This window comes from Ovis canadensis, chromosome 10 (assembly GCF_042477335.2).
Source record: "Ovis canadensis isolate MfBH-ARS-UI-01 breed Bighorn chromosome 10, ARS-UI_OviCan_v2, whole genome shotgun sequence".
Classification (NCBI taxonomy): Eukaryota; Metazoa; Chordata; class Mammalia; order Artiodactyla; family Bovidae; genus Ovis; species Ovis canadensis.
Window position 1 is genome coordinate 92,626,286 of NC_091254.1, and position 72,089 is coordinate 92,698,374.

General features: G+C 43.3%; 1 protein-coding gene across 6 annotated transcripts; it reads right to left on the reverse strand.

Annotated features, from left to right (window-relative positions):
* Window positions 1–4,737: 4,737 nt before the first annotated feature.
* SLC10A2 (solute carrier family 10 member 2) lies at window positions 4,738–55,801 on the reverse strand. Of its 6 annotated transcripts, none has more exons than XM_069602429.1 (7): window positions 55,140–55,694; window positions 48,468–48,586; window positions 43,671–43,759; window positions 41,797–41,972; window positions 39,286–39,443; window positions 7,193–7,239; window positions 4,738–5,236 (listed from the first exon to the last, which is right to left on the reverse strand). In XM_069602429.1, the coding sequence occupies exons 1-7, from the start codon at window positions 55,514–55,516 to the stop codon at window positions 5,141–5,143; spliced, it is 1,062 nt and encodes a 353-aa protein (XP_069458530.1). In that variant the 5' UTR covers window positions 55,517–55,694; the 3' UTR covers window positions 4,738–5,140. The 6 variants fall into 6 exon arrangements, with proteins under 6 accessions (XP_069458530.1, XP_069458532.1, XP_069458531.1 ...); XM_069602431.1 differs by having other exon boundaries at window positions 7,113–7,239; window positions 55,140–55,666; XM_069602430.1 differs by lacking the exons at window positions 4,738–5,236; window positions 7,193–7,239 and adding an exon at window positions 23,163–24,776 and having other exon boundaries at window positions 55,140–55,801.
* Window positions 55,802–72,089: the final 16,288 nt, after the last annotated feature.

A 72,089-nucleotide genomic window follows, 5' to 3' on the forward strand; every position in this document is an offset into this window, starting at 1 on the left:
GAGCCTCCTTTCCCTTACCTGTACGATGAAAGTGGTAACTAGAGGGCTGGAAAGACCACAGAAATGATTCCAGTTTGCAGATGCATACGGATGATGAATCAGATTGCTCTCACACTGGTTGATTTCCAGCAAAAGAGAAGAGCAAAGGATAGATGCTGATATTCAGAAGACGAATCAATGGGACTGTGTCTCCGATGTCGTGCCCTTGGTCCCCAGTTAAACTGAAAGTCATGTCTGACTCTTTGTGACCCCGTAGGCGGAACAGTCCATGGAATTCTCCAGGCCAGAATACTGGAGTGGGTAACCATTCCATTTTCCAGGGGGTCTTCCCAACCCAGGGATCAAACCCAGGTCTCCTGCATTGCGGGCGGATTCTTTACCAGCTGAGCCACAAGGGAAGCCCAAGAATACTGGAGTGGGTAGCCTGTCCTTTCTCCAGTGGATCTTCCCGATCCAGGAATTGAACCTGGGGCTCCTGCATTGCAGGTGGATTCTTTACCAACGGAGCTATCAGGAAAGCCCTGGGCCCCAGAGAAGCCTACGAGAATTAGAGGTCTTAGCTGCCTACACTGTGAGAGGAACTCCCCCGCTCACTCAGGCTAGCAGTGTGGGTGGACCATCCCCGGAACCTCATTGTCGCCCCGGGTCCCTAGCTCTCTCTGCACTTGTCCATCTTGTGTTATACTGCCTTTTTCCTTCCTGCCTCCTGGGTGTTAGCAGTGACTCGAGGTCCTTCTGCATCTTCCAGCTTCTCTCCTTCGTGATCTCCTTTGGATGCTCTGACACCATTTGAAAAACTGTTTCCACATGGGGTCCACTGCCGCCTACATCCAGAAAATATTCAGACTTACCTCTGGCCTTAATGTCCTACTAGACCCTTTGCTTGAATGCCCCTAGGAAACCTGAAACCATTCAGCCCAGATTCTATCACCAGACTCAATCCTCCACAGACATGTCCTCTTTAGTGAATGGAACCATCCTCATTCACAGATCACCATACTATATATAATAAAACTGGAAAGGTTTGGAATATCATGAGAATTAAAAGCATGTAACTTAGACATGAAAGGAGCAAATGCTATTGGAAAAAATGGTGAGAGTTGGACTATGAAGAAGGCTGAGTGCTGAAGAATTGATGCTTTTGAACTGTGGTATTGGAGAAGACTCTTGAGAGTCCCTGGGACTGCAAGGAGATCCAACCAATCCATTCTGAAGGAGATCAGCCCTGGGATTTCTTTGGACGGAATGATGCTAAAGCTGGAACTCCAGTACTTTGGCCACCTCATGAGAAGAGTTGATTCATTGGAAAAGATTCTGATGCTGGGAGGGATTGGGGGCAGGAGGAGAAGGGGATGACAGAGACGGCTGGATGGCATCACCAGCTCGATGGACGTGAGTCTGAGTGAACTCCGAGAGATGGTGATGGACAGGGAGGCCTGGCGTGCTGCAATTCATGGGGTTGCAAAGAGTCAGACACGACTGAGCGACTGAACTGAACTGAACTGAGACCCCTTTGCTTGAATGCCCCTAGGGAAACCTGAAATCACTCAGCCCAGATTCCATCACCAGACTCAGTCCTCCACAGACATATCCTCTTTAGTGAATGGAACCATCCTCATTCACAGATCACCATACTATATATAATAAAACTGGAAAGGTTTGGGATATCATGAGAATTAAAACCACGTGACTTAGACATGAAATAAGCAAATGCTATTGGAAAAAATGGTGCTCACAGACTTGCCACCAACTTTCAGCTTGTGGAAAACTCATTCTTCGAAGGTGGAAGTTTGGTGATCACCTTCCCTTCCTCCCCACTCTGTCCTAGTGGGAGCACGGACTCAGTTTGTTCCACACTAGCTCTTATTCCAATTCCACCTCCTCTGAGCTGGTGCTGTCATCTTCGTCATATTCAAATTACAGGCTACGACTTCTCTGAGAAGCTACTAGGGCTCTCTACTGCTCGAAGGTGAGTGTCCAGGTTTCCTGGTAGGATGCATCGGACGCCTCTGTGATGGGACCTCTGCCTCCTGTCTTGTCACTGCTCCCTGACACACCCATGTGCCACGCACGCTCGGTCCACGACCAGGAACCCAGTGCCCTGGGCTGAGGGGCTTGTCTCTCACGTCTGAGTTTTTCCCCACCCTGCTTTCTCTGCCTTAAATGCTTTTCTCTTTTATCCCCATGATAAACTTCTTGTCTTCAAAGCTCACCTCAGGGTTTCCTTCTTGTTTTCTTGACTCTCGTTGGCTGCACTTTCTGTTTTTCTGCAGCACTCTTGAAGAAATACTTCCTTCGAAGCATTTGTAGAAGGGCTACACTTTTGTGTAGGTGCTGGTTCATTTTTTTCTCCCTCTCCCTAGGCGGCAGTGAGCACTTTGAGAGTAGAAACATTTCCTTAATTCATCCCTATTGCTGTTTAGTTTATAACTCGTGTCCAACTCTTTGCAACCCCATGGACTGTAGCCTACCCAGCTCCTCTATCCATGGGATTCTTCAGGCAAGAATATTAGTTAAGTGAAAGTCACTCAGCCATGTCCACCTCTTTGTGACCCCATGGACCATACAGTCCATGGAATTTTCCAGGCCAGAATACTGGAGAGGGTAGCCTTACTCTTCTCCAGGGGATCTTCCCAATCCAGGAATCAAACCCAGGTTTCCTGCATTGCGGGTGTATTCTTTACCAGCTGAGCCACAAGGGAAGCCCAAGAACGCTGGAGTGGGTAGCCTATCCCTTCTTGAGCAGGTCTTCCCCACCCAGGAACCGAACTGGGGTCTCCTTCATTGCAGGTGGATTCTTTACCAGCTGAGCTATCAGGGAAGAATACTGGAGTGGGTTGCCATTTCCTCCTCCAGGGGATCTTCCCAACCCAGGGACTAAACTCGTATCTCCTTCACTGGCATGTGTATTCTTTACCCACTGAGTCACCAAGGAAGCCCTTGATTCATCCCTGGCCCCACACATATTGCCGGGCACAGAGTAGGAGCTAAATAATGCTTTTCTGGAAAAAAGTGAGTGCATCGAATAAAAGACCATCCTGAGACATTGCTCGCCTTATTGTTTGGCCACTGTATCCTAGTTAACATTTTGTTTGTGATAAGGCAGTATACCCAACTACACTGAAAGTCTGGTGAGAAATAACCCAGGGTGGTGATTCTTCACCTGCCTGGTCATAAGCAAAGCAGACCCCCTGTTTTTCTTTTTGATGAATGAATGAATGATGGTTAGGTGACGGAGAAGGCTGCAGATGGGCAGAATCCTGAGTGAGTCTGAAGCTTCAGCGAGTCACTGTCCGGCTCCTGTCCCACCGCTGCAGATGAGGCGTCTTGGAGGAGATTTTCTCTCCATTCTTGTGCTGCAGCTGCAGTCGAGCATGCAGTAGGAGAGGGAACAACAGGCGGGCCCAGCCCGTGGGCAATGAACGTAGGAGGAGACACGGAAGTATACGTTGCTGTGGGTTTGTTAATCCAGCACTGATTATACAGAAAATGTCTGAAGCAATATCATTTCCAGAGAGGTAGTGGTGGCACAGTGGTGAAGAATCTGCCTGCAATGCAGGAGATGTGAGTGAGATCCCTGGGTCAGGAAGATCCCCTGGAGAAGGAAATGGCTACCCACTCCAGTATTCTTGCCTTGGAAATTTCATCAACAGTGGAGCCTGGTGGGCAAGAGTCGATGGGGTGGCAAAGAGATATGACCGAGCACACAGGCATGAGCGCACGCATGTGCGCGCGCGCACACACACACACACACACACACACACACTGGAGCATCAGTGGAGGGAGATGGCTCTTCCTGATGTGTGTCAAGCAGGCTTTATTTGGTTCCCTTGGACCAAGTGGTTGAGGGGATGGGGTCCTTCAGGAAGCTGTGGGGGCCGTTACCCAGAACACAGACAACATAGGCAGTTCACACGGTGAGAACTGTTTTCCTAGATCTTCTCAAATACAATTACATGGATCTGAAATAGGATTTCAGATTGGAAGCTCTCACAACACCTTGACATCAACAAACCATGAATAAATAAAATTACAAAATCAAAATGCAATTCAAAAGGATTTCATGTAATGATGCCTTTTTCAATAAACGCCGTGGAGAGAAAACAGTGGGATAAACCATATCGTTTCAATTTTCTCCTTGGGGGTTTTTAGATCCATATGCTTTTATGGAGAAAAATGTTATTTAAAAAAATAGAATCTCTGCCACCACAACTGTTGAATCGGAGAGACTAGGTGAGGGGCTGTCGTTGGGGGTTGGGCTGGGCTGGTTGGGTTTCCTGCTGATATTTCCTGGGGCTGGAAAGAGTGTTACTTCTGCTTCCTCAGGGGACCGTCAGTTGTATAAGATTCTCCCTCCAGGAATTCCTTCCTTGGGTTAAGGTATATTTCTAGGAAGTTTAACTTAAATTGCAAATACATTAGCAGGGACAAGTCACATGTTCATCCAATTCCAGGCATAAAGACTTCAATGCAAGTTTTCCTAAAAACATATTTCAGAGAATATTATTTACAAGAAATCATATAAACCAAGAGGTCTACGGTCAGAGGAGCATCAGAAACACTGGGTTAAATAGAAAGAAATGCTTCTCCCCCATGTTCTTCCTCTTCCTCTTCCTACATCTCTTTCTCCTTCTTTCCTTTCTCCTATTTTTAGCTGTGGATTTTCCCTCAAAGCTTTAGCATGCCTAGAGTGAATTCCCAAGCAGGAAATACAGTCAACCAGGTTGGCAAAACATATTTGAACCTGAAAACTGGTTTATTTGGATGTTTAGAGAAACAGTTTGGAAAAGATTCTATTTTCATGACAGTCAGATGATGAAACATTGGGAAGCTGAGAGAGGAGGGTGGGAAGCAAGGTTCCCATCTCAAGTGAGGCCGGGGTTGCACATGTGGAGCCTTGGAGAGGGGGCCTGAGAGGTTTCAGAGCAGAAAGTTTACAGGAGGGCACTCGGGCAGAGCTCAGAGGTCAATAAGCGAGCCTCCACAGGGAAGCCAGAGGCAGGGGCAGGTCAGAGCAAATAGCGGTTTTGCATTTGTTTCCGACTTCAGTTCAGATCTGGTTCTGAGCTCAGCTCAGTAACTGGGTGAGAAATTAGACCGGTTAAGACCTCGTTAAGGAAGAGTCTGGATCTTCTCCAAATCAACTGACTCTCTCGGGTGTTTTTAGGCACAGGGTGACCTCCCCCAGATCTGTTAGGATGCTTCGGCTTCCAAATGTTTCCTCCTGGATTACCGGCTGTGGAGAAAACAACAGGCAGGCAGGATGACACGATGAAAAATCCTGAGTTTGGGCTTTAGAAAGACAGATTCTGACAGATTCAGGATGCTAAAGTGGGCATAGTTGTTCCCTTCTCCAGGGATCTTCCCAATCCAGGGATCGAGCCCAGGTCTCCTGCATTGCAGGAGGATTCTTCACCAGCTGAGCCACAAGGGAAGCCCTCTGAATCCCAGACCCATGTTTTAGTCTGAGAGCTGCCACTCTTGCAAGAGATTATCTTGCTCAATTATTTTAACTTTCTCCTCTCAGGGTCCATGGGGGTGTGGCTCCAGGACCCTCAGTGGATAACAAAATCTGAGGGTGTTCAAGGCCGTTACACAGAACGGTGTGTAACCCACGCAAACCTTCCAAGAACTTTAAATCACCCAAACCTTCCAAGAACTTTAAATTACCCCTTGCTGTTGTCGTTCAGTCACTAAGTTGTGTCTGACTCTTTCCGACCCCATGGATTGCAGCACGCCAGGCTTCCCTGTTCTCCACTATCTCCTGAAATTTGCTCAAGTCCATGTTCACTGAGTCAGTGATGACATCCTACCATCTCATCCTCTGTTGTTCCCGTCTCCTCCTGCCCTCAATCTTTCCCAGAATCATGGGTCTTTTCCAGTGAGTCAGCTCTTCGCATCAGGTGGTCAAAATATCGGAGGTGCTGCTTCAGCATCAGTCCTTCCTTCTAATGAATATTCATTGGAATATAAGTAATCACCCCTAGATTATTTATAATGGTGGCTCAGTGGTAAAGAATCCGCCTGCCAATGCAGGAAATGTAGGTTCGATCCCTGGGTCAGGAAGATCCCCTGGAGGAGGAAATGCAAGCCACTTCAGTATTCTTGGGGGCTTCCCTTGTGGCTCAGATGGTAAAGCATCTGCTTACAATATGGGAGACCCGGGTTCGATCCCTGGGTTGGGAAGTTCCCCTGGAGAAGGAAATGGCAGCCCACTCCGGTACTCTTGCCTGGAAAATCCCATGGACGGAGGAGCCTGGTGGGTGCACGTCAGTGCATGTCTGTGTGCTCTGTCACTTCGGTCATGTCTGACTGTGACCCCATGGACTGTAGCCCGCCAGGCTCTTCCCACGTCCATGGGATTCTCCAGGCAAGAATACTGCAGTGGGTTGCCAAGCCCTCTTCCCGGGAATTTTCCTGACCTGGAGGTCGAATTCACATCTGCCTGCATCTCCTGCATTGCAGCTGGATTCTCTACCTGCTGAGCCACCTGGGAAGCCCTGGGCTACAGTCCCTGGGGTTGCAAAGAGTCAGCGACTAAGCACAAGCGTGAGATTACATAGAATACCGAATATAATGTGAATGCTATGTAAACGGTTACCAGTGCAGGGAAAGCTCAAATTTTGCTCTTTGGAACTTTCTGGACTTTAAAAAAGTATATTTTTGATTTTTGGTTGATTGAGTCTGTGGATGTGAAAGCATACTATGGAGACATTGCGGGTTCGATTCCATATCACAACAATCAAGCTAAAATCACAATATTGCAATAAAGTGAGTCACACAAAATTTTTGATTTCCCAATGCAAATAAAAGTTATGTTTAGAAAAATTAAAAAAGTTATGTCTACACTATACTACAGTCTATTATGTTTTATGTCCCCCAAAGCATGTATCTCAATTAAAAATTACTTTATTGTTAAAATGCTAACCATCATTTGAACCTTCCGTGGACTGTAATCTTTTTGCGATTGTAACATCAAAATTCACTGACCACTGATCACCCTAGTATTAATAAATATGACAAAATGGAAAAATTGGAAATATTGTAAGAATTATCAAAGTGTGACACAGAGACGGGAAGCGAGCAGATGCCGTTAGAAAAATGATGCTCACAGACTTGCTCATGCGGGGCTGCCATGAAATTTCAATTTGTAGAAAGCACAGTGTCTATGGAGTACAACAGAGCAGAGTACCATAAAACGAGGTTGGGCTCTAGAAGTCTGGGTCTCAGTGGTTTGACCTGTTAAACAAGAGCAGTACATTAGATGACTTGTAAACTCACTGCTAGTTTTAATGCTCTGAATGCGATTTGACATATCTGTATCTATAATCTCTATCTATAAATGAATTATTCACATTTTTTAGTAATAAAGAAATGACTAAAATACTTTCTTTGGTCTGATAAATGTAATATTTTCTTCTGCTTACATCTCCAGAATATTTCGAGTGACTCTAACAAAAATACAGACTCTCGGAATGAAAAACGCAGCGTTATACATTTGAGATAATGTCTAGTAAGATAAATATATTAAACAGGAGACTTTCAGGATTTATATATCTAAATTTTAAGTTTCAGCTCAGTTCAGTCACTCAGTCGTGTCCGACTCTTTGCGACCCCATGAATCGAAGCACGCCAGGCCTCCCTGTCCAACACCAACTCCCAGAGTTCACTGAGACTCATGTCCATCGAGTCAGTGATGCCATCCAGCCATCTCATCCTCTGTCGTCCCCTTCTCCTCCTGCCCCCAATCCCTCCCAGCATCAGAGTCTTTTCCAATGAGTCAACTCTTCTCATGAGGTGGCCAAAGTACTGGACTTTCAGCTTTAGCATCCTTACTTCCAAAGAAATCCCAGGGCTGATCTCCTTCAAAATGGACAGGTTGGATCTCCTTGCCATCCAAGGGACTCTCAAGAGTCTTCTCCAACACCACAGTTCAAAAGCATCAATTCTTCAGGGCTCAGCCTTCTTCACAGTCCAACTCTCGCATCCATACATGACCACTGGAAAAACCAAAGCCTTGACCAGACGGACCTTAGTCGGCAAAGTAATATCTCTGATTTAGAATATGCTGTTTAGGTTGGTCATAACTTTTCTTCCAAGGAGTAAGCGTCTTTTAATTTCATGGCTGCAATCACCATCTGCAGTGATTTTGGAGCCCAGAAAAATAAAGTCTGACACTGTTTCCACTGTTTACCCATTTATTTCCCATGAAGTGATGGGACCGGATGCCATGATCTTCGTTTTCTGAATGTTGAACTTTAAGCCAACTTTTTCACTCTCCACTTTCACTTTCATCAAGAGGCTTTTGCGTTCCTCTTCACTTTCTGCCATAAGGGTGGTGTCATCTGCATATCTGAGGTTATTGATATTTCTCCCGGCAATCTTGATTCCAGCTTGTGCTTCTTCCAGTCCAGCGTTTCTCATGATGTACTCTGCATATAAGTTAAATAAGCAGAGTGACAATATACAGCCTTGACGTACTCCTTTTGCTATTTGAAACCAGTCTACTGTTCCATGTCCAGTTCTAACTGTTGCTTCCTGACCTGCATACAGATTTCTCAAGAGGCAGGTCAGGTGGTCTGGTATTCCCATATTTGAAGAATTTTCCACAGTTTATTGTGATCCACACAGTCAAAGCCTTTGGCATAGTCAATAAAGCAGAAATAGATGTTTTTTTCTGGAACTCTCTTGCTTTTTCTGTGATCCAGGGGATGTTGGCAATTTGATCTCTGGTTCCTCTGCCTTTCCTAAAACCAGCTTGAACATCAGGAAGTTCACGGTTCACATATTGCTGAAGCCTGGCTTGGAGAATTTTGATCATTACTTTACTAGCATGTGAGATGAGTGCAACTGTGCAGTAGTTTGAGCATCCCTTGGTATTGCCTTTCTTTGGGATTGGAATGAAAACTGACCTTTTCCAGTCCTGTGGCCACTGGTGAGTTCCAAATTTGCTGGCATAAAAATTAGTATGTGGAAACACACAGTCATTATAATAAATATTCATGGACAGTGGAACAACTAACCCTCAAAAATTCCACGTCTTCACTCAGGAACTTCCTGAATCATAATTTGGGATTTTATTATTGGGCTATCCTTTAATTATTAAATTTTAAGTTTAGTCTTTTAATAATTAAAGGATAGCCCAATAATAAAATTCCAAATTTTGATTCAGGAAGTTCCTGATCGAAAATGTGGAATTTTTGAGGGTTAGTTGCTTCACTGTCCATGAATATTTATTATAATGACTGTGTGTTTCCGCATACTAATTTTTATGTTTGCATGGCAGTGTTTTTGCAGTGGTCCCATTATTTACAAATGCTAGCTCACTCATTTACAAATAAACTTACCCAACAAAGAACGGAGTGCTTGGCTCTCCCTTTTTAGCTCAATGTAGAAGCAGCAGGATATAGCAGTGACTCTCCTGGAAGCTGGGAATTAAGACAAACTAAGCATAGTCCTTCTAGAATCCTAATCTTTGATTGGCCAGTCTATGAGCAAAGGCTTAGTGCTCTGTATTAATAATGAAGAAGATGGATTATAACAATATTTGAGTTTTTTATTTTGAACAGTTCAACCTGCTTACTCCAAGGCCCTCATCCATTTTTTTTTTTTTTTCTTTTTTAAAACATAAGAGCCAAAGTTAGAAATCAGGCTGGCTTTTCCTGCTCCTTTATTCCTAACCTCTGGATGCTGTTAAGTCTTTTCTTTATTTCTAAATGTACTTTTAAAACTTATTTTATTTACTTTTTGGCTGTGCTGAGCCCAGCATGTGGGATGTTAGTTCCCTGCCCCAGGATTGAACCCATGTCCCCTGCAATGGAAAGGCAGGTTCTTAACCACCTGACAGTCAGGGAGGTCCCCTGTTGTTTTCAGGCTTACGAAAGCCCAGCAGATTCAGTCTCTCCGCCTCACTGCTACCTTCCGTCATTTTCATCACACGCTCATCTCTCTGTTTTCAGCCTTATTCCTTTCCGTTTCACCCTGCACATCATCACCAAGTTCATTTCACCACCCCCTCAGGAACCAACAGGCTACCGTATTCAGCCCTGTCTCTCTGGCTGCTTTTCGAGGCTGCCCATATTTGGAGCTTGTCCTAGTCAGCTGGGGCTGTCATAGCAAAATACCACAGATGGGGCCACTTAGACAAGAGACATTTAATCCTGGTGTTTCTGGAGGCTAGAAAGTCCTAGATCAAGGGGTCAGTGAGGTAGGTTTTTATTCTGAAGTCTCTTCTCCTGCCTTGTAGGAGGCCTTGTCTCTCTGAATACTCGTATGACCTCTAAACGATCCCCTTGACTCTTTTGTTACAGTAGTGAGTCTCCTTTCAGAGACTCTAACCCTATCCACACCAGGGCCCTGCCCTTCTGACTTGGCCTAACGCTGATTCTCTCCTGAAGACTGTGACGCTGGGAGTTAGGATTCAGCAAATTCGGGGAGGACCCAGATATGCAATCCACAGCAGGACTGGCCCTCATTCGTGCCCTGGGTGTCCATCCCTCCAGGGCTCTCACCGGGAGCACCGTTTCCTGCTTTTGCACCTGAGACCCTCCAGCTTCGCATCCCCCACCCCCAAACCTGTATGCTACTCCTCTCACCCCGAAGACTTTCTTCCTCTCTTGTACTTGCTCAGATTGGACCTATCCTCAAGGCTCACCCAAAACTGCACCTGCTCCAAAGCACCCTTCTCTAACCTTCTTTGATTCATGCTAATAATCTCTTTCCATGAACTCTTCCAGTTTCACGTGCATGCAGGCCAAGTTGCTTCTCTCCTATCTGACTCTCTGTGACCTCATGCACTGTAGCCCCCCAGGCTCCTCTGTCCTTGGGATCCTCCAGGCAAAAATACTGGAGTGGGGTGCCATGCCCTCCTCCAGGGGATCTTCCTGACCCAGGGATCAAACCCGCATCTCTAATGTCTCCTGCATTGGCAGGGGGGTTCTTCACCATTAGCGCCACCCTTACAGTTATAGTCCCACCATATTTTAACAGTTACTCTTGACTGCTTTTATGATATTAGTGAAATATCTTACTGGGATTTATACTCTGTAGCATACTTTTATGTCTACAGTCTCATGTTATTCTCTCAAAAATCCATTGAAGTAGAGTTTAGTTGAGATTCTATTTTACACATAAGGAAGTTGAGGCTCCATGAGACAAATGATTTAGAGAGTTTATAAATCAGGGTTCCAATGCTGTTTTCTGACTGTAACCTTCATGATCCATCTGCTCATTCCTTACCCCATTTTATGAATCTTCTTTCCAAAATATTTTAGTTTAAGTTTTCTGGTATTTGTATGTCTCTTTAGACTGAATTTAATTCTTTCTTGGGGAGAGAAACAAATACAATGCATTTCTGTGAAGGAGTTTAGAGTTCATCCCATTTGAGTGTCTTCCCACTAAATCCCGTTGCTGTTGTTCAGCCACTAAATTGTGTCTGGCCCTTTGTGACCCCACGGACTGCAACACACCAGGCTTCCCTGTCCTTCACTGTCTTTCTAAACCCTACACTGAGTTATTGTGTGATACATAGTAGTCTCGCCACTTAATAAACGAAGAAACTGACAGACACAAGCAAGTGATTCCTGCCTTCCATTTAGATTTAGGCAACGTCTCTTTATTTATTTATTTATTTTTCACTTGTGAACCGTGTTAATGAGAAACCCCTGGAAAAGAGAACACATCTATTCTATTCCAAGCCATTGTCATTTTTTGTTTTCTTGTGATTGCAACGGTGCAAATCTAACTTCTTTGGTGCCTGACCTCAGCATATTTTGGCCTCCCACACAGAAGATGAACCCTGAGGTTACAGCTGTTAGGGTGGGGGTGAGGCGGTGCGAAATAGCTGAATAGTGGAAACCTACCAATCACATGTGACCCCAGTCTACTCAGACATTGGTGCAAGAGACCACTCACACATTCTTTTAGAGTGATACCAAATCAGAAACATTTAATGGGCACTGAAACAGCCGAGTTAAGAATCAGGTTCAGACACGTCGAGGTGTGATATCTCCAACCAGAGCCAAGTGAGAAAAGAGTTAGCCCTTGAAATGGCCAAATTAAACAGGACACAATTGAGAGCAGGTCGTCCCTCCAGGCCCTCGTAAACTCGCACGTGGGAACTTTTGAAAATGGAGTTAGCGCCGATCGTGTCTTATTTTGCTTGGCCGTGTAGTGGGCTCACCCTTCAGGAATTTGGCTCTGATTGGACATATCACACTTTTATGTGTCTGACCTCCTCCCTCAAGCCTCCTTTTTTTGCGTGTGCATGTGTGTGTCTGTGTGTGTGTGTATATATATATATATATATATATATACACATTTATAGAATTAAAAAAATCAGATATGGTGTTGCGTTATTAAGTTTAGTAAGAGGTACAGATTTAAAAAAACTACAAAAAAAGACTGTGCTGAAGGCCATGTAGTTAGATGACCCAGGATGTGGGTCTGCTTGAACTGTGTGGGCTGAGTTGACTAGTACTGGTTAAGATCAACAGGTAAGCCACTGGGCAGGAGGTGGCGTGGAGGTGGGGCTCCTGAACCCCACCTCAGCAGCTCACCGCCCGTGTTCTCAGAAGCAGGATGCTCAAAAGCAGACAGCTGCGGAGACGACACGACAAGGTTGAGGGTCACATGGTAGAAAGGGGATGTAGTGACATCCCAAGAGGGCGCCCGTCCAGCTTCTTGCAGGGCTTGAAGCCAACAGACCGCGTGTCACGACTCAAAAGCTGCCGTTCTTGGGACTGGATGCAGATGCAGGGGAGAGGATGTTAAAAACGTGATGAAAAAACCTGTATTTCAAGCGTATTTTCCTCCTAGGATGGTCTGTGTCCTACCTGTCAGCATAAGTCCCCTCCTTGGAAGCTGTAAATGGAAACAGCTACTCACCCATGCAGTGTTGGCAGCAGAGATTATCATGGAAAAATTTCATGGCATTTGATTAACTTGTGAATTTCTATTGCAATGTCACAGAAAGGGATCTCTACTGAAATCCCTTCAGCATCCAATTCTGAGTCACTATCTCAAGTGACTGCCCGTGTATTGAGATACATGTATATAGAAAACTGTATTTGGGGGCCATAACCAACTGATGGTTCTTTTCTATTCCTTTAATAAGGTATTCAGAGGAAAGGAACATCAAGATTAATAAGTTAAGCTACACACAATATATATATAACTTATTAAATTGCATTGTTGTTAAATATATTTTAAATATGTGTGCGTGCTCAGTTGCTTAGTTGTGTCTGATTCTTTGCGACCCAGAGGACTGTAGCCCACCAGGCTCCTCCATCCATGGGATTCTCCAGGCAAGAGTACTGGAATGGGTTGCCATTTCCTTCTCCAGGGGATCTTCCCGACTCAGGGATCGAACCCGGGTCTCCTGCATTCCAGGCAGACACTTTAACCTCTGAGCCACCAGGGAAGCCCATATCTATGTAGATATATAGATAAATATATAATGTTTTCAGTTTAAGTCCTGCAAATTTCTCCTTTCCCTTTTCACATTCACATTCCTCGGCATTGCTGTGCCTGCATCAGAAACAGCCTCAACCACTTCTACGGTCTGACTTAAGGTGTTATCGTGGGGTTGATTCTGACACCAAACAGGTGAAATAATCTTTTCTACTGTCAGATTTCAGGCAAGATTCAGTGCTCTGAGCTGAGGAGAGGCTTGGTAAAAATGTGCATTTTCATGCCCATCCAGCCCTCTGACTGTTGTGTAGTTAAGGGTAATTCCCTTAAAAATTTGATGGTGCTTTTTTATTCGGCAGTTTCTCGCTGAGGTCAAGGTTGGCAAAGGACCAAACAGCTTCTGTTCCAACTTCCCTGTGGTTCCCTTCCAGGTCAGTCCTGGGCTTCTGGGCTAATTTGAGAAGTTTCTGCAGGTCTCCACCGTTTCTGGCCAAGGAGACCTCTGGGAGGCCAGCTTAGAACTGTGACTGCTTTGCTCAGCTGTGTTTGCTGGGCACCTAGCTTGGAAATCTATTTTTCTCTGTGCAAATTTCCTGGATCTGTGTATTCATTACTGAAATTTCTGGATAAAAGACACCTTTTATAATTTGACCAGTCATTTATGCTTTGGCCAGTCATTGCTTAATTGTGTGAGTATTTTCTTAGAAAACTAGGGCTAACTTGCCAAGCATCTGTTTTATTCGCTTTAGTCTATATTTCCCAGGGCTCACTTCTAGAATTCAAAGGCCCCTTTGAAGTGGCTCTGAGTCTTAAATGACTAAACCTTTACTTTCCTCTTTCACAAACCCCGTGCATTTAAAAAAAAAGTGTCTCTAATGGTCTTTATAACTTTGTAATTGGTCTCTCTTCATCACAAAACCATTGATGTGCCAGAATGTGCCGTACTAAAGACTGATGGTATAGTGGAAAGACTCTTCACGTGGAGAGATGAGAAGCTGAAGGAAACTTTATGCATTCATTAGACGTTAATTATATAGCTGGTCTGTGCAAAGTTTTGAAAAGTGTATTGTTGCTCAGTAATGTCTGACTCTTTGAGACCCCATGGACTGTAGCCCACCAGGCTCCTCTGTCTATGGAATTCTCCAGGCAAGGACATCGGAGTGGGTTGCCATTTCCTTCTTCATGAGATCTAACTGACCCAGGGACTGAACCCATGTCTCCTGCATTACAGGTGGATTCTTTACCGTCTGAGCAACCAGGTTGCATAGTAAATGCATATTTACATTTATATTGTAAAATAATCTAGATATAATATGGATTGAGTGGAATGCTCTTTATCTGAACAAACGTTGTGACTGAAACTCAGAATAAAAGGATTTTCTGGAAGAAATGATTCTAATTGATTGAATTGGAGAGAAACAGTCTCGATTTGGTAGACACAGAGTGGAAAAAACTATTTTCCAAGGACTGGAAGGATGGCAAAAAATAGTGAAATAAAAGTGAAATAATAGTGAAATAAAAGGGCTAAATCAAGTAAGTGCTTATAGCACAGAGCCTATGATGAGCTGACTTTAGCTAAGATAATACATTTCATGGCTTGAAAAAGTGGAAAGGATTACATAATTAAGTTGGAGAGGTGCTCTTAAGGGAGACCTTTAAAGACCGTGGCCATGAAGTTAACTAGACAGTATCATATTGTGGGGAAGTTGGGTTTAAACTTTTTTTGTGTGTTCAGAAGGATCTTCTGGAGTGTCAATGTTTCTCTCCTTGATTTGCTAATCAGATCATGTTAAATATGAATGGCAAATATAAAAGACAATATACAGGATCCTAAAGCAAGGAAATTGATCTACTCCCAAAGCCAAGCCCAATGGCTGGCAGACAAGGTTTGCTCAGTAGATAAGTGATACTCCAATGAGCAAAGGTCCCAAGTCAGCTCACTTCCCCGGCTTGTGCATCATTGCACACACTCATGGCTGATCGGCAATGCCTCTTTCACTGAATACTGATCACTTTTATGTTTTTAAATCTCAGTCTTAATCAATTCATAGAAACTCAGAAACTTTCCTAAATAGAACACTCCATCTGAGCGGTGGTAAACAAGATGTTGAAGTCTGCATAGTGGAAAACAAATTATGCAGAGGAGCTGTTGTGCCATGGCTGAGAAAGGATAAAAAAAAAAAAAAAAAGGACATTTTTTAACCCACTGCTGCTTCCTTAATTGTTTTGGCATGTGAGAATCGGAGAGTCACTCAGGCGAGCGAATGTTAGCCTCCCAGAAGCCTGCCACTTGGCTGCTCAGATCAGTTCATTTTCGGTGTAGCTCCCCCGGCAGTGGTTAAGACACAACAGCATAAGGGCAGGCAGGATTGTTCTGTTTGAAAGGACCGAAGGTGGTTTTGAACTTTTCACTGAAGCGAGTGTCATGGGCTAAAGCCTTCAACCAAGGCTGCAGTGAACCACAAAACTGTCTCCAGGACTCAGCTTACTGCTCCTAACTGAGGTTGGATACCCATCAAGGATTCCAAAGTGACGCTTGACAGCAAAGACCTTGGCAGCATTATTTGTTTGGGTTATTATTCAGAGTCAACATATATGTTATAAATGCTTCCTTTCCTTAGTTTTTATTGCCTTCCCATACTTTTATGAGTTTGGCAGGGAAACTTCAGAAAAATACGGTGAAAAGGAGTACATTTTCTGCAGAGAGTTTAAGGGGATAGTTAAAATTTTGTAAACAAAGCATCATCTCTCACCAGAGACATGGCTCTTCTCCCAGTTATGGGTGGAAGAAGACCGCTAAAAGCACCACAGCCCTGGGAATACCCAAAATAGGACTGAAGAATAGCTGATGCTGCTACATTTCCCAGATGCAGCCGCTGAGGCTGGTGGAGGATAAATAGCAACCTCCTAGATCACACTGCCATCGAGTGTAGGTGACAGAATCAGTATTGGATTCCAGATGTTTGAACTCTAAACCACCGTGATACAATTATTAAAGGGATGCTTCCTGAGTCCCCAGTTATTTCTCAGTCCACGTATGACACTCTGCATCCTGGTGGTTGAATCCTACAACACCAGACAGAGCCCTGCTCTTGAGAATTTCCTCCTGTTGCTAGGGGAGATGAAACATGTTTAAACAGAAACTCACCAAAATAGAAGACAGTTAAGATGTGAAGACTTAATGAAAGTGAAGTCGCTCAGTCATGTCCGGACTCTTTGCGACCCCATGGACTGTAGCCCACCAGGCTCCTCTGTCCATGGAATTTTCCAGGCAAGAGTACTGGAGTGGGTTGCCATTTCCTTCTCCTGGGGATCTTCCCAACCCGGGGATCAAACCTGGGTCTCCTGCATTGCAGGGGGACGCTTTGCCATCTGAGCCATCAGGGGACCCACCATGTGAAGACTTAAGAAAAAAGAATTAAGAGGTAGGCATTTTAAGCAAAGTAGGCTCATTTTTAGCCCCAATCCCTTGTCCTTTGAAGCATAAAACATGATATTGATAAAAGAAATGTCCACTTATTGAAGTCTGGGGAGGTCTTTCTGGCTTATACATGAGTTAACTTGAATTTTATGCTAGTTAAAACAGCCGATTGGCGACTTTCAAATGTATATTGTACATCTGCTTGAATTATTAAAGGAAAGGGTGCATTGACCAGAGGTAAAGAATGTTCATGTTAAAAGTAGATTAAATGCCTTCCTTCCTGGGATGCCAAGGCAGGGACTCCTTTGATGATAAGCCTCCCTTCCCAGGTGCCAAGGCCAGGATGACTCACTGTGTAGGTGCTGTGTTTTTGAAACCTTGAAGGCATGTATCTCTGACCTGTTCAGTGTTCTTTGTTCTGAGCAGATGTAGAACTGTGCTGAAACTACACTTCTCCAGAGCAGTTCCTCAGAGTTATCTGGGATGCTGGCTTCCGGGTTATAGTCCTCAGTGTGGCTTAAATAAAGCTCTTTTTTTTTTTTTGATGTGGACCATTTTTAAAGTCTGTATTGAATTTGTTACAATATTGCTTCTGTTCTATGTTTTGGATTTTGGGCCCCAAAGCACGTAGGATCTTAGCTCCCTGACCAACACCCCCTGTATTGAAAGGCCAAGTCTTAATCACTGGGTCACCAGGCAAGTCTCCAAACTCCTATTCCTATTATCGATTGTTGATTGACTAGTTTCACAGACAGTATCAATCCACCAGTACAGGCTAACCCACTTGAGGAGAGAAGACACAGTATTTGTCTGAATGTTACAGCTCAGCAGCATTTCTGAAGATTTTGATATGATCAGGGAGGGCTCCTCAGGAGAGGTGGCACTCGAATGGGACCTCCAACGAGGTGAAACCTGAGTAGTTGGAAAGGGGAGAAGAAGATGTCAGAGGCTATGGAAATGGTTGATATTAAGGTGGAGAGTCAAGTGTGTATGAGGAGTTATGGTAAAATGTTGAAGAGGGTCAGCCTTATTGGAGAGCAAGTTTTCTGGGGAAGCAATGCCAGGTAAGCCTGAAAATCCGAATGGCCCACGGCGGGCACTTGGCAGGAAGAGGGAGCAGGATGTAGGAGGAGGGGGAGATGCACCATCCCCTCACAGTTCCTCTGCTTACACCTTCGGCTTTTTGTCTAGAATCTTTCCTTAAAAACTTCCACTATTGAGCACCAAAGCTAAATGAATACTGAAATAATTACCTGAAAAAGCAGGGGATAAAGATTGGGGAATTATTTCCATAAACAGCAAGGTATTTCCTGAAGGCAAAAAATGTGAGTTATTTCCTGTATTATTTTTAATGCCCTACTAAATGCCCGCTAGTCCTTGGAGGGTCAAAAATGAACTCTTATCTTCAGTTGCTCTTCTTATCTTTGAAACTTATCTGATAAGAACATTTTCAACTTTTGAGTTGCAGGAACAAGCATCCTTCATAAAATTATATAGTACTTTCTTTGATATCTGATTTCTGTCTCTATTTATCCTCTGTCTTTTGACATTACTATTACTGGACACTTTTAAAAAACAGGTTGTACAGTTTGTTATTCTTAAGTACATAGAGAACCATTAAATTAAGTAAATTTTTCTAGATAGTTTTTATACAATAGGAATAAGTTTATGTATATGTGTGTGTATATACATATATTCTCATTTCAACCAACTGATAATAAGCAGTAAGTTAGTTTTGGCATTTCAGAAAGCAATAATGAAAACAATAAAATATTCTGCTTTGAGTTCTGATCATTTACTTTCTTTCAATTTTGTGACTATAAATGTAGACATTTAGAAATTTCTACTTATACAGGTTCTCTTGAGTTATATGCTTCATGTTAATTAATTGGTGTAGAACATGTGATTTCTTGTCCTTCCAGGAGTCTGTTATGTGTACCGTTTTTTTTCTTTGCTTTAAGGTTTGTTTTCTTCTTGTTCTTTGTGGGATGTATGCATTGGCAAAATGAAGTACGTCAAGAGTTAGAGAGATACATAGGCCTTTAAATCACTGTAGCCAGTTGAGCAAAGACCTTAAAATATACTGTCCATTTCCCAGTATTATGTAAATCTAGCTGAGAGAAGAAGATATATGGGCAAGAAACAATGAAGTGACATTGCAGATAGAATGCCAAAATTTATCACTACTGTTTAGGGGATGTTATAGGAATTAAGAGATGATGGATGGCCAGGGAGGGCACAAGTCATTCTAGACATGCATTCATGGAGGTAGCGGGGTGAAGTTGGCATGTGTCAAAGCTTGGGTGATTTCCCGAGCCAGAGAAACTTGATTCTGGCCTGCTTAGGGCAAGCTACCTGGGCTGGTAGGGTAGTCTGAAAATAGTAGACAGAAGCTGGCATCAGACTGTAGACAGATTCAGAGTCTGAGCTGAGACATTGGAATGGGGTGACTACTGTGAAATACGTAAGGCACTTTATGCGATTGAGCATTTATTCCGAATCCATTATTCCATTCATTCACTGAACCAACAGGAGTCAACTCCTAACATTGGTTGGGCGTGCTTTCAAGGGCTGGGTGGACAGGATTTTAGAGGGAAGAGAAACTGGAGGAAGGGAACCCGAGAGGCTAATGAAGTGCCCAGATAAGAGAAAATGAGGGCCAGTGTGGGGTATGGTGATGGAAGTGAGGGAGAGGGGCTGGATTTAGAGGGTTTTTCTAAAATTTTACTGGAGGATAATTGCTTTACAGGCTGTGTTAGTTTCAGCTGTATGACAAACAGCATGGATTAGCCCTGTGTATTCATGTGTCCCCTCCCTCTTGAGCCTCTCCCCCCTGCATCCCATCCCTCTAGGTCATCACAGAGCCCTGAGCTAAGCTCCCTGCGTCACACAGCAGGTTCCCACTGGCTGGCTGTCTTACGCATGGTAGTGTATCTACTGCAATCCTGATCTCCCAATTCGTCCCCCTCTTCCCTTCCTCCCACTGTGTCCACATGCCCAATCTCTTCATCTGTGTCTCTATTTCTGCCCTGCAAATAGGCTTACCAGTATCATTTTTCTAGATTCCCTATATACGCATTAATATGTGATATGTGTTTGTTTTCCTCTGACTTACTTCCTCTGTGTACAGACTCTAGGTCCATTCACAGCACTACCAATGACCCTGTTTTTTTCTAGGAGGCCTTTTGAATTCCTACTGCAGTCGTCATTTAACTCATTGGCTAAAGGAGAAGAAGGAAAAGGGAAGAGGAGAAGGTGGCTTCAGAGCCTTAAGCTGGGCTGACTTGGCAAATGCTGTTGATAGAAGGAATGAAATTAGTGAGTGGATGCAAGGCTGGAGTAAAGAGGACAGATTTACTTTAAAGGAGCAGTACCCTACACGCAATTAGTTCCAGGACTAGAGTTGAAATGAGAGATCAGGGTTGCGTATACATCATTAACAGTGTAAAGAAAGCCACTAAGTCTATTTTAATAAGACATTTTACAGTCAGCCCTCCATATCCGCAGGTTCCACATCCAAGGACTCAACTAACCTCAGATCAAAAATATTTGGAAGAGAAAATTCCAGAAGTTCTAAAAAACAGAGCTTGTCACCATTTACATAGCATTTGCATTGCATTTACAACTATTAGCATAGCATTTCGGCTGCATTAGATATTCTGTGTGTACGTATGTGTGCGCTTAGTCACTCCGTTGTGTCTGACCCCATGGACTGTAGCCCGCCAGGCTCCTCTGTCCATGGGATTTTCCAGGCAAGTATACTGGAGTGGGTTGCTGGTTCTTCCTCCAGGGCATCTTCCTGACTGGGGGATCGAACCCTCACCTCTTGGTGTCTCTTGCACTGGCAGGCGGATTCTTTACCGCTGAGCAATCAGAGACGTGTAGGTGGGGCTGTGCATAGATTATATGCAGATAAAACCACATTTTATATGAGACATGAGCATCCTGAGCTTAATATCCATGGCAGTTCTAGAACCAATCCTCCATAGAAACCAAGGCATGACTGTACTTACACTGTAGTTGACGATCATGGAGCCAAGAAAGAAATAATGGAGAGGATCACAGATTGTATACGCGTTTATGGAAAGAATGAGGAGACAATTTATAAGGAGCAGGGTAATTGGAAGAAAATGGGAGCAGAAAAATGTTTCCCCTGTTAATGTTTTCAATAATAGATTTTCATACTCTTTGTTAACAAGTGTTGCTGTCTAGTTACTCAGTCATGTCCGACTCTTTTGTGACCCCATGGACTGTAGCCCACCAGGCTCCTCTGTCCATGGCATTTCCCAGGCAACAACACTGGATTGGGTTGCTGTTTCCTTCCCCAGGGGATTTTCCCAAGCCAGGAATGGAAACCACATCTCCTGCATTGGCAGGTGGATTCTTTACCACTGAGACACCCACGAAGCCTTAACAAGTATCCTTGAGCCCCTATTATGAGCCAGGCACTATTTTAGGTCTAAGGTTATATGGGATTGTGTATAAATGTCCTTGACCTCATGGAGATTATGTGTTGGTGGGGTAAAGGCAAGACAAGGCGATGGCAACCCACTCCAGTACTCTCGCTTGGAAAATCCCATGGATGGAGGAGCCTGGTAGGCTGCAGTCCATGGGGTCACTAAGAGTCGGACACGACTGAGCATCTTCATTTTCACTTTTCCCTTTCATGCATTGGAGAAGGAAATGGCAACCCACTCCAGTGCTCTTGCCTGGAGAATCCCAGGGACAGGGGAGCCTGGTGGGCTGCCGTCTATGGGGTCGCACAGAGTCGGACATGACTGAAGCGACTTAGCAGCAGCAGCAGCAGCAGCAGCAGAGGCAAGACAGCTTGAAAGACTCTCGTGTGATGTGGTACAACCCGCAGAGATTTTAAAGAACTGCTGTGCAGTATGTTCATGCTCAGTTGCTCAGTCAGGTCCGACTCTTTGCCACCCCATGAACTGTAGCCTGCCAGATTCCTGTCCATGAAATTTTCCAGGCACGAATAATGGAGTGGGTTGCCATTCCCTACTCTAATATGTGATGAAGATTCAAAGTATGGGTGTAACCCCCAAATAGTATAGAAGATACTTCAAAATGAAACATTTTTTTCCTTCTTAGGTTTATGATTCAGTAATGCCAATAACAATAAACTAGAGTTATAAAAGAAGAGATAAGTAGAGTGTGGAAGGGACAGAACTTTAGGTAAACAACTGATGCACACTGTCATCATCAGATATAACACGGCTTTTTTACAAGTCTATAAAATGCTCAAGTCCTTGAAGAAGGGAGTTGCGGAAGAGGTGGGGCAGGGTCCTTGAGGCACGTTTCTTTGGGAAATGAAGCTGCTGAGTAGATGTTAACTGTGAGACTCAGTCTTTTCTGAATTGTCAGAAATGAGTGTAATAAACAAAGGCAAGCAAGGTTCAGAAGGCAGCCAGCCTGCTAATGTTATAATCAAAGGTCGCCTCTCTGCAAAGATGCATCTTGCCTTTGCAAGGATAGTGCTGTTTCTTGCGGAAATCGTCTTCCCTGTAAATATCAGGATCCTGTGTGTACTAATTAGATACACGAAATGTGTGTGTGTGTGCACGAAGCCACACACACACAGGCATAATCGCAGTGTGCCCTTTAGTAATTCCTCTCATCATTGCAGTTCTTTCCAAGGGTATTGAAATTCAGTGAGGCAGGAGCCCTCAATAAATGCTTGCTTGTTTAGCCAGAAAACATTGGGTATGAGCCAATGTATATTTGTGAGTTATGAAACAACATGTTGTAGGATTAATGAAGTTTTGAAACATAAGATTAAGAAACCTTTTGTCCAGGTGGCATGATAAAGGAATAAAGACACTCTGAGTGTTTTAAAGATCTATAGTACATTAAAATAGTCATTATACAATTAATCTTCATCAAAGTCTACCTATGTGTGTGTTCAGTCACTCAGTCATGTCCGACTCTTTGCGACCCCATGGTCTGTAGCCTGCCAGGCTCCTCTGTCCATGGGATTCTGCAGGCAAGAATACTGGAATGGGTTGCCATTTCCTTCTCCAGGGAATCTTCCTGACCCAGGGATCAAACCCAGGTTTCCTGCACTGCAGGCGGATTCTTTACTGTCTGAGTCACCAGGGAAGCCCTAGCTCTATATGTATATGTTTAGCTAATTCCCTTTGCTGTACAGCAGTAACTAACACAACACTGTAAATCAATTATACTCCAATGAAAATTTTTTAAAAAGAAAAAATTATGGGTAGAGAATAATAATAAGATCACTAAATCTGAAAATTAAATCATTTCAGCATTTTGGTTGATGTGGTATGTGTTACATAAGATAAATTTTTTTAAAAGACACCAATTCATGCTGGACAAGTGATTTTATTCTCACCTCTGGAGGCACTAAATTGATAGAATCTGGATTTAGGAGCATTCCCAAGCAGTGGACCCTGTCCAGTGGTATGGAGGAAGTATCAACTTTGAGGAAATTTCTCAGGTTCAGCAGCAGAATCTCCAGGTATAGAAAAAAAGATCACAATTTCAAATGTGAATGGAAAGTAGGGGTTGGAAGTTTGGGAAGACATCAGTATGGGGAGCTTAGAGACCAAAGGTAACACAATTCTTTATAATGTTGGTGATTCATTCATGGCCCTTTGTATCATGAGAATTAACACCTGGGTTATAAAGTTAATTGTATTATATCACTTCAGCATTTTGGAGAACATCATTTGACACAGTCCATTAAAAATCCCTAGCATAATGAATATATTACTTTGGGATTCCAGTGAAGTCTAATGAATAAATATAACATTTAAGCACATTCCTAAGAACCTAGTCTAGATTCACTTGATAAACTAGATAAGCTCACTGTTAATGGATTTGTTCTGGTTGGCTGAGTTAATAATGAGTGCTTAAAATTGCACCTAATGCATATTTACTCAATAAAAGAACCATCTGAATGATGCTTCTATGTGCAATTGGAAGCCCAATGTAATAAGCATGCATTTGAAAGCTTTAAAAACTATTACTACACATTAGGATTGTATAATTTGAATTTTTTTGAATTTTTTTGTCTTTCCAATCTCATTCAATCACTGTCAGGCAGGACATTTGTTTACATTAGTGCAAATAAATAGTGTAAATATACTTTAAAGAAATTTGCATGGTCTGGGAAGACTAATAAAAATTATAATCATGCTATGTACAAAGTAAAATATTCCAACATGTAGCTTGGCAATAGATGCTTGGAAATAATCCAGAAAATTCCTAGTCCTTATATCTGCAACTTCTGTGTTTATTATTTTTCATTTAATTTTTAGTCTATGGGAAGATTTTTTGGGCTTGAAAATGGGCAACGTTTTTTGTAATTTGACTCAGGATCAGTGTATTCACTTTCGCAAATATGTACTGATTTTTTGTGATAAGAGGTAGACAAATTAGATGTTATTTAGTTATGTCCTTGCTTTTACTGGGAATTCCCTGGTGGGCCAGTGGTTAGGACTCAGCGTTTTTGTTACCAGGGACTCAGGTTTGATCCCTGGTAAGGGAACTAAGATCTTGCAAACTGTGTGGCATTTCCTCCCTGCTGCAAATCACTGCTTTTACAGAACCTGCCACTTGTGCCCTGAGCCAAAGATGTCTGTGGAGAAGATTTGTCTTGACTGTTCCCTACACCTTTCAGCTTCTTCTTGTCCACCATGGCTGTGTCCTCAGATGTTTGTGTGGGAGTCTTATACCCGAGGCAGCTCCAGTGATAGTAATGACTAGGTCTATGAATTAAGAATGCTTCTAGCTGCAAATAACAACACACCTGGGCAACAGCCGCATCCATAAGTAGTGTTTATTCTTCTCAGGTATCAGTAAGCTCGGAGGCAGGATGCTGGTGGCATTGGCTCAGTGGTTAGAGGTCCTAGGGCTGGTGTCTGTTTGGATTTCTGTTCCCTCCTAGCCGCTAGACTGGCACCAGGCACTCTGTCTTGAAGGCAGAAGGACATGGGGGAAGAAGCAATGCCAGACACATCTGTTAACCTTACAGCAACATCGAACAAAAATTACCAAAGGTTTTACTGTTATTCAATCTCCCTGGACATTTCTGCCTCCATGCAATTGTCTAGAACTGTGGGATGTGGGCACCCAGCTGCAAAGAAAAGTGGGCGCGTGAGATTTTAGTTGAGGGGGAAATGGGAGAAGGGAATCAGAACTGAGTGTTGGGTTAGAACACCCAGTGGGGTTAACCAGGCCGTTGTGCCGGCCACACCTGGAGAGCTGGGCTCTAGCGATTAGGAGCAGAGACTCACGGGGACCAGCTGGACGAGGAGACAGGTGACAGAGGCTGCTTGCATCACCACTGGCATCCCCCTCCAGCCACACTCACCCCGATCTGCATATTGACATGTGGGGAACTACTGTACCCCTGGAGGTGATTCTTAATGTTTCTTTCTTTCCTTCTTGATTTTATTTGATTCTCACATATTATATAATAATACAGAAATAGATTGCAAAACCATCTCTCATCACCATTTCCTTAACTGGTTTTCATGCTTCCGTTTTCCTTTTGATCCATATCATTTGCATGCTTTTCAGTGGAAAGATAATTAAACACTAACTTATTTTTTCACTTCACATTATTTCATAACCGTGTCCCTCTGGCTGCTTTCTTCTGTCCTTAATGAATGTCTATATCATCTGCACTGATTCCTTTAAAGGATAGACATTATCGGCAATCTCAGCTTAGTAGCAGTATAATGCTCCTTAGCTCCAAGAGATCCACAGTAGCAGAAGGACCCAATCATATTTGTTATTTTGGAAAAGCTATTTTTTAGAAAATTCTTCTGGTTTGAGACTGATGTAACCATGGAGACTTAACAACTTTCGTAGTGTATGGATCAGTCAGTCAACTGAGAACTCTGCTAGTTCAACATGCAAGCAATCTTTGTGTTTAAACATCCCAAACCACTATTTTAACTTTGAATAGTGATCAAAATTATCCCTAGATAGGTCAAAAGAACCATCTTTCTTATTACTTTTGACCCTATACATGTGTGTTTGTGTCACTATGTATTTTATTTGCAGAAAAAGTTGTATTTCTTGAACTTCCCCTACCATCTTTATAAAATTGACCAGGCTTTATTTATTTATTTATTTATTTTTATAGTTTTTTTTTTTCAGTTTTTTATTTTTTAAATTTAAAAATCTTTAATTCTTACATGCGTTCCCAAACATGAACCCCCTCCCACCTCCCTCCCCATAACATCTCTCTGGGTCATCCCCATGCACCAGCCCCAAGCATGCTGCATCCTGCGTCAGACATAGACTGGCGATTCAATTCACATGATAGTATACATGTTAGAATGTCATTCTCCCAAATCATCCCACCCTCTCCCTCTCCCTCTGAGTCCAAAAGTCCGTTATACACATCTGTGTCTCTTTCCCTGTCTTGCATACAGGGTCGTCATTGCCATCTTCCTAAATTCCATATATATGTGTTAGTATACTGTATTGGTGTTTTTCTTTCTGGCTTACTTCACTCTGTATAATCGGCTCCAGTTTCATCCATCTCATCAGAACTGATTCAAATGAATTCTTTTTAACGGCTGAGAAATACTCCATTGTGTATATGTACCACAGCTTTCTTATCCATTCATCTGCTGATGGACATCTAGGTTGTTTCCATGTCCTGGCTATTATAAACAGTGCTGCGATGAACATTGGGGTACATGTGTCTCTTTCAATTCTGGTTTCCTCGGTGTGTATGCCCAGAAGTGGGATTGCTGGGTCATAACGTAGTTCTATTTGCAATTTTTTAAGAAATCTCCACACTGTTCTCCATAGTGGCTGTACTAGTTTGCATTCCCACCAACAGTGTAGGAGGGTTCCCTTTTCTCCACACCCTCTCCAGCATTTATTGCTTGCAAATTTTTGGATCGCAGCCATTCTGACTGGTGTGAAGTGGTACCTCATTGTGGTTTTGATTTGCATTTCTCTAATAATGAGTGATGTTGAGCATCTTTTCATGTGTTTGTTAGCCATCCAGGCTTTAAAATGCAGTACTTAGCAAGTTACCAGAGGGCCAGGACACTGGAATTGAAAAAAAAAAAAAATCCACTAGATATCAAGCTGCTCGCTCAGTCGTGTCCGACTCTTTGCAACCCCGTGGACTGTAGCCCACCAGGCTCCTCCATCCATGGGATTCTCCAGGCAAGAGTACTGGAGTGGGTTGCCGTTTCCTTTTCCAGGGCATCTTCCCTACCCAGGAATCGAACCTGGTCTTCCGTATTGCAGGCAGACGCTTTAACCTCTGAGCCACCAGGGAAGCCCATATAATCCCAAATAACTTTTAAAAGCTGTGACTATCTTTAAACATAATTAGATGATTTTGCCATTGTCATCAGAAGATTAAATAATTACAGATTCCATTTCTAACTACAGTTGCAAATACAAGTTTGTAAATACACTGTGTTGTTGTTAGTTGCTCAGTCATTTCTGATGCTTTGTGAACCCATGGATTATAGCCCACCAGACTCTTCCTCTGTCCACAGGATTTTCCAGGCAAGAATCCTGGAGTGGGTTGCCATTTCCTTCTCCAGGGGATCTTCCTCACCCAGGGATTGAATCTGGGTCTCCTGCATTGCAAGCAGACTCTTTACCATATGAGCTACCAGGGAGGCCCAATTGTTACATCACTTTTAGATGTATCCAATGAAATCTGCATACATCCTAGGCATGATAACCATTGTTAATAAAAAAGAATTAATGTATAATTAATTGATTAAGTTCTGCCTTCAACCAATGACTGGATAAATAAGTAAAGATCTTGACTGCAATGCAGAAGACACAAAGGACTCAGGTTCAATTCCTGGGCCAGGAAGATCCCCTGGAGGAGGGCATGTCAACCCGCTCCAGTATTCTTGCCTGGAGAATCCCATGGACAGAGAGCCTTGTGGGGCTACAGTCCATGGGGTTGCAAAGAGCTGGATATGACTGATGACACCTGAGTGGATTCAAGTGATAGAATATTATCTGGGCTTTACAAAGAAGCAAGGTACTGGTAATGTGGCAGGTTGGATAAACCTTGAAAACATTATGCTGAGTGAAAGTAAACCATCACAAAAAATCTAAATATTACCTGACTTAATTCATATGAAAATCTAGAATAGGGAAACCTATGAAGACAAAAAGCAGATTAGTATTTGTTTATGGCTGGGAGGTATGAATCACTACGAACAAGGCTAGTGGAGGTGATGGAATTCCAGTTGAGCTATTTTAAATCCTGAAAAATGATGCTGTGAAAGTGCTGCACTCAATATGCCAGCACATTTGGAAAACTCAGCAGTGGCCACAGGACTGGAAAAGGGCAGTTTTCATTCCAATCCCAAAGAAAGGCAATGCCAAAGAATGCTCAAACTACCGCACAATTACACTCATCTCACACGCTAGTAAAGTAATGCTCAAAATTCTCCAAGCCAGGCTTCAGCGATACATGAACAGTGAACTTCCAGATGTTCAAGCTGGTTTTAGAAAAGGCAGCGGAACCAGAGATCAAATTGCCAACATCCACTGGATCATGGAAAAAGCAAGAGAGTTCCAGAAAAACATCTATTTCTGCTTTATTGACTATGCCAAAGCCTTTGGCTGTGTGGATCACAATAAACTGTGGAAAATTCTGAAAGAGATGGGAATACAAGACCACCTGACCTGCCTCTTGAGAAACCTATATGCAGATCAGGAGTTAGAACTGGACATGGAACAACAGACTGGTTTCAAATAGCAAAAGGAGTACGTCAAGGCTGTATATTGTCACCCTGCTTATTTAACTTCTATGCAGAGTATATCATGAGAAATGCTGGGCTGGAAGAAGCCCAGCCTGGAATCAAGATTGCTGGGAGAAATATCAATAACCTCAGATATGCAGATGACACCACCCTTATGGCAGAAAGTGAAGAAGAAGTAAAGAGCCTCTTGATGAAAGTGAAAGAGGAGAGTGAAAAAGTTGGCTTAAAGCTCAACATTCAGAAAACAAAGATCATGGCATCCAGTTCCATCACTTCATGACAAATAGATGGGGAAACAGTGGAAACAGTATCAGACTTTATTTTGGGGGGGCTCCAAAATCACTGCAGATGGTGACTGCAGCCATGAAATTAAAAGACGCTTACTGCTTGGAAGGAAAGTTATGACCAACCTAGATGGCAATGGCAACCCACTCCAGTACTCTTGCCTGGAAAATCCCATGGGCAGAGGAACCTGGTAGGCTGCAGTCCATGGGGTCGCTAAGAGTCGGACACGACTGAGCGACTTGACTTTCACTTTTCACCTTCTTGCATTGGAGAAGGCAATGGTAACCCACTCCAGTGTTCTTGCCTGGAGAGTCCCAGGGATGGGGGAGCCTGGTGGGCTGCTATCTACGGGGTCGCACAGAGTCGGACACGACTGAAGTGACTTAGCAGCAGCAGATGGTGTATTAAAAATCAGAGACATTAGTTTGCCAACAAAGGTCCGTCTAGTCAAGGCTATGGTTTTTCCAGTGGTCATGTATGGATCTGAGAGTTGGACTGTAAAGAAAGCTGAGTGTCAAAGAACTGATGCTTTTGAACTGTGGTGTTGGAGAAGACTCTTGAGAGTCCCTTGGGTTGCAAGGAGATCCAACCAATCCATTCTGAAGGAGATCAGTCCTGGGTGTTCATTGGAAGGACTGATGCTAAAGCTGAAACTCAAATACTTTGGCCACCTCATGCGAAGAGTTGACTCGTTGGAAAAGACTCTGATGCTGGGAGGGATTGGGGGCAGGAGGAGAAGGGGACGACAGAGGATGAGATGGCTGGATGGCATCACCAACTCAATGGACGTGAGTTTGAGTGAACTCTGGGAGTTGGTGATGGACAGGGAGGCCTGGCATGCTGCGATTCATGGGGTCGCAAAGAGTCAGACAACTGAGCGACTGAACTGAACCAAACTGAACTGGGAAGTATGATGGAGAAGGAAATGGCAACCCACTCCAGTATTCTTGTCTCGAGAATCCCATGGACAGAGGAGCTTGGTGGGCTGCCGTCTATGAAATCACACAGAGTCGGACACGACTGAAGCGACTTAGCAGCAGCAGCAGCAGGGAGGTATGAAGGAATAGGCGGGCTACAGATGAAATGCATAATGTTTATTTTTGAAGTGGTGAAAGTATTTCAAAATTGACTGTGGAGATAATTGCACTTATATGTAAATACACTAAAAATCATAAAACAATACTATAAATGGATAAATTGCATGGTAAATAACTATCTCAATAAAGCTGTTAAAAAGGAAAGAAAAAACTATGGACAAGTTCTGCCTTCGTATTTGGGGATTTCACATCGTTTTTCTACTTGGATTTACATTTTAATTTCATTTCCACTGAGGAGTCTTATTTTAATGTAACACATTCGTGAGCGATGTGAAATCCCGTGTGTCTGTGGACGAGTATGATATAGTTAACACTGCGGTCAGCAGTGCAGAATGTGGAGCCGGGTTTCTTGAGCTCCAATCAAGTTTTGCTACCTGCTGGCTACGTGATATTGAGAAAAAGTTACTGTGCTCTCTGTGTCTAAATGTCCTCGTCTGAAAAAGGAAGAAAATATTACTTATGCCATAGAATTGTTGTGAGACTGGAAACAGTTCACACAGGACTGAAGTTAAAGAAAGCCTGGAATACAGAGGCACCTGGTAAACTTTTGCTGTTGTTGTTAGATGGAGATTGTTGCTGCTCAGTTACTAAACTGTGTCCCACTCTTTGCGACCCCATGGACCACAGTGCACCAGGCTTCCCTGTCCTTCACCAACTCGTGGAGTTGGCTCAAACTCATGATTGAGTCGACGATGTCATCCAACCATCTCATCCTCTGTCATCTCCTTCCCCTCCTCCCCTCAATCTTTCCCAGCATCAGGGTCTTTCCTAATGAGTCAGTTCTTCCCATCATGTGGCCCAAGTATTGGAGCTTTGGCTTCAGCATCAGTCCTTCCAATGAATATTCAGGACTGATTTCCTTTAGGATGGGCTGGTTTGATCTCCTTACAGTCCAAGGGACTCTCAGGAGTGTTCTTCAGTTGAGATAGGGTTCAGCATCTGCTCCTCTTGTTAATTTTTATAGATTGAAGTGCTGATCAACCTTGTCTCACATAAAGAGAGATGACAATGAAAGGACTTTGGTATCTATTATTGTGCTTCAAGTCTGAACTTCTTCCAAGTTACATGCCAAAGAAACCACAGCCGTCGATAAAGGAAACTAATGCAAGGTTGACAACCTGACTAGAATCTCTGAGTTTTGTGGAAAGCAAAGAAGCAGCCTAGATGTCCATCAGCAGACGAATGGATAAGAAAGCTGTGGTACATATACACTATGGAGTATTACTCAGCCATTAAAAAGAATACATTTGAATCAGTTCTAATGAGGTGGATGAAACTGGAGCCGATTATACAGAGTGAAGTAAGCCAGAAAGAAAAACACCAATACAGTATACTAATACATATATATGGAATTTAGAAAGATGGTAATGATAACCCTGTATGCCAGACAGCAAAAGAGACACAGATGTAAAGAACAGAATTTTGGACTCTGTGGGAGAGGGGGCGGGTGGGATGATTTGGGAGAATGGCATTGAAACATGCATACTATCATGTAAGAAATGAATCGCTAGTCTAGGTTCTATACAGGATACAGGATGCTTGGGGCTGATGCACTGGGATGACCCAGAGAGATGATATGGGGAGGGTGGTGGGAGGGGGGTTCAGGGTTGGGAACTCATGTCAATGTGGATTCATGTCAATGTATGGCAAAACCAATACAGTATTGTAAAGTAAAAAAAAAAAAAAAAGAACTGGAGATATCTGGTTTTCAAAAGATTTCTAGAACTTGCACTGTTCACTGTTTCAATGCCTATGTAATAGACTGAGAAAGCTTGATAAGGCTAAGCCTTATCAAATAGCTCTTAGAGTCTGTTAGTCTTTGACTTAGGGGCTCCAAATTTATCTCAATATTCTCAGAGATGATTGGGAATGGAATAAATTTGCTGTTGTTCTGTTGATAAGTCATGTCCAACTATTTGCGACCCCTTGGACTGCAGCTTGCTAGGCTCCCCTGTCCTTCACTATCTCCTGGAATTTGCTCAAGTTCATGTTCATTGAGTCATCTGCCTCCCGCTTCTCTTTTTGCCTTCAATCTTTCCCAGCATCAGGATCTTTCCCAGTGAGTCGACTCTTGGCATCAATTCTTAATCAGTTTTATACATGGTGTAATTTACACAGAGTAAAACTCACCAGATTTACATGTACAGTTCTGTGCATTTTGACAAATGTTTAAGATTTTGTAACCCCCACCACCATCGTGGTAAGGAACATTTCCGTCACCCCACAATGGTACCTCAGCCTGCTGCAGTCCACACCTCCTGCAGGTGTCTGGCCCTGATCTTTCTGTTACTATGTTTTACTTCTAGAATCTGAGTCAACACCTAGGAGTGAGATTGCAGGTTATACAATTAGTGTGTGTTTAATGTTATTAGAAACTGCAGACTGGTTTTGAAGTGACCCTACTGCCAGCAGTCTCTGAGAGTTGCTGTTCATATCCCCATCAATACTCGCTGTCATCAGTAATTTATTTATTCACCTGTACTGAGTCTTAGTAGTGGCATGCAGAATCTTCGATATTCCTTGTAGCATGGGGAATCTTTTAATTGCAGCATGTGGGATTTGGTACCCTCACCAGGGATCGAACCTGCATCCCTTGCTTTGAGAGCTCGAAGTCTCAGCCACCAGACCACCAGGTAAGCCCCTGTCATCAGTGATTTTTTTTCCTTTTAGCTATTTTATTGGGATGCAGTGATACCTCGTGGTTTTGATTTGAAGTTATCTTAACTCGTCACTGTGTTGAGCATCTTTCCATTCATTGTTTGCGATTGTCACGTGCTTATTGGCTTTATTGTCTTTCTTTGCTAAAAAGTCTGTTCAAAATTTTTGCTCATTTTTGTCGCTTTCCTTCTTATTTGTTTGTAAGAGTCTTTATATGTGTGTGTACTCAGTCGCTCAGTCATGTGTGACTTTTTGCAACCCCGTGGTCCTTCCAGGTTCCTCTGTCCATGGGATTTTCCAGCAAAGGATACTGGAGTGAGTTGCCATATCCTCTTCAGGGGCTCTTCCTGACCCAGGGATCGAACCCACCTCTCTTGTGTCTCCTGCATTGGCAGGGGGATTCTTTACCACTTGTGCCACCTGGGATGCCCAAGAGTCTTTATATAGTCTAATTATTTTGTTTTTATAATGAGCTTTATTTTTTCTTCCAAGGTTTTATTTATTTGTTTTTAACTGGAGGATAATTTTATATTATGACATGTTTTAAAATATATTTTAGAAAACATTGGTGCTGCAGATTTTGCTCATCTGCTTTATGGAAAATGCCCTTCATGTTTCTTAATTGTCCAGCCAATCAGCTAACTGACACTTTTTGCCAGAAAAAAATATCAAATTCCATCTTTCAGTTCTAACAGACACATCAACGTGGATTCCTGTACCAATCCCTTCACATCAGAATTCCGACTTTAGGATAGATAAAATTTGGATATTTGCCAGAAGTTTTTCATCCTTGGATGAAAAAAAAAAGTGTCTTCTCTCAGTGTTTCTAACCAATGTTTCCTTGATCTGCTCTCACAGATGATTTATTTATTTATTTTTTGTGTGTAAATAGTTGAGGATGGAAATGCTGGCCATTAACAGAAAATTATCTTCATTCCTATTCCATTGTATAGTATTTCTAGATTCAAAATATCCCAACACAGGTCAGAACACTCCATTTCTAAAATCGTAAATAAATAGGCATATAATTGAGAAAGATGAGAAGCCTTTCTTAGACACTAATATTCTGAATTGTTCCTTTAATTGGTGTTCAGAAGTCTTTTATCCTGGACTGAGCACTATAGAAAGGTGAGGGCTGGTGAGAGTAAGGCTTTCCTTTTTCAAGGGAGAGGATCTTGCCAGGAGAGGGTGAGAAGGGAGAACCCAGGGCATCTCAAGCTTTGGGGTATTTAAGCAGGGGAGCTTTGGGAAAGTGTACGTGTGCAGGCTGAAGAAACTGGACCTGTTTCCCCATCCATGCCTGCATACTCTTGGGACAATTTCATGTACTGGGAACATCCATACCACAGCCTGAAGACCTTTGTTCTAAGCTAATGTGGTTCTTGAGAAGTAAAAGTTCAAGAGGCAATGGGATGCCAGATATTCCCGGAAAGGTAAATTGTTCCCTTCTGGAAGAGAGTGAGAGTTTCCCAGTGGAGAGCACAGTGGTGCCTGTGAGCGGCCAAGTGAAGGTCATAACCTGTATTTCTTCAGGTCTTGTTGACAAGAGAGATTTTAATGCACCGCGGCCATAAATGAAGTATCTCTGTCTCTCTCCATATCTCTGCATCTCTCCATCTCTCTCCATACCTCTGCATCTCTCTGTCTGTCTCTCTCTCTGTACATGTTTCATAGAAAGTGGTGGTGGTGGTGGTCTTCTTTATGTGTGTGGTTAGTTGTGTCTGACTCTTTGTGACCCCATGGACTGTAGCTTGCCAAGCTCCTCTGTCCATGGGATTTCTCAAGCAAGAACACTGGAGTGAGTTGCCATTTCCTCCTCCAGGGGATCTGCCTGACCCAGGGATGGGGCCTGTGTCTCCCACACTCCTGCACTGGCAGGTGGATTCTTGGACACTGAACCACCGGACTTTTACTATTATTTAGAATCAGGCATTGCGACCCTGTTTTTAAGAATCTTTGGTTAATATTCCTCCAGTATGATTTTCTTGGGGACCACCTCAGTCTGTATCAGTGGGAGAACTAATTATTAGAGTATTTAATTAAGAGTTTCTTTCAGGCACTTTTTGAGAAACAATTGAACATTTGAAAAATCTCACCTTACTAATGACTCTGGAACTGAACACTGAAGACAGTGGTTGCAAAGATCCAAATAGGCCAGCCCAGTCATTACAAAAATTATTTTCATTTATTCAAGCCTTTAAAATAAAATATTCATTTAATAGGATACCCACAGAGGCAATAAAATACATAATTTAATCAGGCTTTCAAACTCATTTAAAAATAGAGAGCTTTCATTTGAGAAAGCTCAGCTATTTTTCTTCCCTCTAGCACATTAGAAAAAAAAAAAACTGCAACTCACAAGATAATACGTTGTATAAGAGAGCCAAATTCTGTTTGACTTACATATCTTGATGAACAGGGAGGAAAAAATCTGCTTGCTGCAGCTGCTGGCATCCAGGCCCTTGACTTTGGGCATCTTGAAATTATGATATGAATTCATGGTGTGTCTTTAATGCACCTGCCTGCTTCCCATTTGATGAGACAAGTGTAAGAAGAACTTGACAGACTGAAAAATCTTCCTTTTGCACCATTTGGAACAATAGTCTTTGACCCTCCCTAATAGGAAGATTGATAAAACCTCTCCCCTACTAGCCTTTAAATAAATCCCTAGTTCCTTTTAATATGTTTGCCTAACAATGGAAGCATACAGAGGACTCATTCAATTGTGTGAACCTAGTATAACAAGGCATAAATGGGACGCATTTAAAAGCAGAGTCCCTCCCCGTTGATACTGGAAGAGCTAAGAGCTAATCCTATAATTCATGATCCTGTAATGCTGAGGCACCAGCTTGACCTGAACTCACACCAACCAAAAGCAAAAGGTCCTTGGAAACCAACACGTCCGAAAGGGAATGGATGAGGCAGTGAAAAATGGCCGAATATTGGGTTGGCCAAAAATCTTGTTTGGGTTTTCTCTGTACCATCTTATGGAAAAACCCAAATGAATTTGTTTGGTCAACCCAATAGAAAATGGAACTAGCTCACTCTGAACTGAATTGAGAATGAATCACTGCAGAGTGAAGGAAAGGAGATTAAATTAGCCTGGTGATGGAGACCTGACTGTCGGCCAGCTGTTTCACATTTGCCTTGAAACCTCGCTGCCATTGTCCAAATCCTCTTCACTTCCTCTTGTTAGACCTGTTTACAGCAGCCCAGGGACTCAGCTGGCGATGCCCTTCCCACTTCTGGGCCCTGGGTTTGTCCTCCTCTTCCTCAAACACTGTGTGATACCTTACTCGTTTCCCCTCTGCCCGGGCTTCATTCTTACTGCTACTTACTCCTGTGTATCTCATTGACTCTGGTCTCACGCTTCAAGCAAGTTTCTGGTTTTTTTTTTTTTTTTTGCTTTTCCTTGTATTTTCCATGATCTCCCATTGAATGGAGTTCACCCACCAGAGCAGTCTTGTTTCTTCCAATGCATCTCCTGCTTTCTGTGCCTACTGCCCCCTCTCTGCTCTAGAATGTCTACGGTGGGGGCTTCCTATGAACCAGCTAGCTGTCATAGCAACCGGAGTCATACGGGCAAGTCTCCAGGGCTCAAAGAGCTCTGCCAAATGCAAGCCATTGAATTTGAAGAATTCTGTTTTTCCTACAAAAAATCAAGTGAGCATCATTGGACTCCCAAGGCCGAGTGACACAGGTACAAAATCCCTATTGAGTTATGGGCTGGATTCTAATTTGGTTATTAAATTCCAGTATGTCCTATGTTGGGTTTAGTCTGATGTTCAAGGATATTTTGGGGCCATATTCAAAACCAGTGTATACATAAGTGTGTGTATATATATATATATATATATAATCACATACATGTGTACAAATATTTGTTACATTACATATTTGGATCACCAGTCGCTTGGTACAAAAACCAATACGCTAATTCAATTCAAATTTAAATTTTCACTGTAACTTTTTTTCTGCCAAATATCCTATCCAAACAAATAATTAAGTATTGTTAGAGTTGAAGCATATTCTTTAGGGTGCTTTTTGGTCCACTGGTGTTTGCTTTTTGTCTGGTTGAAATCCTTGATTGACCTATTGGAGCGATGACTGAGGTACTGGTTCATTTTCTCTGCTCTCCGGAAATTCCACACTGTTTTTCCTAAAATATTTCTTGTGTACCACGTACGCTAGAAGACAATACACAGCAGGTGAAGCAAATTTCATAGTAATCAGTTGCCAACTTACGTTGGACAGGCGTTATAATTGGTGACTCTAAAAACAGTTGGCATTTTCTGCGGGCGGGAGGCAACTAGTGAGCACGAGCCCCACTCTGAGTTCCATGGATCACTCATGGTAAGAGGGGCGATTGCACTTCAGAAGGCCCTAGCACACAACTAGGGGCTGTGTGCTCACCTGATTTTGGCAGGCATAAGTTAGGTTGCTGGTACGAACCAGTAACAACCACAGCAAGCACGTCTTCTGTGCCTACCATCTCCACAGGTCGTCAACAGATAAGCTAAGGTGCATTGTCAAGACCTTGTCTGCTGGTCTGTGTTGGAGGAGTTGAGCTGGAATAACTGTCTCTCCCAGCCTTCACTCACTTCTTCCCATGATAGTGGGGCCTTGGCTGATGGGTGATCAGCCTTCCTCTCTTCCATGAAGCTGCTAGTTTCTTATCGCAGCCATTTGTCAGCATATTTTTGAGATCAGCTCGCACCTGGACGGACTAGCCTGTGGTTGATGTATCTGTGTGCTAAATGCACCCGTGGGAAGCAATGAAAAGGGGTGGTATTAACAAGCCCAATCTGGTCATTGTTGCCAGCTGTATTTTCTAATTAAGCTTTATCGATTGAATACAATAAAACGTGCTATTTTGTTTTCTAAGTATCTGATTTTTTTTCCCTTCTACTTCTCATTTGGTTCTAAAGTCAATAGGGGAAGAGACGGTATTATCTATTGGCACCCTCAGATTCCAGTACCTCACACTTAAAATTGATATAATAGTGCTATCTATCTCATAGGGCAATTGTGAGATAAAATGCTCAAGTGTGTACTACCACCTTGGGAGATGACCAAGAGATCAGTAAACACCAACTCTTGTGATGACACGCAGCTGAGAAAGACAACTGCCTGCTTCCAAGGTCTTAATATGTTAAAATCAGTATCTCCATGGTTGGTCCCCACACTTCTAATCTATAAGTTTCGAAGCCACTGAGCTACTGACTCTACTGAATTGAACTTGTGGTTAATTAAAATATTCTGCTTTTATTATGAACTGTTTTGAGCCAGGAATCCTCACCTTAGCACTGATTTTATTTAACCAAACTATTTCCTCCTTCCTTTTTTCCTTCCCTCTTCCTGTCCCTCTTTCCTTTCATTGGTCAAAAAAACATTTTGACTTATAATCTTTTCACCAAAATATGTTTCTCAGCACTGCATGTCCTTAGGAGAAGCGCCTCCTTGTTTATATTCTTGCTGCTAAAACTGTGGCAAAATATAAGACCAATGCTATTACCCACTTTTCCATTATTCCTTCAGCTTATCTCTTAATCCCTGTTGAATTAGTTATCTAACTAGTAAATCTATATGACTGTCCTATCACCAGTCTACTTTCTCTGGTTTGTCTGGTAGATGCTGCTAGTAGTTATTTGGAAAAATCCCACAGTGCACCAAATTGGGTGCATCGCCAACAAAGAGAAAACGAGGTAATTAGGCCACGTAGCCCTCTGTCCTGGATTGGTGATAACTCAGCGGAACGTTTCTAATGGATCCAGAGGGTCCTATTCTAGGAAGGAAAACTGTGCTTCGAGAATGACATTTAAGACTGCAGCGTGGAGAACGATTAGCTCCCATGGGCCAGTTGAATACCTACTGGAGCTAAGTGAAAAAGCCAAACTGTACCTCTGGTCACTGGATCACTTAAGGGTCATGTTAATTTTTCATCCGCCTTCACTATGCTGTCCCTGTTAAAGTGCCATGAAGCTTAAAGATGAAGTTTCTTTATTAAAAATAAACAAAACCAGAGTTTGAAAACAAAGGTCAGATATCACCAGTCATAAGAAAATGTTGAGAAAAGTTTCAGGCGGGTGAAGGCTGGCAAGTGGCAAGGGCTAATGGATCAAAGCTATATGCTACGTTAGAATAAAAAAAAGAAAATCAGACTTGCTATTCCTCGTACTTGAAATAAAGAATGAGTGTGCTTCAACTGTTTCAATTGTATGGCTACTGAAAATATATATAAATAAATATATACATATAAAAATAGTATGTGCACATGTATATGTCTTCCAGTATAACTTAGCCTCATAAATGTCTGTTGTTACACCAATTTTCTGATAAAATAAGCTATATGTGTGTGTGTGTGAGTGTGTGTGTGTGCATGCTCAGTCACTCACTGTATCTGACCTTTGTGACCCCGTGGACTGTAACCCTCCAGTCCATGAAATTTCTCAGGCCAGAACACTGGAATGGGTTGCCATTTCCTACTCCAGGGAATCACTTTTCTCAGTACATCATCTTGATATGCTTAATATCAAGTCATCATAATATGGGCGACGTTTACCACCCACTTATTTCACTGCCAGGAACAGGGAATTAAAGACTGCCCTCCTGGCAACTGCCGGATTCCTCAGAGAAGCCATCCCCGTGGAGCGTGAGTGTGAGTGCTCCTCACCTGCCAGGAACAGTGCTGCCGCGACGATCTGGAAGATGCTGTAGATGAGGGGGAAGGTGAATATGAGGTTGAGCTCCTCGGGGGTGAAGGAGAGCTGCACGATGGTGGAGCACAGCTGTGTGTTCTGCATCCCTGTTTCCAAAGCGACGGTTCGGCACCTGAAGGAGAGGTCCAGAGAACCAGAGTTTCCACCGGTTTGTTCTGGGTGTTGCTGCTTTGTTATTGTGTAACATTAGAAGCAGCTATGAGCGTAGAAAACTTACGGTTACCAAAGGGGATGGCGGAGGGCGGGGAGGGGTAAACCAGGAGTTTGGGATTAGCAGATACCTGCCACTAGATATAAAGGAGATAATCAACAAGGGGACCCGCTACGCAGGGAACTATAGTCAATATCTTGCGCGTGCATGTCTGCTCCGCCGCTTCAGTCGTGTCCGACTCTGCGACCCCATAGCCTGTAGCCCATCAGGCTCGTCTGTCCATGGGATTTTCCAGGCAAGTATACTGGAGTGGGTTGCCTTGCCCTCATCCAGGGGATCTCCCAGACCCAGGGATTGAACCTATGTCTCCTGCGTCTCCTGCATTGCAGGTGGATTCTTTACCCACGGAGCCACCTGGGAAACCCTCAATATCTTCTAACAACCTATAATGGAAAAGAATTTGAAAAATAATATGCACATATGTATAACAATCACTTTGCTGTACGCTGGAAGCTAACACAACACTAAATTATTCTAAAAAAGAAATTACTCCAGAAAGAAAAGCAGACGTGAGAACAAGTACTTATATATGCATGTATAAATATATCTGTTTTAATGCATTTATTCATATTGTTTTATTTATATTAGACAAACATGTAACTTATTAATATATAATTAGATAATATAGATATTTTATCTTTTCTCTACATATACATAGATGAAATCTTACTCTAGTCACCCTAATGATTGCTGTAATAATGAGAAAATGGATATTTGCCTCTATGAAACCTCTATGACAACCTAGAGGGGTGAGATAGGGAGGGAGGTGGGAGGTGTATAAGAGGGAGGGGACATCAGCCTGTGGCTGATTCATGGTGATGGATGGCACAAACCATCACTAATTATAAAGTACTTATCCTCCAAATAAAAATAAAATCAAATTAAAAAATAAACGTTAAAAAGTCTTGTGTAAACAAAAGCTGCTGTTACTGTTTTCTCCTCTTTAAAAAAAATTTGAGGTTTATAATATTAAAAAAATTGAGGTTTATAATATTTCTGGTCCAGAGGAACAAGGAACAACAGTTAGCTTATTTTACTCTCTGAGCAGTAGACAACATCTTGTCATCAATTTCTATAGTGCACATATGTATAATTTACTTATGTTACATTTAATATATTGGATAATATTCATTTATAAGTAATATATACCTATTTAACATAATACTGAATAAATTTTATATAAATAAAAATTATAAAATAAAACTACATTCCTATGTGCTGGTTGGAGATGAAATATCCTTCCTTGTAGCAGGCCCACATGTGCTAAAACCTGTGTGGGTCATGAGTTCATCTAGAGGAGCCTTGTAGGTCACAAGGCCAATGTGGATGCTTCTGCTGAAGTCATTTTGTTTGGAGAATAAGAGTATGTGACTGCAGAAGAGCTCAACAGGCACTGTATGGGGAGGGGTCCAGGAGGATTTGAACAACAAGAGGCAGTCAGTGTTGTCTCTCTGGGGAATGTGCGTAATTTAGGAATGAATGCATCTACTCAGAGTGATGTATTCAGAAATAGGGTGACTGTTATGATAGGTGAGAAATTTTGAATTTGCCCTGTATTTGCAGCTGTTCTAGGTTGAACTGTATTTTCCTAGATGCATATGCTTAAGGTCCTAACCCTGGGGACCTCAGATTTTGACACTATTTGGAGATAAGGTCACTAAAGATACAATTATTAATAGTGAAGACAGATGATCTGGATGTACCCTAGTTCAATACAACCAGTGTCCTTATAAAAAGGGGGAATATGAACATAGAGACATCCTTAGAAAGAAGGCAATGTGAGGAGAAGCAGGAAGACGCATCCATCAGCCAAGGGGAGGGACCTGAACAGACTCCCCTTCATTCCTCATAAAGGACCAATCCTGCTGGCACCCAGATTCTGGACATCTATCCTCTAGAGCTGGGGGACAAATTTCTGCTGTTGCAGCCTCTCAGGTTTTGGTGCTTTGTTTGAGCAGCCCTAGCAAATGAGCTGGGCTTCCCAGGGGGCTCAGCGGTAAAGAATCTGCCTGCTGATGCAGGAGATGCAGGTTTGATCCCTGGATCAGGAAGATCTCTTGGAGGAGGAAAAGGCAACCCACTCTAGTATTCTTGCCTGAGAAATTTCAGGGAGAGAGGAGCCTGGCGGGCTACAGTCCGTGAGGTTGCAAAGAGGTGGACACGGCTGAGCGTGTGTGCACACACCCACACGGAGCAGAATACAGTGGCTATTACAGAAGAAAATTCCTAGTCTGACTTACTAAAAACACCATACCTGTGCCAGGACTGACCAGCGATTCTGGCCAGAACAAACCCTAAGGAGTAGCCAGCTATGGGAAATATGGTTCCTATGATCCAAAGTTTGGGCTCTATGATCCAGGCGCTCTGGTAGAGCACGCCTCCAACCACGGCTATGAGCACTATGAGCAGGGCGCCTGTGATGGATCCAATCTGGAAGAAAGACACAACAGTAGCAACAATCGTGAGTCAAAGCAAACTCAAGTACTCTTTTGGGAGAAGAAGCCTAAGGCTCTCTGTCCTTCTGGGAAAATGAGAACAGTCACCCCTCTGGGTGTCTCTTGCTCGATGGTCGTGGTAGACCCATGGGAAATGCTGGTGCTTGCTCCACACTTCCAGTTATAGGAAGATTTATAGGACCTGCTGTTAATCTCAGTTAGCCCGAAGAAGATGTTCTACTTGCAAATCATCCTTGTCACGGCAGGGAGAACCCACTCTAGGAAGAATCAGAAGACCTGGCTTCCAAATTCACCTCCCTCTGCCCGCCTTCCTTAGGTCAGTCATGAAACCTCTCTGAGTCACAACTTTTTCATCTAGGATTGAAGATGAAATCCTGCCCTAATCACCTTTTATGATTGTCTTGGTAATGAGAAAATGGAGATGAAACTCTGAAAGTTAAAAAGGCATGGGAGAGCCAAACCAGTGTTATTGCTTTCTCCTTTTCACATTAGAAAAAGAAAAAAATGGAGATGAGATATATATATATATATATATATATATATATATATATATATTTGAGAGGAAAAAAAGAACACTAAATGGCTTATTTTACCCACTGGGAAGTGGAATCTGTCCATATATATATACATCTTTTTTTTTTCCTTTTGAACTTTTTATTTTGTATTGGGGTGTGGCCAATTAACAGTGTTGTGATAGTTTCAGGCGAACAGAGAAGGGATTCAGCCATACATACGGCCCATGTCTATATATCTGTATCATCTATGTCCATCTCATCTGGTTAGAATATAGTTGGTAAAAGGGAATGAATGGTTACTCATTATATATATTATCATTTGTGTGTGTGTGTGTATATATATATATATATAATTTCTATCTATATATGTGTGCAATATACACACATTATATATTTAATATATTTTTATATCTATATATATACACTTACCCACATACACACACACATATATATGTATATAAATATAAAATCTATCAATTGCCTGGATTGGCGATACAGATACAGGGGAGGGAAAGACATGACCTATTTTCTAAGACAGCTGTCTGGATATATTTTATAATACAAACCAACATGCTGCTGCTGCTGCTGCTGCTGCTAAGTCACTTAAGTCATGTCCGACTCTGTGTGACCCCATAGATAGCAGCCCACCAGGCTCCCCCATCCCTGGGAGTCTCCAGGCAAGAACACTGGAGTGGGTTGCCATTTCCTTCTCCAATGCATGAAAGTGAAAAGTGAAAGGGAAGTCACTCAGTCGTGTCCGACTCTTGGCGACCCCATGGACTGCAGCCCACCAGGCTCCTGCATCCATGGGATTTTCCAGGCAAGAGTACTGGAGTGGGGTGTCATCGCCTTCTCCAACAAACCCACATAGCAGAAGTAAAATAAAGTGCTGTGCGTGTACAGAATAGAAAAAAGTCAAGAGGCGGCATTTGAATGGGTGAACTGGGAATACCAAAGGGTGGATAGAAACTTGCCATGTGGACAGGGAAGGGCATTCCAGAGGAGTGGGCTGCATGTCTACAAACAAAGGCCCCTTAGAAGGCGCTTTCTGATCCAGTGAGAAAACCAGTTCAGCTGATGGAGAGATGCGTCATTGCAGCACACACGTTGGGGCACTGAGTATGATGCCTGTGCCACGAGTGACATGGGATGCTTACCTTAAGGATGATCTTGGCTTTACGGGGCCACTTGTGGTTAACATACATTCCCACGGAGACGGGAACAACAAGAGCCACCAGAGATATACCTGAAGGTGACGGAGAGCGGCGTGACTGACAGCGCGCAGCACAGGCAAGATGCAAACAAGAATGAGCGGCCTCCAAAAGGGTTAGGATATAGATCAGACTCCTTTCTTGAATACACTAAATGACTGAAAAACAAACAACCTCCCCCAAACTCTACTTCTTCACCTACTCCAGTAAATAATTCAATATTGCTGGTGGAAAAATCGATTGTATTGATGATATAAATCCTTTTCTTATATCCTAGATTTATTTTTTTGGACTTCCTTATACTATCAGTTGATATCTTTTAGTTTCAGCTTGTCAGCATCGACAGTTTCAAGTTGTCGGCTTATTTGGCTTTGGAGTTTTATATCCTATGAAAAATGACTTTTCAAAGTGTGTGTGTGTGTGTGTGTGTGTGTGTATTCTTGAGGTGTACAAGGATGATAATTAACATCTGTCTGTTACTTCACAGTAGCAGAAATAAAAGAAAAAAGTTCAGGATTCTGCAGGCATTCTGTGGCTAATGACTTTGAGTTAAGATTGACTAGGGTGATTCAAACCTGCAGCAGAGAGGTGAGACAATAGGTTGAAAAAGCATGCTTTAAATTTTCCATGAGATAATATATTTGGCGACCTCTCAAGTAATTATACTTCTTTGCAGGAACGTGCTCACCCAGCCAGATAAAAGAGTCATACTTCAATTTCTCCATGTTAAATTTATTGCTGTTCTTGTGACATGTGGTTTGTTTCTCCTTATTACTTAACACTCATTTGTCCAATGGCTGCTTTTATGTAATATACCACCATACAACTTGTAACTTCTCACAGGCTGTTTCTTTTTCAGACATCCTTTTAAAGCACCAGGAGAAAGTGGAGTCGAATAATGCAATTCTGAGAGTGGGTGTTGCTTGGTACTGGAGTAGATTGAACTAGGACTGGGAAATGGATTCTAGATTCCAGGGCTGTAAATGTCAATTTAAAACAAATATAATAGTGATAAAAACATACTGTCTTTGCAGCCTTCTGGCCCTCCTGGCAGTATAAGGGTCTGCAATGACTTTTTCCCAGAAATTACACAATGGGATTAAGTAATAGCTAAGCGTACCAAGAGCAGGGAAAGAAAAAAGAAAAATAGGAATGAAAGAAGAAGGAGAAAATGGTGGAATAAAGGAAATGAAAAAGGGTCACTGATGGACATACTGGTAAGAGCTCCTAGAAAAACCCCCTTTGGAGGCCCTTGTATCCCGCTCTTGGGAGGAACAGTCTTCCTCTGGGTCTCCAGACTGTTCCCTAAAGGGATGTTTGTCCGCCTTAAAGGAAAACCATGCTGATGCACGTCAACCGTCCTGTAGCGTCTTCCATCTGGGGACCGATACTGCGATTGGAATGTGAGTGTGATTGGGCTTTGATGATATATTTGTCACATGCTGGTTCTGTGCAAAGGCAGCCCAGCTCCATGTTCGGCCCCTCCTTGCTGAGTCTTTATCTTTTGGGGGCAGCCTGAGGCTACAGGATACGCACGCAAGCAGGACCAGCTGCTCAAGTCAATGGCAGAATTGCATTTCCTCTCTTGATCCATACGGGACTGCATAAAGTTTGAAAGTTGACTCAGAGTTGGCTGGAAAAGACACACTTTGCCCTTCGTCTCTTTCAGAGTGTAGGACTCCCGCCTGGAAAGGTGGGTTGTTGCCATCCTTTACTCCCCAGCAGGATGGATCTTGTGTACCTTATCCTCCGTGTGCCTGAGCTCTCTGTGGCAAATCCCCGTCTATTTTGATGTGAAAGCATCTGCTTACAGTCATGCCATTTGAACCGTAACTGGGTCTTTAATCAAGTTTACATGGCAGGTACCGGAGGGAAGAAGGGAGAAAGAAAAAAAGAGAAGGAAAGAGAATGGGGAACAGAGTCACGTGGTGGAACCTGGAGCCAGACAGACCCAGAGCGGGACCTTATTTACAAGCTGTGAGAACTGTGAGTCCTTTATGGCCCTGAGCCTTGGTTTCCCCATCTGTGGAATGGGTGGCATTCTGTCTCACGGTGCTGATGTGAGAATCTGATGGTGAAGTGGATGCACGGTTCCTGGTCCTAGATTCCTAGACTTCTTCAAATGCTTTGAGGGAGGAGGAGAAACAGCAGCTTGCTGCAGCGTTTGCGGTGTTACTGGCTGCGCAAGTGGCCTTGGTCTCTACCTAGCTCTCATCCTCTGAAGGGACTCAGGGCGTGTTTGCTGAGTTACCAGAACGTCGGAAGCACTGTATGGGAACTGGGCACAATGGCCCTGCCCACGGAGCAGGGTGAGAGCAGACGGGAGGGCTACTCCCAGCTTCCCCGTCATCTTGGACAAATTAAACATATGCCCTGAGCCTAAATTGACTTGTTGAAAAAGTTGGGATAACGTCTTGCTAATTAATCAGGTTGTGTGTTTTACACATTAAAGGATAGCAAGACAATTAGGTTGGAAAACAGGCCCGGACAAAATGGTGAATAAGCGGAGTTAATATCTTTGTTTGGCAGGCTCTCACTGAAGATTTTTAAAATCTTTTCCTCTCTGTTTCTCTTCAATTTTCTTTTCTTTTTTGCCCTTCATGTCTTGCATGATGACGTCTTTCTCCTTTGGGGTACTAATGACTCTTTCTCACTTTCTTTACCTTGCTATCAATCATTCACACTGTAGTTAGAATTTCCCAATATTGCCATGGGGCATTTCCCAGAAGGGAATGAATATTAAGAGGAGGATACTTTAAGACTTAATTTTTTTCTTAAACAACAAGTGATTTAGAATTAAAAATTCTCATTCAGCAGACAGGTTCTGTGAGAAGTGTATACCACTCACACAAATTGCAACCTTCCCAGGCAGCAGACTGGGGGCTGAGCAGCATGAGGCCCAGGCAGGTGGTTGTGCAGGGTCAGCTAAGGCCTGCTTGGATGACACCTGGCAGGAAGGAGTTCCCTGGGGTTAGTAGAAGGACCACCGGAGGAGAAATCCCATACTGAACACGTGTGCCAAAAAGAACCGTTTTTGGGGGAGGGATGGGGAAGGGGTTGTCTAACGGCCGAGGTAGGAATAGAGAGAAAGTAGAGACCATCTGAAGATACTACAATACAGATTGTCCCCAGGGGGTGTGCCAAAGTTTGTTCTGATTCAGTTGTGTAGACCTGATTCATGTTTTTTTTTTTTTTTTAAATCACAGAACCAATCTTTCTTAGACATGGAAGCCACCTAGGACAGCTTCCCATGCCAACAGGAATCCTTTTTACAACCAAGAATCTTTCTGAGGCACCATTCAGTCTTTGCTCACTTGCGCCCTTCCATGGGACTTCCACACCTCTTTGTGGCAGCCCACTAGGGAGACGCGTATCTCCAAGGGCAGCAGAGAAGAGACTCTTAGCATACCAGCGATGGGTCCTGATGTACTAACTCACCCACATCTCAGCTGCGATGGTCCTGGTTCTGGCCAATACCTGCTTTTTGTAGACCAGGAACTATCCTGTCCTGCCCTTCACCCCACGTTCCACCAGGGACCTAATCTCCACCATTATTTGTTCCCCTAGAAATAGGAAAAAGCCCTTTGGGTGTCGAGGTGAGCATCTGGGAGCTGAGACGGGTGGACATAGAGTTACAGCTCGCACACTGGACTCCTGGGACCAGATATACAAGCTGGGTCAGTAGTCCATCTTCTGAATCAAGACACAGTCCCCAGGGGACAGTTATAAACAGCGTGTTTCACCTGAAGGCTTCTCACGGCTGTTGCTTCCTGGGTGCCCTCTTTTGAAATCATTAGTGGAATGTTTTTCTGGATTTCTTTAACTTGAGTATTTGGGAGCAAACTCATTCCCCCTGGATTAGTTGTGCTCTGGGTTATGGGAAGGACAGAGCCTCCTGAGCACGAGGCTCCAGTCTCCTTAGGTCCAGACGGCTGTGCCCAGGGGTCCCTCCCATCAGCCCCTCTCCCTGGTGATTTCAGTGGAGGAAAAAACTGATTCTCCCATGGGATCAAGGTTTGGAATTCAGATTCTGCTAATCCTCATTCAAACGCAGGCAAGACTTGTCCTAACGTCCTTTGCTGTTATTCAGTCACTAAGTCATGTCTGGTTCTTTGCAGACCCCATGGACTACAGTACACCAGGCTTCCCTGTCCTTCAGTATCTCAAGGAGTTTTGCTCAAACTCATGTCCACTGAGTCAGTGATGCCATCCAACCATCTCATCCTCTGTCACCCCCTTTCCCCCCTGTCTTCAATCTTTCCCAGCATCAGGGTCTTTTCAAATGAGTCAGTTCTTCACATCAGGTGGCCAGAGTACTGGAGCCTCACCTTCAGCATCAGTCCTTCCAGTGAATATTCGGGACTGATCTCCTTTAGGATGGACTGATTGGATCTCCTTGCAGTCCAAGGGACTCTCAATAGTCTTCTCCAACACCACAGTTCAAAAGCATCAATTCTTCAGTGCTCAGCTTTCTTTATGGGTCCAACTCTCACATCCAGACATGATTACTGGAAAAACCGTATCCTTGACTATATGGAACTTTTTTGGCAAAGTGATGCCTCTGCTTTTTAATACACTGCCTAGGTTTGTCCTAACTTTTCTTCCAAAGAGCAAGCATGCACAGACTATAGAGGATGTGAGAGGTGAGGTCTAGCTGAGGCTGAGCCTGGCCTGAGAAGCTAGCCAGGGGCAAGCAGAGGGGAGCCTGGCCAGGCTCAGGGTCTGGCCTGCCAAGTGACTTACCTATGTTATCATAGGGAATCACGATCATCCCCGTGTCGACCCACATTTTGGTGTAGATTAACAGGCACAGCGGCATCATCCCCAGGGCGAGCAGCGTGGAGCAGGTGGTCATGCTGACGCTGGAAGGAAATGGGCCAGTTGACACGGTCACCTGGGCTTTGCAGGGGAGAGGTGGTTTCCTTTCTCAACCCATGCTCAGAAAGTCCTGCCAAAGACTCTCTCCAAACCGTACCATCCGGTCTGATGGATGGAAATATACATGTCCTGTGCAGGCCACACCAGGGACAAGATGGTGAGATCTGTACTGAGTCCCTTTCTATTCTGTCTCCCTCCCCATTGCTTCTCGGGCCTCCCTTGGTGGTTCAGACATTAAAGGATCTGCCTGCAATGCGGGAGACTCAGGTTCAATTCCTGAGTCGGGAAGATCCCCTGGAGAAGGAAATGGCAACCCACTCCAGTATTCTTGCCTGGAGAATCCCATGGACAGACGAACCTGGTGGGCTACGGTCCGTGGGGTTCACAAAGAGTCAGACAGGAGAGCAACTGACACTTTCACTTTCCATTGCTTCTTAAGCATCAGAGAAGATATTTTGTGACAACTTAAACTCATTGTTAAACGAGGTACAAGGTGCTTGGGCATGCCGCCCTGAGAACCCCAGTTTTTGCAAAATAAAGAATAGGGCAATGTTTATCAGGGGGCTTAACTTGCCTGATAATCTTTTTTTTTGACAAAAAAAAAAAAACAAACAACAGAATGAACTCATTTGAAATATGTTTAAAGGATTTAGAAAAAAAAATTTGTCTTAATAGAGCTAAAATAGTGTAACAGTAACCAATGCTGAGGATATACGTAAAGTATTTCCAAGAGGTTCAGTCTATTATGGTGACAGGTTACCTTAACTTAGATACACGAGAGGATGCTAAAGGCAGAGTTCTATGCCAGAATAAGAAGGTAATTTGTCATAAACAGTGCTTGATCCTACTTATAAGTAAAATCCTGGAGTTCATAGACAATTTTTCCCCCCTCTCCTCCTTTGTCATTCTCTTTTTTATCTTTTATTTTAAAAAATAAATTAGGATGGATTTAAAGTTATCCCCATAATCAAATTACTTTTATTCCAGCACATCCAATATGCTTTCCAGAGTGGAGATGACAAGAGCGGGGTGGAGAAGGGGACAGTGTTCATTACCCAGATCACAGCGAAGAGAAAGGTGAGTCCTTTTTGTTTTCAACCATGAGAACACCTTTTGAGAGGAAGTCTGCTTCTCTCCTTTTTTTTTTTTTTTTTCAAATTTCTTTGTAAGAGCTTCAATTCTGACTCATTGCCAAGACAATTTGTGAAGTTGTATCCTGGTTTTGAGTTTGGCAAGAGCAGTTTCACAGGGGCCAGGAGCAGGGCCAAGGCAGGAGCTGGAGAAGGGGACGGTTTAGATTTAGTGGCCACCGGGAGTGGTAAATCACTGCAGAGGGCACGAGAATGGAAGGGTTGAACTACTCGAAATGAGATGAAAACCAACTCAGATAAGTGATTTTAAGGAGCAACGTAGGAGGATAAATTAACAAAAGGAAAAGGTCATTTTATATAAAAAATCAGAAGTTCTGCAAAGAGCAAGGAGGAGAAGGCAGGAGGGGAAGCGGACGACAGAGGACGAGACGGTTGGATGGTATCACCAACTCAATGGACATGAGTTTGAGTAAGCTCGGGGAGGTGGTGAAGGACAGGGAAGCCTGGCGTTTTGCAGTCCATGGGGTCGCAAAGAGTCAGACTCGACTGAGTGACTGAACAACAGCAACAAAAATAAACAGCAAAGAGGTCAGCAGTGGAAATACTATACCATGTGTTTGCGTTTACGTTGGAATAAGAGAAAACAAAAGATAAGAAAAAAAAGAAACTTGGTTTAAATTCCTGTCTTAGCCCTATTCACTACCAGGGAAAATGTTTTTTCCTTCTTGTTTCGCTTTTGGAATTGAAAGAAAGCAATAAATGAGAATTCAGTGAATGCTGAGGAATTTGGTGAAGTCAGTGATAAAAATTGCAAAAGACTGTAATCATATTAGAAATGAAACACCAAATTTGAAACAGCAAAAGAAGTGAATATAGGTGAGGCTGGACAGTGGAAGCGATGACATAGAATCAGCATGGAACGGAGGCTCGGAGTCTGGACAGGGATAAATGGATAGATCTGGATTCTGATTTGGACTCTCACATACACTGACTATTACCTCTGTCAAGGTTTGGAGCCTTAATTTCATCATTTATCAAATGCAGAAAGTAATAACATTAATACTAACCTATCAGAGGATTAGTTTGAGGATTAAAATACACTGGTTGGATGGCATCACCGACTCAGTGGACATGAGTTTGAGTAAACTCCGGGTGTAGGTGATGGACAGGGAGGCCTGGTGTGCTGCAGTCCATGGGGTCACAATGAGTCAGACATGACTGAGTGACTGAACTGAACTAAACTGAGCTTATACTGTGAGTGGCTCCTAACAGTGTCTACTAAGCGTTTGCCAGTAAATAAAAAGAAATGCTGCAGAGAGAGGCAAGGCTTGGTTCTTTTGAGGGGAAAAATAGAGTGAAATTCATATAGTGTTGAATTAATTCTTAAATGAGAGCTGGACATACATGTGGTTGAAATGGGAGGAACTGCTTTGAATTTGTGATAAGCCCGAGGGTCAGTCTAGAACAACTAAAATAACAGTGAATACAAAGCTGGAAGGTAAAAAAAATATAATGGCACCTGGATAAAGAATAAAGGACGTGGTAGGAAAATCTAGAAACTTTCCCTACTTTTCTAGAAAATTTCCTACTTTCCTAGAAAATGATGGAAGGGAGTGTCGACTGTGCATAGCAATAAAGGAATTAGGGGCGAACAGGAGAACGGGTGCACAGGCAGCAATTCCCCCAAGAAGTGAGAAAAAAGAAAATGGGAAGGATAAGCCCTTGGGTGGTATGGCAGTGGTTTGCTTGCTAAGTCTTGTCTGGCTCTTGGGACCCCATGGACTGTAGTCCGCCAGTCTCCTCTGTCCATGGGATTCTCCAGGCAGGAAAACTGGAGTGGGTGGCCATTCCTTCTCCAGGGGATCTTCCCCACCCAGGGACCGAAATTCCATCTGCTGCACTTCAGGCAGTTTCCTGCTTTGCAGGTGGATTCTTTAAGGCCTGAGCCACCAGGGAAGCCCGTGCGGTGTGCCCAAGCCAGTGTTAAAGAAGGGAGATTCAAAAACAGGGCGACTTTGCGTATAGAGCAGACACAGGGGGTTGGGCTCTCTGTGTTCACTCCCAGAACTGTGAGCCTGGGCCTCTGGCTAATTCACCTGAAAACACCTCTGTTTCTCCCTGAGACATTCTGTGCCTAATGCACCCGTGACAGGGCTAGAACAGGTGAAAACAGCTGTTTCCTGAGCAGATCCCCACGACAACTTTCTAGACTGGCGTGAAGGAGCTGAACTACTACGGCAGTGGGCAAGGATTCTATTAGCAAGGTCTCTATTTTGTAATGCGCACGCGCGCGTGTGTGTGTGTGTGTGTCTGTGTAGTCACCAGAGACTGCAAATTAATGACTTCCCTGGCAGCTCAGACAGTAAAGCTTCTGCCTACAATGCGGGAGACCCGGGCTCGATCCCTGGGTCGGGAAGATCCCCTGGAGAAGGAAAGGGCAACCCACTCCAGTATTCTTGCCTGGAAAATCCCATGGACAGAGACGCGTGGTAGGCTGCAGTCCATGGTATTGCAAAGAGTTGGACACGACCGAGTGATTTCACTTTCAGTTTCCCAGGTTTTGGAAGAGATGATGGGGTGAGGGAGAGAGAATTTGATTTCCCCCTGAAACCACACCCAGGGAAGTGAAAGCCAAATGATATTGATTTGCTCCTGTTCCGTGGTATCTGCTCAACTAGCGCAGGTACCTGTTGGTATAATCAATCACAGCTCAGCTGCCATTGCTAGAATTTAAGTCCCCAGAGTACAGAACTGGAAATATAAAGGTTAGATAGAACTATATCCACATACATGATCATGAGCCTTTAGTTATCCACTGCTCACAAGGAAAGAATAAAAAATGTTGGCAAATTGTTTCCCAGTAGCTGAGATGTCACTTTCTTAATTTGCTCTAAAGAAAATCTATTTTTCTGAAGTTAGAAAATATATTTAGAAGTATACTTTTCTAAAATATATTTTCTAAAGAAAAATATTTCAACAGTTTTTCCTCTAACAGATGCAAGGCATAATGCAATTCATCGCCTTCATCGTGGTATAATGTAACCTCTTTTCAAGGATTATTATTCTTGATACAGTATTACTTCTTCCACTAAAATGCAGTGGTGTCTTCTGGGTGATGGGTTCATAGAGCTGACTGTCCCTAAAAGAACTGAGGGCTTCCCTGGTGGCTCAGACAGTAAAGAATCTGCCTGCAATGCAGGAGACCTGGGTTTGATCCCTGGGTTGGGATCCTCTGGAGAAGGGGATACCCACTCCAGTATTCTTGCTTGGAGAATGCCATGGACAGAGGAGTCTCGGGGCTGCAGTCCATGGGGTCACAAAAAAGAAGAGCTGCTATGTTTTGTGAGTTGACTTCTTCTCTTTGGAGGCATTTTAATCTTTAAATTGAGGTCAGGATTTGGTGGAAGCTTGCTGCCATGAGACACAACCCTGCCCCTCTAATAGCTTGCCCCCCACCCCCAACTTCCTGTTTCTGTGTTGGGTAAAAGTGCAGCAAAGCTTGAGACTTGGGCAAGCAGGTAGGTCCTGTGTGAAGAATGGTTATGAGATCAAGCAGGATTTACTTTGGGTGTGCCACGTCTTTCACTGGGTCTTGTTTGAGTTCCAGAGAGGTGAAATTGCTAGAGAGGTATGATGACTGCACTGTGTGGGTATTGGTGTTGTTCATAAGACAAGGGGATCAGTGGAGTGCACACTTTCCAGGATGAAAATTAATTTTCAACACCGCAGTCCTATAAGAGGACTTCTTCTGACTTGCTGAAGGATTCATCTACCCTGATTCAGCTGGGGGTTTTCCACTGCAATTTCAAACTCTACTTCTGGCTCTTTTATTTCTTAATATTTTTAATTCTTACAGGAATTGTTATGCAAGGGAAGCAAGATTACATAAAAACAGATCTCCTGTTTCCAGAGAAATAGAATTTCCTTTAAGCCACAGGAAAGTGTGAGTGAGAACCTTTATTTAGATAAGGTTTTACTGTTTCAGCCCCCAGAAGGGAATCTACCCCCAAAGCTGATCAACTCAGCACCAAACACACTTTTCTGTCTTACAGACAGATGATCACACGTGTAGCCTTACATGGAGATACAGGCTCTTTCATTTTGTTGAAAAATTGCATTACGTAATATTACATAAAAGCTGTTTGGTGGCAAAGTCCTGTCTTCAACTCACTTCACCCCCCTCGACTCGCTTGTAGATTCCCACCCCTGTGCCTCTATCCGGGTCACACTAAGCTGAAATGTAAGGAGGCCTTATTGCTATATGGCGGTTCACAGATTAACTAAACCTGAACAGCACTTGCCATCCTTCGCTCTTCACAGGACTTTCATTAGGAAAAAAAAAAAAAATCTGTTACAGGGAAGAGATGGTACTTCCTTATGTGAGAGAGATGTAACGTGAAGATATACGGTTGGTGGGATTTTTCTAAAGCTTCTGGAGAAATGGGCACCAGCAGAGCTTGAGGTGGCAGGCTCCCACGTGTCCACTTGGTGCTGGGTCAATCCGGAATCCAGTTTGACAGTTTGCGGTGAAACATTTCTCCACCGTGAGTGTCTCTCTGAGTGTTGCTGCTGAGGGGGTGAACAGAGCCTGTTGCCTACTGCTCAGGGTTTAATAAGCACACATTACCCTGATACCCAGGTGGTTTGCAGACATGCACACCTTTCACGGGAAATGAGGAATGGTGAGGGAAGGAAAAATCTGTCTACTCAACTTGTGGCCTTAAAATTCTTGGTCCCCTCCCATTAATGCTTCACCTTATTCCGATTAGTTTTTTTCCCCCTCAATGCTAGTTCAGATTAGCATAGGATGAAATGGACAAACATTGCGATTAAGATTACTCTGTGGGAAGCAGAGAAACCATCCTCTGTTTGTTTTATAGGAAGTTAAGCCAAATTTTTTAAAAAACTGCTATAGACTTTTTTTTTTAAATTTAATGCCAGTAGAAGTGAAGCAAATGTACATTTGAAAAAATGATATTTTAGAGTTTATACCAAGAGAAAGCTGGTCCAAAAACACTGGCTGTGTTTGGTCATGGTCTCATCCTAGGGTCTGATGTTTACTGGACAGTTTGATTTCATGATTGCATTCAGGACTCATCACCACAAAGAAAGGTTTTGTTTTTTGTTTTTCCTGATACCAAGGAAAACTTTTTCAGGTGTAGCTTCTGGGTTGGAAAGAATTTCTTTTTTGGAAAAACTTGGACTCTTTCCCCAAAGAGAAACAGCAATTAACTGAGTTAGATTCAAAAACAGGAACACAGAATAGAACCCATAAATTCACACAGCTCAGCAGGCAGGCAGGAAGGCGAGTTAAAGGCATTTTGTCTCTTGTCTCATCTGGACCCCATATCCATGGCAGAGCAGACAGGCATTCATGACGCCACAGGCTACTGAGAAGGTTAATTCAATGCCGTTAATGCGGTACTGGGAGGTTTACAAATCTTACCTCAGGTCCATGTCGCCATCCACCCAATAGGCCAAGATGTTGGAGGCAGTCCCTCCCGGACAGCATCCCATGATGAGGACCACTACAGCTTGGATGGGGATGATGTCAAAGGCCACGGAGAGGATGAATCCCGTGAGGGGCATGATCCCGAACTGGCAGAGGAAGCCAATGCAGATGCCCCATGGCCGCTTTATGTGCCCGAGGAATTTCTTGAGTTCCACGTTGCACCCCATGGAGAACATCACCAGAGCCAACAGGGTGGTCAGGACGGCGCTCAGGACCGCACTTAGAACGGCGTTGAAGTTGCTTTCTGGTACCAGACAGGACGTGCCATTGCAGACTGTTGCATTGGCCAAACAGACCATTGAGTTATCCATTGCTGGCTGTTCTGCTCAAACGCTCACTGAGGTCCACAGCAGTTCCAGCCCACTGCTCCTACTGGATAAATACCGTCCACTCCAGCTGCATCCAACTTTTAAACCCTTTTCAAACATGTGTCACCTGGTGTCTCCTTCCAAAGCCTCCTCAGAGAGGCAATAAAAAACAATAAATGCTAGAATGTCAGTTTCGAGAGGTAACCTTACAACACAGCACAAATTATGAATCATAAAAGCCCTGCCAAATTATTGGCCCAGACAGAGAATTCTAATTAATCATTTATTAGCATGATAACGAACTGTGCATTATAAAAAGAGCTGTGTTAATGTTTAATGCTGGGAAGCTTTGTTAAATAATCTCAGCTAAGTGACACTTAAAATCAACTCGGACTGTTACAGAAGGGGCCTGTCTCATCTCTGTGCAATAGGGGGGGACTGGGTCCTGAGGAGTCCAGTGCCTTGAGACAAATTACTGATCAGTATCAGACTTTGTGCTAGAACCCAGACCACCAAGTTCCTCCCCAAATAGTTTTCCTTCCACATTGATCTTGTCTGTGTGTGTTGGTCTATAGTGATTGTGGAAGGAATATTTAAGTTTGAGAAACTTGTAGGGTCTTGTTGCACACCTGTGGGAGAGTAACACACAGAAGGGTAGGATGTTTTCTGTGTTGTCTGGTGGGAAGGCTGGCCAGAAAAGCCCCATCAGTTATAATTATCTATGCATCACCATGGTAACAAAGGGCTTCATGGCCAGAGAGATAACACAATTTTCTGGAGAGATGAACCTCAGAGGAGTAGGTCAAAGTGATGGGTGTCAGGAACTGGGATTAAAAATTTTGGGGGTGGGGATAGGGATCTGAGGTTCTGAAGCAGAATGCTGTCCTTAGGGTTCAAAGAAGATAAAAAAGGAGAGCAGAAATTCTTCCTTTTCTCAAAGATTTACAACCCAATTGTTGGGTCAGGGTGCAGCCCAAGAATAAAATTGAATGTTTTGATTGTGATTTGTAATTTATAAGACAAACTCTAGTTTATTATTCAATTTAACACCTTAAATAGCATTAGCATTCCCATTTTACAGATGAGGACTAAGGGTCTAGGAAATGAGGTGCTTTATTCAGGGGTGGAAGTGTAAGATGAAAGTGTTAGTCGCTCAGTCATGTCTGACTCTTTGTGACCCCATGGACTGTAGCCTGCCAGGCTCCTCTGTTCATGGGATTCTCCAGGCAAGAAGACTGGAGTGGGTTGCTATTCCCTTCACCAGAGTATTTTCCCAACCCAGGGACTGAACCCAGGTCTCCTGGGTTGCAGGCAGCTTCTTTACTGTCTGAGCCCAGCAGATATTAACTGGAAAGCTGAAACTTAGTTTAGCCTGGTGGAGACTAAGAGAAATACCTTAAAAAAGGGTTTCTCTGAACTCTGAGGACTCAGGAATCACAGAGGGTCTTGTTAAAATGCAGATTCTGAGTCTGGAAGGCTGGGGCGGGCCCCAGGCATCTGCATATCTGACGAGCTCCCAGTTCAGGGTGAGGTTGCTGATCTAGGCATCACACTGGTCTCAATACCCACATTAGGGTGTCGCCAACTGCACCCAAGCTGGTGAAAATCAATTTACCAGTTACTTTCGTACTGAAGAACTTACTGCAAACAGCGTTTACAGAGCAACTCGATGTGGGAAATCTAACTTTGCCATAACTTGAGTGAACGGGAGCTGTGGGCAGTAGGGGTGGGGGCGGTGAGAGATGGGAGGCCAGCCACTAAGCCAGCAACAGAGTCAACTGAGTCAGAAGTCCCAGCTGCTGGGGTCCCTGACCACGACCCCTCTGGGGTTGAGCTGCTGGGAAAACCCTGAGCCATGTGCTCAAAGGGTGACAGGGACTCATGGTCCCTGCTGGTCCCAGGAGCCTGCTCCTCCGGGTGGCTGGGTCCATGACTGCCTACCCCTCTTGGATGGGTCCATTCCTGCCTTCCCCACGTGGGTGGGCTTATGGGCTCTGCCTGCCAGTCCTGGGAGGCCTCCTTCTCTGCCATCACCCTTCCCCCTCCCGAAGCTAAAAGATTCAGTTCAGTTCAGTTCAGTCGCTCAGTCGTGTCTGACTCTGCAGCACCATGAACCGCAGCACGCCAGGCCTCCCAGTCCATCACCAACTACCGGAGTCCACCCAAACCTATGTCCATTGAGTCGGTGATGCCATCCGACCATCTCGTCCTCTGTCGTCCCCTTCTCCTCCTGCCTTCGATCTTTCCTAACATCAGGGTCTTTTCAAATGAGTCAGCTCTTCTCATCAGGTGGCCAAAATATTGGAGTTTCAGCTGCAACATCAGTCCTTCCAATGAACACCCAGGACTGATCTCCTTCAGAATGGACTGGTTGGATCTCCTTGCAGTCCGAGGGACTCTCAAGAGTCTTCTCCAACACCCCAGTTCACAAGCATCAATTCTTCTGTGCTCAGCTTTCTTTATAGTCCAACTCTCCCATGCATACATGACTACTGGAAAAACCATAGTCTTGACTAGACGACCTAAAAGATTAGAGCTAGTTCATTCCCATCCGGGCTCCCTACTCCGGCTCCTGGGAGTGGAATGACATGCCCTGCCTTGCTGGCTGGCTCTGAGCATCTTCTGACCTCTGACCCCTTCTGGCTCACTGCCAGCCAGCCAAGCGCTGACGACAGGAATGTGCCCCCTGCTGCTACACCTTGGCACTGCCCTGAGGGCTCTTCCCCACCCTCCCACTCCCTTAAGCCAAGCCAGGGGAGGGGAGGGACGCCCGGTGCAGAGCTGTAAAATCGTGAACTTGACGCACTCCTACCTAAGGTCGATGATCGGCTTTCCAAGCAGCTGCCCTGCTCTGACCTCCTGCATCGCCCGGGAGAGTCTGAGAGCTAGCCCAGGACCCGCGGGCACATAGCATCTACTCCTCCGAGTCTGGTCTGGAAAGGGGAATCAGGGTCCTGTGGCTTGTGTGGAAGCACTAGGACTTTTCCCAGGATGGGCTACGTGTTCTGGCCGTGCCTGGAGTTGCCAGGTGCAAGCCTCCCAGCCCTTGGTCCACAGGAGAGACCCGTGAAGGGAGAGAAAACCAGGCTGAGGAGCAAAGCTCTTCTCAAATTTCAGACGACTTGCTAAGGAGGTTTGAGGCTCCCAGGGGCTGAATGCTTTGCATATAGACAGCTTGCAAATGAGCAGTCTGTTTGACTAGACTGGAGCGCTACTGTTCTGGTTTAAAAAAAAATGTGCCAACGCATTTCTAATTTTCACATTGTTTTTACATAAATTTGCACATTAGGCTCTGGAGGCCTTCTATTCAAGTATGGGAGTGATTCACAATTAATTAATATCCTTAACTCAGCTGCATTCAAATTCAGGCAGCAGACCAGGATGAAGAGGAAAGATCTAAATATGAAAAAAAAAAAATCATCTGCTTTAATCACGACACAGAATCGGGGAAGAGACACACACCTGAGTGAGCCGTCGGGAGGCTGGGGCTTGATTTCCGTCGTCATCTTCCTCAGTCTTTCCTGCTCAGCTTCTTCATGCCCGGGGCTCAGATAACGAGGCCTCCTTCAAGAAGCCAGCAGCCGGTTTCTGTTCCTGGCCTCCTGATGGAGAAATGGAGGCTCATGTGTTGAATGGCTCAGCCTTTCTTTCCTCTGGTTCCGGTATAGATACATGGTTTTGGAGAAATGAGAGTTTAATAGCTTTCCAAGGGGTTTGTGGGCTTCCCAGGTGGTGCTAGTGGCAAAGAACCTGCTGGCCACTGCAGGTCCCTGGGTTGGGGGGGCATGGCAACCCACTCCAGTATTCTTGCCTGGAGAATCCCATGGACAGAGGAGCCTGGCAGACTACAGTCCAAACGGTCACTGAGACACGGCTGAAGTGACTTAGCGCACACACACACATGTACACACATTGCAAGGTGTTTGCTCTGAAGTTCACATGATGAGAAGTGAGCTTTCTGTTTCCGGTTGTGCTCCATCAGGAATGGCTCTGTTCAGAGCAACAGTCTTAGGGACTTGAGAGAGTCTGCACAGTTCTCTCTGAAACATCTTCCCTCTCTCCTTTCTCCCGTCCTTTCTTGTGGATTGAGCTTTTATGGAACCTGAAAATCCCACAATTAGAATTATTCTTTGGAGTCTCCAAGGACCCTCTTTGAGACAAAAATACCCTGGGGAGAATAGCCCCAGGAACAACTAAGCTGTCCATGCATCTGAGAGGTGTAAGGGAAAAAGAGCCAAGTATTGGTAAGAGGAAGGCATTTAGTGTGAAGGGTTTAGAACTTAGTGAATGTGAAAGGCACTGGACTTGGACTCGGAAGATCTGAATTCTATGTCTTCTTCTGTTGAAGACACCGGGCCAACTGTTCAGGCTTTTGAATGTGAAGCCATATTAAAAGTCTGAAGGATGGTGTAACCACTTACAAGAATGATTCAAGCTAAACATACATGTGGCTTATGACCCAGTCATTCAAGTCTGGGGTAAAGACCTAACAAATCCATCAACTGAGTTCCTTGAAAGATTTGAACTAGAAAGTCCTTGGTAGCACCATTCATAATAGATCCAACCTGGACACTATCCAAAGGTCCACCAGAGGGTGGAATGGGTACATTAATTGTGGTCTAGCCACACAATGTAACTGTGTGCATTAATTAGGATGAATGATCTGCCACAACAAGGTTAATGTTGAGTAAAAGAGGCCAGACGCGAAACAGCACATACAAAAACAAGCAACACTGATCTATGGGGTTAGAGGTCGAGACAGTATTACCCTTGGATGTGGGAGAAAGGAGACTGAAGGCGTGAGAGGCTTGCTATTCTTTAGCGTAAAGTTAGAAGTAGCAACACTTCTCGATGATCTTATTCACGAAGCAGAAATAGAGACACAGACAGATGTAGAGAACAAATATATGAATACCGAGGGGGAAAGCAGGGGAGGGATGGAATGAGCTGCGAGACTGGGATGGACACGTATACACTCCTGATTCTCTGGATAAAATAGGTAACTAGTGAGAACCTGGTGCAGAACCCTGGGAACTACACTCAGTGCCCTGTGGTGACCTAAATGGAAAGGAAATCCAAGAAGAGGGGATATATGTACACGTATAGCTTATTCATCTTGCTGTACAGCAGAAACTAACATGACATTGTAAAGCAACTGTACTCCAATAAAAGTTGATTAAAAATAATAACACTTACGTGGTTGCAGGAACAGACTGTGGGGGTGGAGGGAGGGGGGATATATGTCCTGGCCCAGAGAAGGCAAATGATGGAAGATAAGGCCAGACCTGAGATGATTTCTTGGGAGAATAAAGTAGGGGGTAGAAATAGGGTATTTGAGGAGCATCGGGATGTAGGGAGGTAGGGAGATGGATATTTCACCTTCACCTTTTAACAAGGGTTGGTTTGGTTTACCATCCTATGGTTGCTAACTAACTACAGCTTAGTCATTTTGTGGCAATCAGTTAAACATTCTCTATATGTCTAAAAACATTGATCTCTGTGAGTCTTTAATAAAATACCCTTGGGTTAATCAACTCTAGATAAACCTCCGAGCAAACCCTTTTCTAAGAGGCAATGCTTGGGTCCTTTTTGCTTCCTCAGTGACTCATAATATTTTTTAAATTTAATTTTATTAGAGTTGATTTACAATGTTGTGTTAGCTTCAGATATACAATATACACTTACTGTGAATCATATATTCTTTTCTCATGTTCTTTTCCCTTATAAGTTTTTACAAGATATTGAGTATAGTTCTCTGCGCTATAGAGTAAGGCCTTGTTGGTTATCTAGTTTATACATGGTGGTGTCTATCTGCTAATCCCAAACTCCTAATTTATCCCTTCCCACCCCTCTTCCCCTTTGGTATAACCATGAGTTTGTTTTCCGGGTTGTGTTGTCGCTTATTAGGATGATGACCATCACTATTTCTTGGGTATGCCCTTTAGTTTTGTGATTCAAGACCATTTGTATACAAACACAGCTAATCACAAATCAGTTGCAACTCACTGATTTCAAAGTGGTACTAAATTTGAAAATGGGCACTATCTTTAAAAAAAAAATCGAATTTGTGTTCTAACGTGAGCCAGATTCTCTTTGGATCTTCAAGCGTGTACTTGTATCATCAAGAGCTGGCTGAGATACAGATGCATCATCTCAGCTCCTCAATCATTTATTCTCTATAAATTTTTACACCCTCAATAGATTACAGTTTGGCTTCTTAGAGAGGGTCACTAGGGTCTTAAATTATTTGTATCGTCTGTCAAGTTTGGAAGAGTAAGATTGTGACATTGTTAACATAGAGAGACAGTCTATCTCCTTGTGAGGAAGGTATTATCACCTCCAATTTACAGATGCAGTGACTGAGGCTCAGAGGAATTAAACCGTTTCACATACGCAGCTGTGCAAGCCCTGGGATACCAGCTCCTGTTTTAAAAAACACAAGTTTCCCTCGGAGCCTCAGGTAGGTGTGAGCATCAGGTCTGTTCGATCAGACAGACACCAAGGGGCTCATTTCACACTGTATCTCCAGCTTCCCACTGGCAGTGAGAGGCCAGGCTGTGTACACTTTTATGCTTATTCAGGGTGTAGACCTCTGCCCCCTGTCCCCCAAGCATGTACACACACAGACTACTTTCCTGGCAAGATCTCCAGGCTTGGTAGCCAAGGAAATACCTGCGACTCTGATAGCTCTATGCCAGAAAACCTACTCCCATCGGACTCAAGGTGCACTGTGCTTTAAGCTCAATAACACCTCTGCTATTGACCCTGACCTGGCTCACTTAACCGGGAAGTGTCTCAGAAACTCAGCTCCTACCACCTTACATCTGAAGTTTTATTCCTAGAGCCAAGATCTCAGCCAGATCACCCACGTGTTAATACCAACTCTTCCCTCGTCCCGACGGCTTCTCAAGCTCCTTCACGAGGCTTCGTCCCTTCGCCTAGGATGGCCATACATCCTGCGGCATCTTCTCGCCTCACTACCGCCCCTCTCCGGCCGGCAGCGTAATATCACCTGAGCTACTGCCTACCTCCAGCTATCCGTCCTTTCCCTGCTATCGTTTGGTCTCCACAAAGCAATCTTTACCACCGAACAGCTAAAACTAAACTCATCGGATTATGCCAGTCTCTGCTCAACTTCTCCACAAAGCTTCCCGTTACACACAGAACAAAACCTGAACTGTTGTGTTCCAAAGGGTTCTGCATAGCCTGGCCCCGTCTTTTCAGTCTGAACCTCTGCTCTGGTCTTGCTTCAGCCACTCTGGTCTTCTTGATGTTCCTGAAGACATGAGTGCCTCATGTCTCCCTCGGGATTTTGGGCTCACCGTTGCTTTGCCCAGAACAATTTCCATTTGCTTTCAGGACTGCTCATTCCCTTACTTCATTTAAGTCTTCTTCACATGGCATTCTTTAGAGAAGCCTCTTCTGATGACCTTGTTTAAAAAATACTCGGTCCGCATTTAATCCCAATACTCTGCTTGTCCTTTTTTTCTTTCTTTCTTTTTTTTTTTTTAGGCATTGAAACTCTATTTATTTACCTACTTATTTATTTCTGACTGCAATGGGTCTTTGCTGTGTCTCTCTAGTTGTGGAGTGTGAACTCCAGAGTGGGTAGGCTCAGTAGCTACAGCACATGGGCCCAGCTGCTCCGTAGCATGTGGGATCTTAGCTCACAGTTCCATGAACAGGGTTTAACTTCCCTGTATTGGAAGGCGGATTCTTAGCCGCTGGACTGCCAGGGAAGTCCCCTGCTTGTTCTCTAAAGCCCTTACTGCTAGTGGAAATCCACTGCTTGTTTACTTGGTCACTTTTTAATTGTCAGTTTCCACCCATCTTGGTTTGTTCCTGCTGCCATAGCAAAGTACCACAAACTGGTACTCAGAGTTCTAGAGGGTAGAAGTCCAAGGTCAAGCTGTTTGGCAGGACTGGTTCCTCCTGAGGGAGATTGTTCCATGGCTTATCCTGACTTCCGGGGGCTGGATGGTGGTCTTTGGTGGTCGTTGGCTTATAGCAGCATCACCTCAGTATCTTCCTTTATCTTCATAAGGTGTTATCTCTTGTGCAAGTGTATCTCTATGTCCAAATTTCCTCTTTGTAGGAGCACACAATTATATTAGACTATTCCTTAAAAAAACTAAAATAGAGCTACCATATGATCCAGCAATCCCCCTCTTGGGCCTGTGTCTGGAGAAAAACCATAATTTGAAAAGATACATGCGTCCCAGTGTTCACTGCAGCACTGTTTATAATAGCCAAGACATGGAAGCAACCTAAATGTCCACTGGCACAAGAATGGATAAAAAAGATATGGTACATATACACAATGGAGTATCAGTCATAGAAAAGGTTGGAATAATGCTATTTGCAGTCACATGGATGGAACTAAAGTTTATCATACTAAGTAGATAAGTCAGAGAGAGAAAGACAAATATTGTATGATATTGTTTATATGTAGAGTCTAAAAACATGGTACAAATGAAGCCATTGACAAAGCAGAAATAGAGTCACAGATGTAGAAAACAGACATGGTTACAAACAGAGGTTAAGCAGGGGGTAAATTGGAAGATTAGGGTTGACATATACACACTGCTGCTGCTGCTGCTGCTGCTGCTAAGTCGCTTCAGTCGTGTCCAACTCTGCGACCCCATAGACGGCAGCCCACCAGGCTCCCCTGTCCCTGGGATGCTCCAGGCAAGAACACTGGAGAGGGTATATACACACTACTATACATATAAAATAGGTAACTAATAAGGACCTATACTGTATAGCACAGGTAACTCAACTCAGCACTCTGTAATGACCTATATGGAAATAGAATCTAAAAAAGTGTGAATATATGTGTAACAGATTCACTTTGCTGGGTACCTGAAACTAACAGAACATTGTAGATCAGCTATACTCCAATACAAATTAATTAAAAAACCTTGGAATGAGACCTAAAATTTTTTTTATTAGACTAGGATCCACTCTAATGACCTCATCTTAAACTGATCATCTGTAAAAACTGTATGTCCAAATAAAGGCACATCCTGAGGTACTGGGGATTAGGACTTCAATATATAAATTTTTGGAGGGACACAATTTAATCCATAGCTCCAACTCCTACGAATTCCTTCTGGAGCATGGCTTTCTCTTACTCATTACTCTATATTTTGCGTCAGAGTTGAGTCAGGATAGAAGTCCTTGCTAACCAAGTGGCTAAGAACGTTCTCTTCTTGCAAACGTTCAAGTGGACCTTTGCTTCATGCTCTGTATCAGGCTGTGAAAACCCCAGTCATGGGGGTTTCCATGATCGATGTCCATAGGCAAGATTCCTCCGTCTTGATCATATAAATCATCCATTCTCACCTTTCCTCCCTGCCTCGCCTATCAGTGTTGCTATGTGAGTGGCATTTACTGTTCTTGCTCAGCAACTCACCCCCACCTCCCTTCTTGACCCCAGATTTATCACCAGTCCCAGCCTCGTGTGTCCTTGAACATGGTTTCACTTTGACTTCTAATAGCTCCCTGCAAATGACTGGATTCCCACTGTCTGTCCTGGTCTTGAAGAGGGGCTTCCCTGGTGGTTCAGAGGGTAACTGTTCCTGTCCACCACAGCCAGACCCCTCATCCATGAGGGATGCCCTAGATGTGGCTTTGTGGCTGGCTGGACCTTAGAGGGGGTCAAGCGCCTGGTCGTTACATGCCACTTATATGTCAATCAGGTCAGGAGCTTCATGTGCAATGGTACTTTGAGAAACAAAGTTCAAGGTACCAACCTTTCTAATAAAACATACACCTTCCAAAACTGGAACAGTGACATCCTGGCAACAGACCAAGTGGCAGGGTCAGCCAATTAAGCAGATGATGTAACCCTAGAAGGGGTTCCCGGGTGACTCAGTGGTAAAGAATCCGCCTGCCAGGCAGGAAACCTGGGTTCAGTCCCCGGGTCGGGAAGATCCCCTGGAGAAGGAAATGGCAACCCACTCCAGTATTCTTGCCTGGAGAATCCTGTGGACAGAGGAGCCTGCTACAGACCATGGGGTCGGAAAAGAGTTGGACATGAGTGAGCGACTGGAATACACACTTTGATTGCGTCTCATTTCTCAGATTTTCTCCCTTGGTTTCCCTTCCAAGCGGTATGCCTACCTCCTCTCTTTACCGTCTTCATGTACTCTAGCTCCTGTCAAACTTCTATATTGAGGGGGAAAAAGACAAAAAAACCCAGACAGACAGAAATCTTTCCTTGTTTTCTTTTGTCCTTGGAGACATGTTAGAAATTTTGGATACTTGACTAAATACAAAGAGAGGAGAAAACAAAATTAATAAAATACAGGAAAGCCTAGATGTAGGCAAATTGTCCAGACTTTTACGACTTCAAGAAGGGTGTCTAGGCTGGGGAGAGGCAGTGACGGAGGTTAAGGGCAAATGGTCAGATATTTGAGTGATGAGTGAAGGAATTTGGACTACTTCCTGCACAGGGGTTTTGATTACAGCGATGGGATTGAGGAGCCGAGATGGCTCTGACACTAATTAAAGTTATAAACAAGGAACGCTTGGTAACTAGGTGCCTTGTTAAGTCAGAAAGAGTCAAAGAGAGATTTAAATTTCAAGTTGCAATTTGATAAGCAGGCCTCATCCTCAATGAAGCACAGGAAAACAAGCTTGGGGTAAATAGGATGAGGGTAGTCAATTTCTTTTTTGAGTACATGTTGAATATGAGCTGCTTTGGGGACATTTGGGTAGAGATACTTCATTAGGCAGTAGTTTATCTTTTAAATTTAACTTTGTAATTTTTACCACTGATAAATATTTATTATAAATTAATGCAATTAATGCAAACAGGTTCAAAGAAGAAAGTAAGAAAAATGTTCAAATACTAGCCTCCAGAAATAACCTTTGTTAATATTAAGTGAGTGTCAGGTCAGATATGTCCCTATGCAGATACGCTGAGGGAAGGATGATGTCTTTCTGTTGGCATAGAGAGAGATAAGCTTATAAAAATGAGATCATGTACGCACGTCCTTGTAAAAATAAGATGAATTAAAAATATTTCATATGAGTTTATCAGAAAAATAGAAAATGAAGGATTTCAGATAAATACTGAGACGATCTTATGGAAAGCATGGGCTTTCCCAGTGGCTCAGAGATACAGACTCTGCCTGCAATGCAGGAGCTGCAGGAGACCTAGGTTCGACCCCTGGGTGGGGAAGGTCCCCGGGAAGGAGGGCATGGCAACTCACTCTGGTATTTTTGCCTGGAGAATCCCCATGGACAGAGGAGCCTGGCAGGCAACAGTCGATAGGGTCGCAAAGAGTCAGATATGACTGAAGTGAGTTCACACACACACACACACACACACACACATATGCACGCACACACACACACATGCACACACACACATTATGGAAATCATAAGATGTTGTTGACTGCATTTAAAAACGTATAATGAATTTTATGCAATTTTGACTCCCTAGCATAAAAGATGGAAAAAATTAGCATTTTCACATTGCTTCTCTGCCTTCCAACTTCCGACTGTATTAATTAATATATATTTGAGTACCTACCATGAGCCAGAAACTGTTCTAGGTGTTTGGGATACACCCGGGGGATAAAATGGGCAGATTCTTGTCTTTGTGGAGCTTGTAGTATGGTCAGAGGGAGATGGAAGATAAATAATGAAAGTAAACATGATGATGATTTAATAAATATAAATAGAAAAACAAACGGTAAGGAGAAGATGTGCCCGGTATGGTGTTGAGAGAAGGTTATACTCACAATTCATTTTGAAGGCAAGATCCTAGGTGAAATCCCTCAGCCCTGCCTGGCAGTTATAGGACCAGAGAGGAGGCCAGCGGGGCTGGACTGGAGTGAGGAAAGAGAAGAGGAACGGAAGAGGACAGACGTTTACAAAATGGAAAGGCTGACCAAGCAGAGCCTTGCAAGCCATAATGAAGACGTTAGATTGTGCATCAGTTGGGAACCAGGATGAGTCATAATGTTCTTTTTCTCATTTCACTCATTATAATGTTTACATCTTGCTTATAACTATGTTTCACGGATTTCATATATATGAACAGATGACTTCTTTATCTATTCATCCATTGAAGGGGTAATACATGGATATTATATGTTGACATTCTTAGCTTTGGGTTACATATCCAACCTATTTATTTCCAGATTTCTTGTTTCTTTTTCTTTTTGAGGAAGCGTGGTGGAGTTCACTATTTTTTTGAGACAGAATGTCACATTTTGAAGTCTTCTCTAGACATTATTTTTTTCACTGGAGTATGGGTCACATTTTCCTGTTTTTTCATGTGCCTAGGTTTTATCCTCTCAAGTGTGTATTGGATATTGTGCATTATTTGTTGCAGAGAACTTAATTATAGAAACTTCCTCTGAGGAGTGTTGCTTATTGATCCGGTGGACAAGTAAATTACTGGCTTACTACACTGAGCTTGTATCGGCTTTTCATTTTATGAGTGAGACTGTTGATTTTGTACTTAGCCTAGTCTGATGGCTAGACAGCTTAGTCTTGACACATATATTTTATTTTTGAGGCATGGCCCTTCTTTGATTTTTATGGGAAGCCCAAAGTATTTACAAATCGCCTCTAATTTGTTGGAACGCAAATCGAAAGTTGTTTCTTCAGTGGTGGACAAAAAGTTAAAACCTACCCCCAGTTCTTTCAGCCTCTCAGCTCTGGCTTTGTTGTTTGCTCCTTAAAATCTCCCCTGCACCTCAGCTGTTCAGAAGTCAGCCAAGGATTTAGGGAAGAAGATGTGCAGACTGGGGGAGATCTGCCTATGTCTTCCTTGGGATTTTCCCTTAGTTTTTAGATCCTCTGGCAATTCCAAATTCTTTTTCTCAGACATCTCAAGCTTGTGTGGCTTTCTGCTCTAATTCTCCCACACAGCACTGCATGGACTGACGGCTGCCTTCAGAGAAAAGCTTTGTCATCACAGATCTCATCCAGGTGGTTCATTTTTGTATCAAAAATCAAATATCTTTTGGGTTTCTTCCTGTCTTTGGTGACTACTTATTACTTTCAAATAGTTCTTTTTAATATTTTTGCCAAAATTTATTATTGATATCTGTAGGATATCACCACGAAACATCAATCACCGTGAAACATTCTGGCAATACCAGAAACTGTAGTCTGTGATTTCATTTATTTAATATGCAAATAAGAAACAAAGCCATACTATGGCCTTTAGGGAGGCATGTTTTAGGGTGTAATTTTTTTTCCAATTTTCATTTAAATTTCTTCTCTGATCCAAGGTTTACTTAGGAGTATATATTAATATTTGCCAAATATATAGATTCTCCTAATTATCTTTTTTGGGGCGTTCCTCGTGGCTCAGTGGTAAAGGATCCTCTTGCCAATACAGGAGACACAGGTTCAGTCTCTGGGTCAGAAAGATTCCCTGGAGAAGGAAATGGTAACTCACTCCAGTCTTCTTGCCTGAGAAATCCCATGGACAGAGGAGCCTAGTGGGCTATAGTCCACGGGGTCACAAAAGAGTTGGACATGACTGAGCAACTATACAATGAAAACAGTTGATTAATATCTGTATGTGAATTTATCTCTGTCAATGAAATAGGTTATTTGAAATTAGTAATTCACATGTTAAGCTTTATTCTGAAAAATAACGTGTTTTTCAGTCACTAAGTTGTGCTGACTCTTTGAGATTGCATGGACTGTAGCTTGCCAGGCTCCTCCATCCTCCACTTCCAGAGTTTGCTCAAATTCATGTGCAATAATGTGGCAGTTAGCTATACTGACCTCACACTTCACACTGTAGTTCATTGCTATTTACTTTCTGTTTTCCCTCGTATCATGGCATTTTGCTTATGCTCATGAAGCCACTAAATATTATAGGCAAGGTTGCACAATGCTTAGATCTTATTTTATCTTATACTTCTTAGCTGACAGAACTGGAGGTTGCTGTTACATAGCTTGAAGAATATTTCATTTCATCTTTTCAAACTACACTTCTCTCCTCCTCAAAGATGATCTCTTCCAGGAAGCTTAATTTCAATGAGGCAGTTGACAAGAAAGAAGGGTTGGATGTGGAACCTTCTCACTTTTGTTATGAGTTGATTGTTCTGTCTTCATACTATGTGATCTACCAGGAAACCTGTCTTTAAAATATGTTGATATATATGACCGACCATAAGAAACCATAATTCTCAAGGTTCCTAAGATGGAAAATTAGAGAAGTTAAGAGGCATATCATATGTAACTCAGTGCTATGGAGAGCAAACATTTTAATTTTTATGCATCGACTGCACTAAATGTAGTCACTACTGCCAACCCCTCCGGCATTTGGGACATGTTAATTGAATCTCATTTTAGAGTGATGGAAGCTGATGATACTGTATGAGAAAACCTTGTTTAAAAACATTCTTGAGTTCTGGTAAAGCGTGTACTTTCAAAAAATCAATGGATGTCAATTCCCATAAAGTGATGTGAGGCACCACAATTTACTCACATATGAGCTTGATTTTCCTGCGGCATATCTTGTTTCCACAAACAGAAGATCTCATTGATTTGGAAGTCATCCATCAGAATGCCCTTCTCTGTTCCTGAGGACCAAATAGAAATAGCAGAGCTTCTCAGATGTGGTAATGACTCCCCCAGAATCTCTGCTGCATGGTGAGGAATATCACTCTGGGATTTCAGACTGTCTGGGAAGTTGCTGCAGCCCCAATAAATGTGTAAATATTTCACAGTGATTTATTCCATCTGTTTCACTGAAGATTATCTTAACATTTGATAATTATTGAGGAGGGCATTTTGAATTTTTGTTACATGTGTGGCAAAATGATTTCTGAGGTATGATGTTTTGTTTGTTTCTACCGTAAGAGTTCCATCTTTATTCCTAGCAGCTGGCCACCTCTGGGGTTTCTATAACTCAGGAAGTGGTAGATGAATTGTACTCTCAAGGAGGAACCAGGGTGATGGCCATCAAGAGAGAAGGGTGGAATAGACGGCCTGGGCTGATTTCTGTTTATGGCTCTTGCTTTTCACATTGTTTTCTCAAAGGTGGTCTTAGGACCACATTCCTTCCTTCTTTTGGCATGCTTTCACCTTGGGTTTGTCCTTTCGTGTGTTTTTTTAAAAACAATTGATTTATTTTCACTGGAGGATAATTGTTTTTCAATGTGATCGTTTTTGCCATACATCAACATCAATTGGCCATAGGCATACATGTGCCCCCTCCCTGGGAACCCCCCCTCCAACCTCTCTGGCCACCCCAACCCTCCAGGTCATCACAGAGCACCAGCTTGGGGTGCCCTGCACCATACATCACACTCCCACTGGCGATCAGCTTTGCATACGGTAATCTATATGTTTCAGGGCTGTTCTCTCAAGCCACCCCACCCTCTCCTTCTCCCACCGAGTCCAAAATCTGTCTTCATGTCTGTGTCTCCTTTGCGGCCCTGTACATACCATCATTGGTTCCATCTTTCTAGATTCCATATTTATGTGTTAATACATGATATTTATCTTTCTCTTTTTGACTTGCTTCACTCTGTATAATAGGCGCTGGGTTCACTCACCTCATTGGAACTGACTCAAATGTGTTTCTTTTTTATAGCTGGGTAATAGTCCATTGTGTATATGTACCAACTTCTTGATGTGGATTTTTAAAGTAAGAGAGAGCAGACATTAAAATAGGTGCATATAGGAACAGGGCAGAAGTGGTGTACCAAGTTACTTTAGATTAAGGGTTGTGAAGCCGAGTATTAAAGTCATACAATATAATTTTGTGCATCCTTGTCCTTTGCGTGTATGACTACCCCAGGCCTTTTTGGAGGTGGCTACCATCTATGGGGTTGCACAGAGTCGGACACGACTGAAGCGACTCAGCAGCAGCAGCAGCAGCATAGATACTCTAACAACTGGTGAAAACTAGGATTCAGAATCCTGGTCATCCCTGTCTACTTATCTTAGAGAGTGAACAGTCCACTCTCTTCCTCATTCCATCCCCACCAGCAACCATCAGGATGTCAGACACACCCAAACCACAAACAGAAAAGAAAACAAACAAACAAACACCCAGGAAACAAAATAAAAGCTGCTGTCAGTGACTGATGTCTTGCAAAATCCAGCCAGATGGGTCAGAACTGTTTCTAATCTGAGCTTCTGACTTTCTGATTCTGGACCTATTTGGCCTATCTGGGCCTGGGATACCTACTAGTTACCTTATTTGTTTCCTCTGTCAGCTGACCATTTAAATACCTTTATGGTTATTTCCTGGTGGCTCAGTGGTAAAGAATCAACCTGTCAAGCAGGAGATGTGGGTTAGATCCCTGGGTCGGGAAGATCCCCTGGAGATGAAATGACAACCCACTCCAGTATTCTTGCCTGGGAAATCCCATGGGCAGAGGAGCCTGCTGGGCTACAGTCCATGGTGTTGCAAAGAGTTGGACACCACTTAGCAACTGAATAACAACCACAAAATGGTTTTTTTCCAGGGACTCTGTTTGCTGTGGAGCCTAATCATAGAAGGCGAGGCTTAATATCCAAGTAATCAATCCTCAGGGCCCACTGAGTAGAATATATTTCATGTTAAGTTGTAAATGATTGATT

What these genes read in the sequence shown, in the direction of transcription:
- SLC10A2 (XM_069602429.1), bottom strand. Translation starts at nt 55,516, where the DNA reads ATGGATAACTCAATGGTCTGTTTGGCCAATGCAACAGTCTGCAATGGC. An exon ending in GCTGGTCAGTCCTGGCACAG is followed by an intron (nt 39,444 to 41,796) that starts GTATGGTGTTTT and finishes CCTCTCCTTCAG; the next exon opens with GTGCCGAACCGTCGCTTTGG. An exon ending in GGCAGCACTGTTCCTGGCAG is followed by an intron (nt 7,240 to 39,285) that starts GTGAGGAGCACT and finishes CTTGTTTAACAG; the next exon opens with GTCAAACCACTGAGACCCAG.